The 65,424-nt window shown below is 33.1% G+C and overlaps 12 protein-coding genes and 1 long non-coding RNA gene across 20 annotated transcripts in view; 7 read left to right on the top strand and 6 right to left on the bottom strand.

Moving 5' to 3' along the window:
* The first annotated feature begins 4,680 nt into the window (after nucleotides 1-4,680).
* On the top strand, nucleotides 4,681-6,996 carry LOC105771258 (cytochrome P450 714C2). The gene is made up of 5 exons (XM_012592676.2): nucleotides 4,681-5,136; nucleotides 5,271-5,497; nucleotides 5,584-5,831; nucleotides 5,923-6,274; nucleotides 6,348-6,996. The coding sequence occupies exons 1-5, from the start codon at nucleotides 4,851-4,853 to the stop codon at nucleotides 6,771-6,773; spliced, it is 1,539 nt and encodes a 512-aa protein (XP_012448130.1). The 5' UTR covers nucleotides 4,681-4,850; the 3' UTR covers nucleotides 6,774-6,996.
* Nucleotides 6,997-9,890: 2,894 nt separating this feature from the next.
* On the top strand, nucleotides 9,891-11,169 carry LOC105769310 (ATP synthase small subunit 6, mitochondrial). 2 transcript variants are annotated; one of them, XR_001125995.2, is made up of 3 exons: nucleotides 10,035-10,141; nucleotides 10,254-10,296; nucleotides 10,899-11,169. XR_001125995.2 is itself a non-coding variant. In XM_012589849.2 (2 exons), exons 1-2 carry the CDS (start codon nucleotides 10,018-10,020, stop codon nucleotides 10,298-10,300), a joined length of 171 nt encoding a protein of 56 aa, XP_012445303.1. In that variant the 5' UTR covers nucleotides 9,891-10,017. The 2 variants fall into 2 exon arrangements, 1 of the variants encoding a protein (XP_012445303.1); XM_012589849.2 differs by lacking the exon at nucleotides 10,899-11,169 and having other exon boundaries at nucleotides 9,891-10,141; nucleotides 10,254-10,300.
* A 2,006-nt stretch (nucleotides 11,170-13,175) lies between these two features.
* LOC105769309 (ATP synthase small subunit 6, mitochondrial) lies at nucleotides 13,176-14,479 on the top strand. 3 transcript variants are annotated; one of them, XM_012589846.2, is made up of 3 exons: nucleotides 13,176-13,428; nucleotides 13,545-13,587; nucleotides 13,716-14,157. In XM_012589846.2, the coding sequence occupies exons 1-3, from the start codon at nucleotides 13,305-13,307 to the stop codon at nucleotides 13,816-13,818; spliced, it is 270 nt and encodes an 89-aa protein (XP_012445300.1). In that variant the 5' UTR covers nucleotides 13,176-13,304; the 3' UTR covers nucleotides 13,819-14,157. The 3 variants fall into 3 exon arrangements, 2 of the variants coding, with proteins under 2 accessions (XP_012445300.1, XP_012445301.1); XR_001125994.2 differs by lacking the exon at nucleotides 13,716-14,157 and adding an exon at nucleotides 14,281-14,479 and having other exon boundaries at nucleotides 13,322-13,428; XM_012589847.2 differs by lacking the exon at nucleotides 13,716-14,157 and having other exon boundaries at nucleotides 13,184-13,428; nucleotides 13,545-13,709.
* A 635-nt stretch (nucleotides 14,480-15,114) lies between these two features.
* LOC105769308 (UDP-glucuronic acid decarboxylase 6) lies at nucleotides 15,115-19,157 on the bottom strand. 2 transcript variants are annotated; one of them, XM_012589845.2, is made up of 12 exons: nucleotides 18,999-19,157; nucleotides 18,451-18,570; nucleotides 17,454-17,540; nucleotides 17,271-17,358; nucleotides 16,937-17,028; nucleotides 16,794-16,858; nucleotides 16,626-16,714; nucleotides 16,287-16,364; nucleotides 16,111-16,204; nucleotides 15,969-16,035; nucleotides 15,760-15,864; nucleotides 15,115-15,565 (listed from the first exon to the last, which is right to left on the bottom strand). In XM_012589845.2, exons 2-12 carry the CDS (start codon nucleotides 18,538-18,540, stop codon nucleotides 15,383-15,385), a joined length of 1,038 nt encoding a protein of 345 aa, XP_012445299.1. In that variant the 5' UTR covers nucleotides 18,541-18,570; nucleotides 18,999-19,157; the 3' UTR covers nucleotides 15,115-15,382. The 2 variants fall into 2 exon arrangements, with proteins under 2 accessions (XP_012445299.1, XP_012445298.1); XM_012589844.2 differs by lacking the exon at nucleotides 18,999-19,157 and adding an exon at nucleotides 18,687-18,916.
* A 2,331-nt stretch (nucleotides 19,158-21,488) lies between these two features.
* On the top strand, nucleotides 21,489-22,659 carry LOC105770714 (uncharacterized). The gene is made up of 3 exons (XM_012592034.2): nucleotides 21,489-21,683; nucleotides 21,768-21,930; nucleotides 22,388-22,659. Exons 1-3 carry the CDS (start codon nucleotides 21,559-21,561, stop codon nucleotides 22,526-22,528), a joined length of 429 nt encoding a protein of 142 aa, XP_012447488.1. The 5' UTR covers nucleotides 21,489-21,558; the 3' UTR covers nucleotides 22,529-22,659.
* Nucleotides 22,660-22,836: 177 nt separating this feature from the next.
* LOC105770712 (ubiquitin-conjugating enzyme E2 7) lies at nucleotides 22,837-24,960 on the bottom strand. 2 transcript variants are annotated; one of them, XM_012592032.2, is made up of 6 exons: nucleotides 24,777-24,960; nucleotides 24,553-24,655; nucleotides 24,025-24,122; nucleotides 23,846-23,946; nucleotides 23,525-23,602; nucleotides 22,837-23,106 (listed from the first exon to the last, which is right to left on the bottom strand). In XM_012592032.2, exons 1-6 carry the CDS (start codon nucleotides 24,817-24,819, stop codon nucleotides 23,029-23,031), a joined length of 501 nt encoding a protein of 166 aa, XP_012447486.1. In that variant the 5' UTR covers nucleotides 24,820-24,960; the 3' UTR covers nucleotides 22,837-23,028. The 2 variants fall into 2 exon arrangements, with proteins under 2 accessions (XP_012447486.1, XP_012447487.1); XM_012592033.2 differs by lacking the exon at nucleotides 23,525-23,602.
* Nucleotides 24,961-29,420: 4,460 nt separating this feature from the next.
* LOC105770005 (osmotin-like protein) lies at nucleotides 29,421-30,364 on the bottom strand. Its single transcript, XM_012591030.2, has one exon. It carries the CDS (start codon nucleotides 30,331-30,333, stop codon nucleotides 29,587-29,589), a length of 747 nt encoding a protein of 248 aa, XP_012446484.1. The 5' UTR covers nucleotides 30,334-30,364; the 3' UTR covers nucleotides 29,421-29,586.
* A 5,665-nt stretch (nucleotides 30,365-36,029) lies between these two features.
* LOC105766773 (uncharacterized) lies at nucleotides 36,030-39,911 on the bottom strand. Its single transcript, XR_008196323.1, has 6 exons — nucleotides 39,595-39,911; nucleotides 39,061-39,497; nucleotides 38,674-38,747; nucleotides 38,463-38,581; nucleotides 37,990-38,092; nucleotides 36,030-36,754 (listed from the first exon to the last, which is right to left on the bottom strand). It is a non-coding gene; the product is annotated as an uncharacterized LOC105766773 (long non-coding RNA).
* A 1,768-nt stretch (nucleotides 39,912-41,679) lies between these two features.
* LOC105768645 (heat shock cognate 70 kDa protein 2) lies at nucleotides 41,680-44,670 on the top strand. Its single transcript, XM_012588698.2, has 2 exons — nucleotides 41,680-42,120; nucleotides 42,777-44,670. Exons 1-2 carry the CDS (start codon nucleotides 41,907-41,909, stop codon nucleotides 44,513-44,515), a joined length of 1,953 nt encoding a protein of 650 aa, XP_012444152.1. The 5' UTR covers nucleotides 41,680-41,906; the 3' UTR covers nucleotides 44,516-44,670.
* Nucleotides 44,671-44,795: 125 nt separating this feature from the next.
* On the bottom strand, nucleotides 44,796-47,058 carry LOC105768646 (uncharacterized). Its single transcript, XM_012588699.2, has 3 exons — nucleotides 46,985-47,058; nucleotides 46,849-46,906; nucleotides 44,796-46,752 (listed from the first exon to the last, which is right to left on the bottom strand). The coding sequence occupies exon 3, from the start codon at nucleotides 46,399-46,401 to the stop codon at nucleotides 44,893-44,895; it is 1,509 nt and encodes a 502-aa protein (XP_012444153.1). The 5' UTR covers nucleotides 46,402-46,752; nucleotides 46,849-46,906; nucleotides 46,985-47,058; the 3' UTR covers nucleotides 44,796-44,892.
* Nucleotides 47,059-47,671: 613 nt separating this feature from the next.
* LOC105770134 (uncharacterized) lies at nucleotides 47,672-49,429 on the top strand. Its single transcript, XM_012591198.2, has 2 exons — nucleotides 47,672-47,967; nucleotides 48,177-49,429. Exon 2 carries the CDS (start codon nucleotides 48,255-48,257, stop codon nucleotides 49,137-49,139), a length of 885 nt encoding a protein of 294 aa, XP_012446652.1. The 5' UTR covers nucleotides 47,672-47,967; nucleotides 48,177-48,254; the 3' UTR covers nucleotides 49,140-49,429.
* Nucleotides 49,430-57,460: 8,031 nt separating this feature from the next.
* LOC105770986 (dof zinc finger protein DOF2.2) lies at nucleotides 57,461-59,140 on the top strand. 2 transcript variants are annotated; one of them, XM_012592372.2, is made up of 2 exons: nucleotides 57,461-57,671; nucleotides 57,827-59,140. In XM_012592372.2, exons 1-2 carry the CDS (start codon nucleotides 57,621-57,623, stop codon nucleotides 58,706-58,708), a joined length of 933 nt encoding a protein of 310 aa, XP_012447826.1. In that variant the 5' UTR covers nucleotides 57,461-57,620; the 3' UTR covers nucleotides 58,709-59,140. The 2 variants fall into 2 exon arrangements, with proteins under 2 accessions (XP_012447826.1, XP_012447825.1); XM_012592371.2 differs by having other exon boundaries at nucleotides 57,824-59,140.
* A 5,032-nt stretch (nucleotides 59,141-64,172) lies between these two features.
* Nucleotides 64,173-65,424, bottom strand: part of LOC105769549 (U-box domain-containing protein 13) — a 4,778-nt gene continuing 3,526 nt past the window's right edge. For both annotated transcript variants that reach the window (XM_012590250.2, XM_012590252.2), the window contains one exon: nucleotides 64,173-65,424. This exon is cut by the window's right edge and continues 222 nt beyond it. In XM_012590250.2, coding sequence (XP_012445704.1) covers nucleotides 64,471-65,424 — 954 coding nt within the window. In that variant the 3' untranslated portion in view covers nucleotides 64,173-64,470.

The following is a 65,424-nucleotide window of genomic DNA, read 5'->3' as shown; positions in this document are numbered from 1 at the left end:
GCTCCGGATAAAAATAATTTAGTGATTCTGACTCGGATAAACGGTTTTGAATATACATGTGAGTGAATTGTGAAATTATAGCTAATGTTGTTTAAGTGTGTTATACATATTAAGGATGTGAAATGGAGAGGAGGAGGAGGAGAATTGGGAAATATATGAATGATTTGTGTATAATTGGTCATATGCTTGATTTTAATTGATAAACGATGAAATAGAAATTATGTTTATATTTGTGCATTATTGGTCATGGTTTAAGCTCATGTGTGAAATAAAAGTTTCATAGTATGTGTGTATGGTATATTCGGTATATGATTTGGCATGAAATAATGTCATGAATGGTTTATGAATTAACACATGTTGGTAAGCCTGATACATGAATAAATGTTGTGCTCATCCATGCTTATAATGCTTATGCTATACGTGTATTTGGCTAACATATTTGGTGTATATGCTTAGACTTTGGCCAAGTAGTGGCTAGATTATGCCACGTTAAATTTATAAGTTATGCATTGAAATGGTTTATCGTGTGGTTAGTTCCAAAAAGAGTTATGTTTAAATACACTAGCTTGCAACTATGGTTGAATGATATGCTTATATCTTGTGTGATGTGCATAGAAACAAGTGTGGAAAGATAATGAAATGATAAGTTCATATGGCTGAAATTTAATGATTAAATGTTAATTTCATGAATTATACAATGTATGATGAAATGTATTCATTTTTGAAATGAGAATAAAATAATAATGTGAAAAATCGAATAAATGATCAAATTAAGCGGAATGCCAGATTTGAGTACTTCTAATCAAGAGATAAAGTGATAAGTGGTAGCTTTAGCTACACTTATCTGATCAAGTGAAAAAGTGATAAGTGCTACACTTATCTGATCAAGAGACAAAGTGATAAGTGGTAGCTTTAGCTACACTTATCTGATCAAGTGAAAAAGTGATAAGTGCTATACTTATCTGATCAAGTGACAAAGTGATAAGTGTTAGCCTTAGCTACACTTATCTGATCAAGTGAGAATGTGATAAGTGGTAGCCTTAGCTACACTTATCTGATCAAGTGACAAAGTGATAAGTGGTAGCCTAGCTACACTTATCTGATCAGGGACAAGTGATAAGTGATCATACGTAAGACCATAGTTATACTATGGCAAAGTGAAAGTGAAGCACTCAATTTTCCGTAATCGTTCCCTAATTTGATTAAGGATGGTAAGTGACAAATGGGCCCAAAAGAATTAAAGTAAATGGATAAGTGGTAGTGTATTTATATCAGGACGATGTTGTTATTCAAGCTAAAGTGATATTTTCATTGAAAAATTGAGAATTTCATAAATGTGTTATTGAATGGTATAATCAATAAACATTGAGTTAAATGGTAAATACGTATTAGTGTTGAACTTGATGTCATTGAATTGTACGTGAATTAAATGGAAATTGCTAGTGATATGATCTAAATCGTGAGCATGAGTGCGAATTGAAGGAAATGGAAATGAAGCATTGAATTGCATGAGTATGTATCGGATCTCGTAAGCCCTAATTATTATGATTATAACATTTTGAGGATATACTGTGAAAAGTTATAGGAGCATGTTAATTATTTTGAAAGTTTTAATTTAGATGAAATTTTATAACTCGGTTAAATACGTTTACAAGTGCATGTGTTTTGGTAATGCCTCGTACCCTATTCTGGTATTGAATACGGGTAAGGGGTGATACACTCGGTGTAATGCAATTCTATTAATAATTTATTGATTAAAATTGACTAGAAATATGTCAAAAATGAAAACACCAAACAAATCTAATATAATAATTTTTATATTTTCTCACTATTTTAAAATTAACCTTTGATGTCACAAATAAAATGTAAAATTGTAAATAAAAAAAACTAAATTACACAATGTGCAAATGTTGATGATTGTGTTTTTTTTTTTTTTTTGGAATCAATACTAAATTGAAATGATTATAAATATTGAAGGTTAAAGTTGTTATTATGTCAATTTTAAAAGTTTTCGAGTTATTTTTTCCATTAGTAATTTAACGGGTGGTGAGCAAAAAGGAAAACTTCGAATAGTTGAGTGACCAAAAAAGAAAAATCCGACTAGGTGAATAATTATTTTGTAACTTTTCATAGTTGAGTGACGAAAAATAAATACTAATAGTTTAGTTACTACCAATGTAGTTTACCCTTATTTTTTTTTTCTCCAAGGATGTTGAGTTGATGCAATGTCATCTTGGTTCGATGTAACCTAATTCTATGAAAAATAAATTTATATTATTTGAAATTCTTATTTTTTAAAACAATATTCAAGCTTTGTTTAATACATTCTTGGTGAGGTGAATGGAGTAGCAGATAAAATTGCTAAATTGACATATGGTGATTCCTTGAATTTGGTTATTATTGATGATATATGACGAGCCATTGACTGAGTTGATAGTGTTGAGGAGGTTAAAGAAAACACATATCGTGCATGGTTTTTCTTTATTTTGTTAAAATATGTATAGTATATTTCTGGTTAAAATATGTTATAGGTTTTAAACTTCTCATAAAATTTGGAATTTAATCTTTGTACTTTTATTTTTAGAAATTTAATTTCTCTACTTTTAAATTTTAAAATTTAAGTCAATTTATTAACATTGTTAATTTTTCCGTTAAATTTATTAGTGTGACATTTTGATGTATAAAAAAAACTCATTTACAATCAATGTAACTAGAAAAATAATGTTATAATGAACTTAAATTTAACAAAATAATTATAACAATGTTAGCAGTTGAACATATATTTTAAAATCTAAAAAGTAAATAGATTAAATTTATAAAAAAAAAACATAAGGACTAAATTTTAAACTTACAAAAAGTTCAAGACTTGTGGTAGATTTTAACCCTTGCGTGTAACTGTCGTGATGCAATTTGATCTAATCTACAAAAACTGAAAATCGAATATCTGATTTGATCTGATGTTAAAATCAATATACTCAGACCGGAAGGTGATTGATTTTTGCAATATTTGGTTGATGTTAAAATAGTGGAAAATCGGTTTCTATCTGCACGTTCCAGCTGATTTGATCCGATCCGGATAAAATGACCGACGTTAAAAAAGGAAAAATCGGTTTTTTATAAATCAAATTTTCTCTCCTCTCTCAAAATTTTAATATTATTTCAGTAAATAATTTAGAATTGATATTAGACACATATTTAATTTATTTTTTTATTATATTTATAGTATTATTTAAGTTTCTACTATGAATTAAATTGTGAAAATCTTCTTTTATAATTAAAATAAATTATATTATTTAAGGATTTTTTATTTTTTATTTTAAAAAAATAAAAATATATATGTGGTTGGATTTGAGTCCACTCTAATAAAATCATAAATTTACTATTAAACCAAAGCTTTATTTTGATTCTTTTTCATTTCAATATTGTACATATTTCATGTGTTATTATAATTAATTAGTTTCAAACCATACATCTCAATATTTATTATATGTTTTTTCATCTCAATATTGTACATATTTTATGTGTTATTTGCATGTATATAAGTGATAGAGTTTCTTTGATAGCCTTTTTTTTGTTACGTGCATGTGCTGGGATTTGAAACCGCACCATTTGGATTACTAAAACATTAAATTTATCACTCAACTAAAGTTTTATTATTGATATATTTTTGTTTTAATCCACTAGGGGAGAAATGGCTTACCTTAAAAACGAATTTGTTGGCGATTCGGGAATAAACAAACCCCTAAATGCTTGACTCTGGAATTGGGTGGAGGACCGGAGGTAGATCGGTGGAGGTCTTGACGGTGGAGGTCTTGACAGTGGAGGTGGATCGGTGATTCGGTGGAGGACCAGCAAACTACTTGATTTTGGAAATGGGAAAAAAAAGGGAGGAAGGCACAGGTTAGGGATTTTCGAAGCCTTTGTCGGGGGAAGTGAAAGTAAAGGAAACAGAAGTTAAACTTAAAACTTAATATAAAACTATAACTATTATATTTTAAAAATAAAAAATATATATTTAATATATTTTCGGGCCGGGCCAGGCCCGGGCTAAAAAATTTTGCCCGAGGCCCAGCCCGTTTTCTAAACGGGCCTCGTTTTTTTTCCAAGCCCATATTTCGGGCCTATATTTTTACCCGAACCCTCTCATATTTTGGACGGGCTGTCGGGCCGGGCCGGGCGGCCCATAGACAGGTCTAGATAGTATCCATGGTTTTATGATGGTTAGTTTTTTTTTTCTTTTCTTCATTATCTAGGAAGATTGTTTTCCCTCTTTTCAATAAAAGTTGCTCACTTTTAATTCAAAAGAAAAAAAACATTTATGTTTTAAACTTTGTTTTAAAGATGTGGTTTCTACACATACATATATAATAGAATTTTTAATATTAATATTAGAAAAAGAGTAAGTAATGAGCGTCTCAACCCATGACCAATATGAATTCAAAGTTTCATTCGTAACCCTCAAAACTTCTTCATAATAGCTTTGTTTCATGCCTTATTTCATATGGAACCTCAAAGTAGTTTTATTTCATTATATTCCATTTATATCTCAATTTTAATGTTATATTATCATTGACATGACATTAGAGATGTCAATTCTAATTTATCTTTTTTTATTTCTATATATGTATATGAAAAGTTTAAAAATCATCATATAATTACACTTTACGTACTATAATCCTATTAAAATGCAGATGATAGCCACAAATTTTAAAATTGAGTAAACCTTCGACCGGTTAAGCTAGGCCAAATTATTACGATCAAGCGAACGAGTCTGGTCTGCTTGTAAACCTCGTAATGCGTATAAATAAGTTGCAAGCATTGGTACTTGGAAGGCCAATCAGCCAGCCCCGATGGATATCTACATTTCTATAATTGCCACTATGTTTTCCGTCTTTGCTTTATGGAGCTTCACTGTCTCTCTCTTTGATGTTCTGTGGCTCAATGGAGAGAATCGTCGACTGAATCTCCGAAGGCAAGGGATCGAAGGTCCCTTACCCGTCTTCCTTTTGGGCAACGTTCCTGAAATGAAGCGGATGCTTTCCTCTGCGGAAAAACTGCAGGCGGAGGACCCCTTGTCCTCACATCATCGTTTGATGCTTCTGTTCCCTTATTTTATGCAGTGGACTAAACAATTCGGTACTAGACAACCTCAAACCTTCTTCATATTTTTCACAATGAATAAGAGGCAGGGGTTATTTGAACCCTATTTCTTCTACTATGCAATGAATTATCCGCTTAGTAAACAAGATTCTGGCATTTGAATCACACAGGTCAGTCGTTCTTGTTTGCACTTGGGAGGTCGCAGTTCATGTATGTAGCTGACACTTATCTCGTCAGAGAAATCAACTGTTTCACGTCGTTGGATACGGGGAAACCTGATTACCTACAAAAAGATCGAGGAGCTTTGCTGGGGAAGGGCCTTATCACCACAAATGGCTCAGTTTGGTACCATCAGAGAAAAACTATTGCCCCCTATCTTTTTATGGACAAGGTCAAGGTACATGTTAATTAAAGTTCAACGGTTTCGTTTCTTTTATTTTATTTTTTGTTTATACAAAGATATTATCCACTCATTGTATGTAGGATAGGGTAGAGCTAATCGTGGAGTCCGTTGGGGAATTGGTGAAATCATGGGGGAATCTAATTGAAGCTAATGGTGGAACTGCAGACATCAGAGTCGATGACTATGTAAGAAGATTCACTTCTTATGTCATTTCGAATGTGGTGTTCGGAGATGAGTGGCAAATGGGCATGGAAATATTTCCAAAATCTCTAGATCTCATCAATGCCATGAGCACACCCACAACACTTAGCGGCATCCCTTTCTACAGGTTTTTTTTTTTTTCCTGTATCAATTGGAATTTGAGTAATAAAATATCATTTCTAATGGGCAATCCGATTCATTATCCCCCAACATATTAGATATCTTCCCACTAAAAAGAATAGAGAGATTTGGAGGCTTCAGAAGGAGATTCATTCGAAGATTATGGAGATAGTAAAGAAGCACAATGAGACCGCTTCTAAAGACTTGTTGCAAGTGATGATTGAAGGTTCAAAAGGTGATATTGGGCCATCTATAACAGCTGATCAGTTCATAGTCGACAACTGCAAGGATGTCTGCATCCCTGCCTCCGAGATTACTGCAGTTTCCGCATTATGGGGTCTAATGTTATTGGCTTCACATCCCGAATGGCAAACCCGTATTCGTGGTGAGGTTTCAGAACTATGTAAGGGTGGGGTGCTGAGTTTCGATGTGCTTCACAAGATGAAAGCGGTACGTAATCATGCCTGTCAATTCCCATGAGAAATTCTGAATTCAAACCCAAAATTTCTCTCTTTTATTGCAGTTAAAAATGGTGGTTCTTGAGGTGCTACGGCTTTATCCAGCAACAGCATTTGTTTCGAGGCAAGCCTTGACAAATCTGAAATTGGGTGACGTTGAAATCCCAAAAGGGGTTAATATTTGGTTAGGGATGCTAGAACTGCACACCAACCCTAACTTCTGGGGAGCTGATTCAGAAAAGTTCAATCCCGAGAGGTTTGCTGATGGTATTTCAAAAGCATGCAAAAGTAATCAAGCTTACATTCCTTTCGGTTTAGGGGCTCGAGTGTGTCCTGGACAGAGTCTTGCTATGACTCAACTTCAGGTGTTGTTTGCAGTCATACTGTCCAACTTCAACCTCACCATGTCTCCAACCTATCGCCACTCCCCTCAATACGCTTTGCTGATTAAGCCTGAATTTGGTGTAAATCTCCTTATCCGAAAGATATGAGCACGCTCCTTGTTCCTATCAATGATGTTGACAATAAACTACACTGCCACAATTAGGAAAATAAAAAGAGGATTTTACTTCCTTTTTAAGAGATTCCATACTGTCATGAAACAATTTGCTTTCTTGAGCAAGACAGCAAATTTTAGGATTTTAACTCAAAAATTTTAATTAATTATAAAAATAATTCACTACTTTTTTTAGTATGTATTGAAATCACCTAAGAAGAATAGTAAAATCTAGTAGAGCAAAAAATATTGGCACTACCAACTGCTATGTCAACTAATCATTGGTTGTTAGAATAAAAAAATCAATCTTTTAGGTGGAATCAACTTATTTGGCGCTAACTGTATAAATACTAAAAAAATATCAATATTTTTAAATATTTCAAGGGCCTAAAAATAAATAATAGTGGTGGAGCCATAGAGAATGGGCGCCACCCATTTAATGTGTCAAAGTTTTTTTTTAAAGTGATTATTTTTTTAATTTAAAACTAAAATTAATATTTCATTTGGTGAAGTCATAAAGAATGGCGTCACCGTTATTAGAATTTTTTAATACAAAACAATGAGCTCATTGGTCCAACCTACCGCTCTCGGTACTCTCATCCCAAAAAGTGATAAAATATAAAACTAAATCATTTCTTTAAAAGAAGCACAAAAAATGAAGTAGCAACTAAAAGAATGAGAGAAACAAGTTATCTAAAGACTGTAACTAATTAAAGAAATTAAAAGAGATCTTAAAATTCGCTAATTCCAAATACATTAAAATTTGTGCAATGGCGTATCTAGAGGGGATGGTAGGGGCCCCGACCCCCTAAATTTGAAAAGTGATTATTTAGACCCTTTTAAAATTTTAAATTAGTAAAGATAAAATTACATTTTATTCCCTAAAAAAGATAAAAATTTGATTTAATCTTTTAAAAATTATAAAGATATAGGTTATTAAAATTTTAAATTTAATTTCGACCCTTTTATAAAAAAGGGTTTTTTTTTTTTTTGTTTTTGTTTTTGTTTCTTTAGAGGATTTGATTTTGTACTTGGGTCGAGGCTGTTTATTTGATTTTGTACTATCCATTTTATTTTTTACTTTTTACTTTTTGAGTTTTGTAGTATAGTTTGTGAGAATAGAGGAAGAAAAGGGTCAAAGAAGAAGAAGAAGCTTCCAAAGATTAAATCATTGCCAACTTAGGGCTCCTTTGGATCACCAGTTAAAGAGTAAAAAAAATTTGAACTGAAACGCAGCTCTATTTGGGGTGTTTGGGAAGCACACCAGTAAGCATTTTTCACCTCACTGTAACCCAAAATATTGGCTGGAGTTAAAAGCTTCAGTGGACTGATTTGGAAGTCCAAAAATAAGAGTAATTATTATTTTACCCCTCCAATTCTTCCTTTATTATTTATTTTATTTAAAACAGATAACATAAGTTTAAAATGTCATTATTTAATATGATTTAATTTACAATAAAATTATAATTTTTATTTATAAATTTAGTATAAATACAATTTAATTTATATTTTATTATTTGATTCAAATATAATCTGTAAAATATTTTGATATTTTATTATGAATATAATTTAAAATATTTTATTGTATATTTAAAATATTTTGATATTTTATTATGAATATAATCTGTAAAATATTTTGATATTTTTGAATTTTCTCTAGTTTTAATTTATTTTAATTATTTATTATTAAAATAAATATAATTGTAATTATTTGTAATTATTTATTAATTTTGTAATTGTTAAATAATTTTAAAACTTCTATTATATATCATTTTTAATCTAATGTCCTTAAAAGTCATTTTCTATTTTCACCTCACCGCTACAGCTGCGTTTGAATCGAAACACACACTCCACCGCTGTTTCTAATCTCACCGCTACAGTATCCAATCTCACCGCTACAGTACCTAATCTCACCGCCACCGCTGTTTTTAACCTCACCGGAACTAAACACACCGCCCATCCAAACCCACCCTTAGCCAACATAATTTTACTTTTAAATTTAAAAATTTTTTGATAGTGGTGGCGCCATTTACTATAGTTTCACCAAATAAAATATTAACTTTAATTTTAAATTATAAAAAAAAAACAATCACTTTAAAAAAAAAATTCTGACATATTAAAGTGGTGGTGCCATTTTCTATGGCTCCACCACTATTATTTATTTTTAGGCCTTTGAAATATTTAGAAATACTGATATTTATTCTAAGAGCTAATGATTGGTTGACATAACAAGTTGGTGGTGCCAATTTTTCTTTGGCTCCACCAGCTTTTGATATTTATTTCAGGTCATTTACATACATAATAAAAAAGGTGAATCATTTTTTGTAATTAATTAAAATTTTCGAGTTATTGTTGTAAGAAACCGAAAATTTCTAAATTTAAGTACTTTATCTTATCGATCTTATAATCATATCATTGAGTAACTTTCGAGCGAATAAAATATTATTATTATTATTATTATTATTATTATTATTATTATTATTATTAGGTATTACTTTGTTAATTTAAATAAGAATTTGAATTTTGTATATAAAAGATGTTAGTTAAAATGGTTTATTTGTTATTTAATAATGAATAAGAAGAGTTAAATTTATTTAAATAATTATCAAAGTTAAAAATTTCATTATTAATCTTTCAAAGTTATATTAGTATAATTTTAAATGTTAATGCAAATCTGTCATTTATATAAGCAACTTAATTGAAGCTCAATTACACATTTTAATTTTTAGTTGCTATTTACTATTATAATTTATCATCGAAAATTTTCATGATAATTAAATATTCTCACATTTATTATGTAAGTGAAAGAAAATATTTTATAATGAAATAGGTGGAGTGATACCAAATATATATTTTAATATTATTAAACATGTGTTTAATTTTTAAATTTTATTTATTTTATTTAAATATGATAAATAGATAGATATTTTTTTAAAAATGTATAAAATATTTAGACGATGATTTAGAAATTAAATTATTACGTCAAAAAAGGACATTAAATTATACGTAGAAAATTTTGGAGAGCATTGAGGAACTCAACTCAGTGTGACCAAGCCCATAAAATATCCACTACCAACCCATCCCATCTCTAGGCCTGACCGATCATCCAACGGCCACGGTAAAACCTACAAATCATGGTCTAAGAAATCCGATCTCCTCATTTACACTTTTAGAGACCACTAAAGCAAAGAGAGTAGGAGGGATAGTTGGAATTAGAAGAAGAGAACAGGAAAAGGACGATGAAGAGGTGGTTCGATCCATGGCCGGTTTTCTTCAAGAGAGAGTTCAACCGGACCTGGCCCTTCCTTGTTGGTTTCGCTGTAACTGGAACCATCATCACCAAGTTCTCACTCGGTCTCACTGGTAACTTCCCTTCCTTTCCTTTCCATCTCTACCATACGTTATTTTATACGCCCTTATATTCCTATAATCATACTGGTCGTCTTTTTTAATAAACGCTTCCCTTTGGTTGCAGAGGAAGATGCCAAGAACTCGCCTTTCGCTCAGAAGCACAAGAGGTAAAGAAACCCTAGATCGCGATTTCCTACTTTTCAGTTTTATTTTCTTTAAATTTGATTAAACGAAGGGTTAAATTATTCTTTGCTTCCTTGAAAGAGAACAGAGAGTCATGTTTAAACTGACATAATTTTGTTAACTACAATTTTTTTCATATTTGCCGTCATTTCTCTAAGAGAGTAATGTTTCAAGAAAGATTATCTTGTTTGCTGTTTGAGAATGCTCTATTGGTCAAATATATAAAAAAAATTTGGCTCTGAACTTCAATCAATCGAATGGGCAATGAGGTATCTGCACTAAATATAATGTGTAACTCTGTAATTGTAGCCGTTCTATTTTACCGTGATACATTCGACCCCAAAGGTCTAACACTGTGCACAACGTGTTAGCCTGTTAGGTTGAAGTTACATACTACACATTCACACATTTTTTTGGTATAAATACCAAATTGCATATTAGGTTATAGTTTAAGGGCCAAACATGAAATTAACTCGTTTCAGCATGATATATGTTTGTAAATATTGTCTCAGCAGGTGATAAGCTCTTATAATTTGAATAGTACTGCTGATGGATGACATTTCTATTTGTTTCGCTTGGCATGCAGGTGATCCCAATTGAATTCAAATGCTCATCTGGTTTGAGACTTTTAGTTGTTTCCATTCTTTTCGTTTTTCAATTAACTGCAAAAATAACATGGTACATCATCAGTTGTGAGTATTCTACTCTAGTTATGAATTGCTATTCTTGTATCGCCATTAAGGTTTTTTTGCCTTTGAATAATGTTAAAACACCTTTACGGTTAGTCTTCAGGCCTGGTATCCTTTGATATTGGATGATCATTTTGAGAATAATAATAAACATGAAAATTTATGCCACTGTTTGCCAATTTATTAGTCATGAACTTGTGATGGATGAGGATGCAGAGCTTGCGTATCTTTGTTCCTAGTTTTATGAGGCCGTCGACCTATACATTTTTTCAAGTTTTATACTTTTAATTTATTCCAACAGAGACATCCTATGGACTCATAGATGCTAGAGTTTTACATTTGGAACATACCATGTCCGAGACATAACAGCAACTGCGAGTTTGTGCCCCAAACCCCCAACTGTCAGTGGTTCACCGCTAAACAAAATGCAATGGTGGATAAGTGAACGGTTGTCTTGTTGGCAACAAAATGCAAGAACAATAACAAAGAGCAGATAATATGCTATCAATACCACAGCACATTAAGGCATGTTTGATAAGGTAGAAAGAAATTTGGAAATATAAAAAATTAGAGGAGAAATGTAGACCAATAAAAAGTAATTTTTATCCATGTGCTTGATAGAAAGATAGGACAATGGCAATTATTTATGTATTACAAGTAAAACCGAATTAAAATAAAGTCTTGCCCAGTCTTGTTATACTCTTAAGAAACTATAATAAAAACGTGAATATGATATTTGTATTAACGAAGTATATAGAGTAAAAAATAATAATATTAAAATATACTCTAAGCAAAATTTTTATAACCGGATCACTTGTCAAATCGATCAGATTATTGGTTTGATTAAAAAATCATTAACAAATTACAAAAAAAAAGTAAAAAATCGGTTTAATTGTTTTTTAATCTGGTTCGTATCGAGTTGCGAGTCAATTGTTTTGATGCATATCTCTGAATTAATACTTGGTCAATACGACCCTATTTAAACAATCATGACTCTTAAGTGTTTATACATTTTGTCCATTTGGGATTTAGTCTTACTTTTATTTTTAAAAATTTAATCTCTCTACTTTTTGGATTTAATCCCTTCATGCATAATATTTAAGTGAAAAATTAACGATGTTAACTATTTGATCTAATTAATAACATTATAACAGTATAGAGAACAAATTATGTTAGAAATTAAAGTATAAGGATTAAATTTTTAATTTAAGCAAATTAGAGGGACTAAAATAAAAATTAACCATTATTATAAAAAAAAAAAGGGACGGTGAGTGTGTGCCATGTTTCAGCGGTAGGCATGATATGTGGGGTTTTTTTTTAATAAAAAAATATTTAATATTATAAATTTTATTTAATTTTATAAAATTAGTCTAAATAATTAATATTGTTGGTGCAGTTGAAACAACTACATTCCTTTCAGTGTAGGGTATCGGACACAGAGAGAAGTTCAATCTCGAAAGATTTGCCAATAGTATTTCAAAAGCATGCAAAAATAATTAAACCTACATTCCTTTCAATTTAGGGGTTCGAGTGTGCCCTAAGCAGAAGCTTGCTATGACTGAACTTTTGGTGTTGTTTGCAATCATACCATCCAACTTCAGCCCTGCCATCGCTCCAAGCTACCGTCACTCGCCGCAATACGCATTGTTGATCCAGCTTGAATTTGGTGTAAATCTCCTACTACATCAATGGAATAAGTAAATTAATGGTACCTTAAAAATTTCCCCCGTCACTTATAATTTCATCGTTACTTTTCTTAATTCTTAAAAGAAATTGTAAAGTCAGTTTGGGCTGCGGAAACTTTTAATTTTCAATCATATAATTTATATAAAAGAGAATTAGTGTATAACTAAATAGCTTTACTCATTTGCATAAAATTTTATATAATTTATATTAATTAAAAGGAACACGTGTCAAAGTTCTAATCTTTATTGTAAAGTTGAAAAAGGAATCAACAGTAACATCTATCCTCGTATCAAGTTAATTTTACATAAAAAATTTGTGATATCTTGCCATGAGGCAAAAAATATTATAAATTCAAATCCAAATAATAAAATGTGTAAGTATTAATGTAACGTTATAATATATAAAAAATTGTAGTTGGGCTTACAAACAGTATCCAGTGTGATCAAGCCCATAAGATACTCACTCCTAAAGCCGACCGCATCTCGGATCTTCCAACGGCCACGATGAAACCATAAAGCCATTGATAGGAAATCCGATCTCCTCATTTGCAGCCACCACCAAAGCAAAGAGAAAATAGGGGTACAGTAAGAATCAGAAGAAGAGAAAGGGAAAGGAAGATGAAGAGGTGGTTTGATCCATGGCCGGTTTTCTTCAAGAGAGAGTTCAACCGGACCTGGCCCTTCCTTGTTGGTTTCGCTGTAACTGGAACCATCATCACCAAGTTCTCCCTGGGTCTCACTGGTAACTTCCTTTCCTTTCCATCTCTACTATACGTTATTTTATACGTTCTTGCAAACCTGTAAGGATACTGGTACTCTCTTTTTTCTTTTTTAATAAACGCTTCCCTTTGGTTGCAGAGGAAGATGGCAAGAACTCGCCTTTCGCTCAGAAGCACAAGAGGTAAAGAAACCCTAGATTGCGAGTTCTTATTTTTGTTTTGGTTTGCGACTGAGATCTGAGTGTCGTGTTCAAATTGACATAATTTTGCTAATTGCACTATTCTTCATATTTCCTGCCGTCTCTCCAAGAGAATATAGCTTCAACACCGAAGAAGCAAGGAGTTCATGTTCGACTTTTAATCATCTTAGTAAATTACATTCGACATCTATGTTATTGACGTCAGGACTATAGTAGCCTTTCAACTATTCATATGAAAAAGGGTCTTTTAAGAAACCCATCTTTGAATAGAATGGTGTTTCTCAAGGATTATAGTAGCATTGACGCCAGGGGCAAATATACATAATCTGTTTTACGTATATTCCTTGGAATGATAGATGTTTGCAAATAATGTCTTAGCAGGTCATGAGTGTTTTTATGCTCCGTAGGGGTATTATTTTTTCAACACAGTTAACTTTTAGCCACTCACATGATTTATTTTGAGTGAAGGGGAGGGAAATTATTTTTAAAGAGTTTTACTCTTCCTTCTAATTTCATGTTCAAATTTATAAGTAATCCTTATGTTATGACAAACTATTGTAATACTTATGTAACTAAGCTTATCCTTGTATCAGTACACTAGATAACCAAAAGAGTCATTAACATCAAAAGTTCTGCTGATGGATGACAGTTCTATTTGTGTCCTCTGGCATGCAGGTGATCAACTGATTTCAAATGCTCATCTGGTTTGAGGCTTTTGTTTGTTTTCATTCTTTTCTTTTTAATTTCAATGAACTATACAAATAACAATAAGAAATCATCAGTTCTGAGTTCTCGAGTTGTGAATTATGATTCTTGTGGTCTAGTTGTCTTCTCATGAATTTGCCCTTGAACAATTTAAAGCGCCTTTACAGTTTCCTTGTTCTTTTTTTCTTATCTTACCCCTTCGATGAAAACTGGAGAATTTCATTAAAGTCATTTGAGGTATTTAGGCCTTCGGTAATGCGCCTTCACAGTTGGTATTCAGGTCTGGTATAATTTGATATTGGGTTGTCATTTTTAGACTAATAAACATGACAATTCTAGCCGGTATTCACCAGTTATTAGTTATGAACTTGTGATGGTTTAGGATGCAGAGCTTGTCTATCAAGTTGTTAAAGTGCATCATTTCGCCCTATTTCCTATTTTATAAATTATTTTTATGATATTAAAACTTCCTTTGGATTGCACCTGGAATCGGTTTTACTTAGGCTCCCATTTTCAGCTTGAGGGGTAGAGGTCCAGGTAGCAACTGGATCTCCGGTGGCTTTTCAAAATTATCTTTTTCCCACAGTCCGTTCAAGAGAGAGGGTCGGTGTGGACTCAAGCTCACCCAAAACCTTCACCCCATAACAGCCAAACGAACAAGAAAAGAGAAGAATCCCAACTATGATCTGAAAGTATTAGTTTACCTCTAAAATGTAGAATTGAAATGAAATGGTTCTCAACTAAATACAAATATGAGCTTATTGTTGAAAAGGACTTGCCAGTACACAAATAAGTCGAAGAAAGTTTAATAGATAATCACCATTTTTTTTTATTGATAGCAGTAGCAAACAAAATTCATGGCATCAAGACCATCATCAATGTCCACTTTAAGGACCGAAAATTAAAATAGTTGCACAAAATTCCTACTCTCAATGGCTATGGTTTTTTTTTTTCCTTTGATATAGTAAAGACCAATAGGAGGCATTGGAGAACAAAGACCGAAGGCTGGATGTATTGTTCCCCGCAAGAAGTGAATCTCATCTCTATTAGTATAATCCACTAATAGGTTTGATCACTCTTTAGAGATTCCAAGCCTCAATCGGAAATCTTCCTCCATGAGCGGAAGACCATCCCGCAACTTGACTTTCGGCTCCCAACCTAGCAATTCTTTGGCCTTTGTGATGTCGGGTTTTCTCTGCCGTGGATCATCCGGAGTGTTCTCCACCATGTTTATCTCCACATCGGGTTTAATAAGCTGCAACGTACGTACAACATGAATCAGGAGACAAAAAAATTAGCGATTTTATGATGATCAAGAACATCATCTGGAAGAGGCTGATATGTCCAACTTAAAGATGGTCGCATCAACATTAAATTGAGCTTTCTTCGTCCATCTAAAGTGGTTTATATGGGATAAGAAAACAAGAGGAGAAGAAATATTGAACTCACCTCCTTAACAGTCTCAGCAAGCTCGACCATGGTAAATTCACCTGGGTTTCCAATATTGATTGGACCAGTGTGCTCCCCCTCCATGAGACGAATAAGACCATCAACCTATAAGTTTTTAACAAACTTTATACTTTATACTTTTATCTATTTTAATAGAGGCATATCCGACGGAATAAAGGATAGTAAAGAGTTTAACATCTGTAGCATACCATGTCGGAGACATAACAGAAACTGCGAGTTTGTGTTCCAGGTTTTTGAACCGTCAGTGGTTCACCGCTACAAAAGGCAAAAGAGATGTCAAATAAAAGAAAATACTAGTTCGATGAAAAAATAAGAAACAATTTTTTTTACCGAAGTGCTTGAGCTATGAAATTGCTGACAACACGTCCATCATCGATGTTCATGCGTGGGCCATACGTATTGAAGATTCTAGCAATCCGTATCTCTATGGCAAACAACAAAAGGACAATATCATGAATAAATGATTATAGGATAACATCGTACAAGCAAACCGAGAAAATTTTTACCTATTCCATGCTGTCTGTGATAATCAAACATTAGTGTCTCAGCCACACGCTTTCCTTCATCATAGCAGCTCCGAACCCCTACAACGCAAACGAAGCATTTAGTGCCAAAGTAATGTTGTCATAGAATTAAACATTCTGCCAAGCTTACTTTTCTGAGCACTGCATCTCCCAAGTCCAATTCAACATAACAGCAAATTCATTTTTAACGGTAAACAGGTTTGAAAATAAATTAAATATATTAATGGCAAGAATGTATCTTCAAGTGAAAATATTCTTTCATAATTACAAATGTTTCAATCAAAAGGGTTCTGATAAGATCAGTCAATTGAGGAAACTTACCGATTGGATTAACATTACCCCAGTATGTCTCGGGTTGTGGATGGATAAGGGGATCTCCGTATACTTCAGAAGTTGACGTGAGCAAGATCCTGTTCCACAAAATCCCAGTTGAGAAGAGTCAGTGTATAAAGGCACTAAATAAATTGATAAAGAACCACATTCCCTAACCTTGCTCCGACTCGCTTGGCAAGTCCCAGCATGTTTAGTGTGCCAATGACATTCGTCTTTATTGTCTGCGGAAATATATGGTAAAATTAAAGACACATTCACAAATATTTCAAAAAAACCGATGCAAAAACCCCAACACCGACCTTCACAGGATTGTATTTGTAGAAAATTGGAGAAGCAGGACAGGCAAGGTGGTAAATCTGATCAACCTCAACCAACAACGGCTGAGTAACATCTGCAAAGTAGAAAAGTCAGATTAAATAACCAGAATATATTTTATATCTGCCAATGGACAATCTCGTGTTGTCATTCATTGCATTAGATTAGAAGTGAAATCATGATTTGAAAAAGTTCATATTAGTGACATTCTCAAAATTTCTTTTCCAAGTATAGTCAGTCATGATCGCAAAAATCATCAGTTAAACCCATTCAGTTCAGTCCAATTCTAAGAGCAAGTGGTTAGAAACCATAAGTTACCGTGACGAATAAGCTCAAATCTAGGATGGCCAATCCACTTTCTAAGATTGTCCTTGGATCCGGTGAAGTAGTTATCAGCAACAATCACCTGAATACAGAACATACAAATCTTAGTACATGGGTTAAATATTCATATCAACTAACAGGGAAAATGAGCTTGATGTGAGTACAAAATCTACCAACCTCATTTTTCTCATTTTCCATCAATTTGTCAACTAAGTGAGAACCAATAAAACCAGCTCCTCCAGTAACCAGGATCCTCATGTTGGACTGTCATAAGCAGTGAAAAATAAACTGAATGTAAAAGAAGAAAAAAGCAAACTCTAACCAAACCGAACACCAAAATCTTTTATGTAATAAGTAGGGTAGCTTTTTTAGATCGAACAATCAGCGGTAAACTGGCAAATTGAACGAAATAAAGATTGTGAACGCAATTAAATAAACAAGATATTGCACGTTATTCACAAATCTAAGCTGAAAATTTAACAATAATAAAGGATCTAGAATCCTGGAGCTACCTGCTCAGGAGGGACAATATCAATATTGTGGAATTCATCTAGAAACTATTTTAAGATTGATTTCGAAAGATTGCATTGGTTTCAAAGAATAATTATTCTTATATTTATCTCAATTATGGCTTTTATTAGGAAAAGACAGAAAATTACACATCTAGCAATCAAGGAGCAAGAGAGATCATTCATCAGACATGGCTGGCAAGCATGTTTCTCTAACATTTTACTTTGAACCTTTACAAGATTAACCAATCACTGAACAGATTCACTACTAAATAAGAATGTTAACACACAATTAAACAGATTAGTGAGTCCAAATACAGAATTATCCATGACCAAAGAGTAATGTCACCGGGTATTCACATCCGTATTTGATCGCTGTATCAGCGGGACCATACATTGTTTGCCATACTTCACATTACTCTAAACAAACCATCTTCCTAAGCCATAAGCCAATAACCAATAACCAAAGGCCAAGTTCAAATCTAATGGTTTTTTTTTCACAGGTTATATAATTCACAATGAAAGAAACTACCCAGATGCGGAAAACATCACAATCACTCGCTATCAATTAGCAAAAAGAAAGAGAAAGATGCATAACATGTCAATGAATGCCGACATTTTAGTATTAAATAAAACGACAACAACAACAACAAAAAAAAAACCACCTGATAAAACTTAGAAAAGCGCAATGGAGATGGCAAAGGTGGTGGCTTTGAGGTTGTCTTTTGTTCCCCATTTGATGAATCTGTCGCCATTGCTCAGATCTCGCGTTTTAATTCAATAACCTACCAAACAAGAGCATCTAATTAAGGAAAAAAGAGACAAAAAGCAATTGGAAGATATAATTTTTTTTTCATGGATTTGAAGGGGAAAAAACGATAAGAGATTTGAAATAGAAGACCTGATTAAGAATTCGAGGCAATAATCAAACAGAGCTACTGAAGTGAGATTGATCTCTTACATACACAAAAACAGCCTTATTTATAGCCTAAAGAATGGTTCTATGATTCGAAACTTCATCCACCAAATAAATTTTCAAAAAAAGAAGAACTAAACAAATAAATTGTGCGATTGGAAAGCCTTCAAGATTACGAAAAGCGAAAGGTTTTAATGATAGATACTCGAAAACAATCATAAAAACACATATCACAGTCGCACACCAAACAGAACTAAACTCCCAGATTTTAATCATTTAATTTTCGATCTTAATTACCTTAAAGAAACTCGAATTAAGGGCAGGGGCTTCTTGATTTTTTGAGATTAGAGATTTCAGTGGTTAGGAAAAGGTTAATCAATAATTACTCTGCTTAGGTAAGTAAACTTAAGTGTGTTTAAGGGGCGTAATTAAGGGAGATTACTATAATTATAATTCTTTGTATAATTAATGGCGGATTCTTTGCGTTTGCGTTTTCAAGACAGAAATATGTTTTGTCTTTTTTCTTTTTTACGTGAGTTGTCTCTTGGAGGTTGTATATGCTTAGGTACGTCTCTGGTTGCTGCCACGTGTATGAAGTTAACGTGGAAACATCTAATTGGTTGATATTTACATCTTCTTTTTTGGGTCTTTTTCTTGATTCGAAGATTTGGCTCTCTAACTTTTTTTATTTACTCAAAAATCTTTGTTTACCTTACTTACATCTTGGATATTTCCCTTTCACCTCAATTTTTTGTTTTGTAGGAAACAAACAGAAACTACAATTAACACAGTCTTGCTACTCTTACATAACTCATATCATCAACAATGGTTGTATTTTTATTCCTTTATTATTTATGAAGTTAAATAAATTAACATAAAAGACTCGTTTAATAAATAAATAAAAATAAAATTTGTTCAATTCATTTAAATTTTGTTTAATAAATACTTTAAAATTAGTTTATTATTTTATTAATATATATTAATAAAATTATTTTGATTTATATGTTTTTATTTATAATATAATTATTAATATTTATATTTGACTACTTTATATCTAAGAAATAATATATATTTATTGTTTATTTTGTTATTTATTATTTATGAACGTATTTAAATAAAAATATGATCTAAAATCCGTTTGTTTAAGCTCAGTTTATTTACAATCTTAGTAATAGCTTAAGAATTTCATTGGAGGACTTGAATGCAATTGGGTACCTAAAAGGGGCCTTGTAGTCAATTTAGCCAGCACATCAGCAACAATATTACCCTCCCTATACACATAACAGATCTTTTACATTCCAATCCCTTTTAATCGGCAGCTGAATTTTGCGTTATCTTGTTGAACGAGTTCATCACCTCTTTACTCACCAATATCCCAAACTTGTTTAAGTCCTTCAAAAGCCCCCCACAACTCCGCCTCAAGGACCAATCACTTCCCCAAATTATAGCAGAAACCTAGTAACTAGTAACCTTGATCATCTCGTATTACCCCCCAGCAGCAGCTAATCAGCTATACCATCAAGACCTCGCACCGTGCCATCTGTATTTTATCTTGCACCAACCTTCAGGTGGAAATTGCCAACAAATGTCAACCTTGCTTAAGATCTTCTTGGATTCAACAACTGTTTCCTTACCATTACAACTTTGAATTCAGAACACAACCTTATACACCACTGTAGTACACCTCCTTTTTCCATAAAACTATGGTCAAAGAATTTCAGGAACCTACTTTTCCACAAACTCCAGCTTCAGAATCCAAAAGCAAACCCCAATCAGATTTAGCTGAGAAATAGTCAGGTGATTTAACGTTCCAGACGACCCAGTACCTCATAATGTCCTTGCTAAAAAATTCACTTAACTTATCCGGTTTAACTAAATTAACCCAGAGGCCTAATGCATAAGGGACATTTCCGCATGACATGATCTACATCCTCAGTACAACACAACAAAAGGGGGAATTAGAATTGTCAGTGAGCTTACGGCTATACCTTTCAAAATTGGTAAGGATTTTGCCCTTACATAAGATCCATAAGAAAGTCTTCACACGCTGTGGGCCTTGATACTTCCATATTGCACTCTACTCATCAGTATTCCTAACTCCAGTTTCGCTTTATAAGCAGATTTTGCCGTGGAACAGCGCTTCTCTTCCCACAGCCATCCTGGCCTGCCATCAATCTCTGCTTCAACTGGAGGTAGGGTGGCGGCAATTCACAAAATAAACATCCCTTGGCAGGAACTTTTCAAATTGACTCCAATCCCACGTGCCATCGTTTTTAACCATTCATGAGACAGGAACAAATTCATTCGGAATACCCACAGGATTTGGAACATAGCAAAGAAGGGGAAACTTAGCTTCAATCCATCTCAAAAATAGATTACAAATTGTTTCTTATGAAAAATAGTACAAGCAGTTTTTTTCTATTTTCATATATATATATATATATATATCATAATATCTAAAATTACCTATAATCCCTTACTGACCTATAAATACCCAACCAATAAATAAGAGAATAATATACTTCAAGATACTCGAACTTGCATTTTACTACATAGACAACAATACTCATAAAAAATAATTAACTAAATGTAAATAAAAACCAGGAAATTAGAGTTAGACTTGGATGACTGCCATTTGCCAGGTGAGAGTTGTTGAATCAGCTAAACTTGCATGCAGGCCACGTGTAACCAAATTGCTGCCCACGTGTGAAAACCTCGTATCAACTCAAAAAAGAAAGACACTAAATGAAAGCCAAAAAAAGAAAGTGAGTTTGACTATATATTTTCTAACATCTGGTAGAGAAATCAGCTGGAAAATAAATAGTGTTGTTTAGATCAAAAGAAGAGATTTTAAACAATGGCGTCTAATGTTAAGCCAGTGTTGGGTTACGCCATATTTTACGTTAAGGACGTAGCGAAATCCGTTGACTTCTACGCAAAAGCCTTTGGTTATAATGTTCGTCGCTTGGACGAGTCTCACAGGTGATTTTGGATATGCTCTCAAATGCATGTTAAATTTGGTTGTTTTATGAATGAAGTTTGTAATTGTGGGGGTTAAATTTACAGATGGGGAGAGCTGGAGAGTGGGCAGACCACCATTGCCTTTACCCCAAAGCACCAACACGAGACCGATGAACTAACCGGTGAAGTCCAGGTTCCAAAATCTGATGTCCACCGACCCCCAATGGAACTCTGCTTTATTTACTCCGACGTTGACGCTGCATTCAAGGTTGGTTTCCTCTTACTATAATTGAATTAATTCCATGTTAATCCCAAATAAAAGGATTACAATAGATGAGATTGTGAGTGTATATAAGCATTCATTACGTAGGAGTGGTTTAAAATTTTAAGTTTTGCTGTAAAAAATAAGTGAAAAGATTAAAATTTGAAGGTTCGTTTTAGACATCATATTCTAAACTAAAAAAATAAATTAATTTAAACAATATTCATTTTTACTGGGAAATAATATTTAAATTAGTTAGCATTATGATACATGATTTTTTTTAAACAGTTAATATAAATTATTTCAGAGTTTTAATTTGAAAATATAATCAATATTGTAGGTGTTAAAATTACATATAAGCATAACTTTTATAAATTCTTTTATTTGGTTTGTAGTTAAAATGCAATCTTTAAGAAGGTTAAAATCTTATCATTAAGATTTAACGGTGGTTGTGGTTGAACAGCGGGCAGTGGAGAACGGGGCGGTGGCGGTGAGGGAGCCAGAGGACAAGAAGGATTGGGGACAGAGGGTAGGATATGTGCGCGACATCGATGGCATGCTTGTCAGGATGGGAAGCTATGTTAAGTCACCAAAGGAAGATTGATTTCAACTCTTTTACATTAAAATAAAATAAACTTACTTTAGCATTCCCCAGCTTTATCCATGAATAAAGCCTAAAAAGTTAAAGAATAAATAATAATAATCAACTTCGATTTAGCATTGAATTATACAAAACCATTTCGTGGTTTTCTAGAAATAGGGGATTAGATATATTTTCCAGAAAAATCAAACTGCAAAAGACAGATTTGAGAGAGAAACAAGCATTATGTTGGTTCTTTAACAGCGAAAATAAGGGGGGCGGTATTGAGCTGAATGGCTAAAAGAAATTGCCACATTTCCATTGCTCAGAACTGAATATCCAATCAATCTTCTTTCTTAAGTATTAATGTTCGACAAGTAACAATATTATCTTTCAGGATACGAAAAAATGAACATATTTCATTATAATCTTATATTCATCCAAATCCGATCAAAATTATATAGTATAGAAGCTGGCATTCAACAAGTCTTGGATCCCTGGGATACACATTGTAGACCAACAGATCATAACATTTCCTGTGACCGTCTCACGCAGCGGCTCACCTTCTTCCTGAATTCATCTCTGCTCTCTCTCCATTCCTTCTGCATGTGCATATTGTGTATAAAACAATATTCTTTTTCCTAACGAACACCATTATATAAACATGCTTTTGATTCTTTCGGTCTATCTATGATGATAGTAAGATTATATAAACATATGCTTTTTATCCCAACAAATACCATTATACAAATTCGAACATAAATGTAGGGTATAGACATGCTTCTAATATGGTTATACTCATCTTTTTTCCGTACATTTGGAATATCGTGTGTTTAGCAAAAGGATATCTCAGGTGCCGTTTATAGAGAGTTTTAGTAAACTAGAGCAGTTGATAGAAAGCTAAACACCATGTTAGTACAAACATGGAAAAGGAACATTACATGCAACTGCAGAAATCAATAGCCCAAAGTGCACCAAGAAAGGAATATATATGAATCAAGACGATCAATGACTACTTACAGCAGCTTCAACATTCGCGGGAGATTCGTCGTTAGGGCTGGAAAGCATTGATATGATACTCAAAACAATACTTTCAACCTGCCATATGTATACAGTAAGAGTTTACGTTCGGTAATGCAATCTGCATGCATCTTATGATTTCCAGGGAATATTTTTATAGTTTTCTCTTGATTCCTTTTTCGTCTAATAAAACAAAATTACTTGCTTGCAATCAAGTAGTTAAATTTGACTGAAACCTACGGCACCATGAATTTTAAGCACTTGTACAGGCACCCAAAAAAAAAAAGGCAATTAAAAAAAATTGACAATTTATAAACATACAGTATGGATTGGCATCCAGCGCTCACTTGCAAGCTCGTAGCCGTTTGGATCATCACCCGGAGGATGAAGAATTGATATGCAAACAGTACCATCAGTATAAACTGCAATACCCAGAGACTAAATTAAACCATGCATCACATAAAGGCCTGCAAGAATCTGAAAAGGACGCAAAGGTGTACCATTAGGATGCCAAACGTCTGTTGTAAATTTCATTGTTGGAGGGCTGTTTGGGTAATCAGGTGGAAAGCTCATGATGGCATTGAAAAATCCCCCTTCACTGAAATTTGGAGTATTTGTGTTAAAAATAAACGAGTTATATTTCCCAGATGATAGAATAATTATTCTCTTAATCATAACAGCTCATAAGACTGCTGCGAGATAAATTCGATAAAGCTAAATTGAATGGCAACTGGCAACACCATTACGAGGTAAAACTCAAAATCAAATATTTGAAACCTTCTAATCACCTACAGTCAACCAAGCTACTCGAGTTTATGAACCAATATTTGATTTGACTTCAAAATAGGCCCTTAAAAAATCAACCCTGGCATGAATCATAACTCAGCTAAATTAATCCCGTTTCAAAACCCAAAGTTGTATTGAGCATGCATTATAGCCTCAGTTCCTGATCCAACGCCATCAAACAAATCCGACATCAACAATTCCTTTAAAAAAAAACAGAGAATTTCAATTTTTAAAAAAATTACTAAAAAGTATCAGGTGGTCCGACGATTGTAACACTCCATTCGAAAACATTGCTGTCATCAACCAATCCGGCTGAGAACCCATCAACCGGATTCTTACAAAGATCTGCAAAGCAATCAATCAAAAAAACCCAATTCAAAATCCAACCAAAACACCGCTCTTCATAAAAAGAATCATAATTGAAATCATTAAAATCGATATCGATCGTATTAAAAGAAAAAAGTACCTTTGAGCTGCTTTTGAAGGAGGAGGCTGGCTTGAGATGCCATATAAACAAACAAAAAAAAAATGGAAAATATAGAGAGAAAGCAGAGAAAAGTGTCTGGGAAATGAAGAGACGGAAAATAAGAGAAAACTTGAAGCCGACAACACTGAGTTCCAATTTATGGGTAAAGAAATTCGCGGATTGTGGACTCAGCGTTACGCACGGAAGAGCTTGGATTATGTAGGGTCATGTTTGTTTTAACTAGAGTTTTTTGAGCGAATTAAGAGTTGCCACGTGAGATTCGGTCGGGATCGGCGTGTGAGATGTGTTTCTGCTGTGTTCTGTGGGTGATGTTGTTTATACGTCATACTTTTTTCTTTTTAGTTATTATATTTATAAAAATGCTGTTATCTGATATTCATATTATTTTGTATATGAATTTATATTATTTTTATGTTGTAGTATGATTATCCTTTACATTTTCTTTCCATCGTAAAAGATTATCACTCCATAAAATCTTGATCTTAAATTTGGATAGTTAGCTTTATGGTATACAAAGTTACAAACTCGTTTCGCTTTTTTTTTCCCTTTCTTTATTGATTTAAAAGTTAAATCTAAAACTATGTTATAGAATGTATAAAAAATATGCATGTTATAGATAAAAATTATATATATTCTTCCATATTTACATTTGATTTTGAATAAACAATTTAAATTTATATCAACAATTTTATCCCATATTTATACGTAATTTTCACACTCATTCATCATGTGAAGAATAAAGGGCATAGTTTGACGAGGAACGTTGCTTTGAAAGTTGATATTAGTAAAGCATATAACAGAGTCCTTCGCTTTATTATTGAGAGTATGGGCTTTCATCACAAATGGATGTCATGGATATGATGCTCTGTGTTTCCTCAATCAACTATTTTATCTTGTTCAATGGCAACGAGATAGGCTTTATTTCTCCTAAACGGGGTCTCCGGCAGGGGGACCTGCTGTCACCATATCTCTTTATTTTATGCACAGAGGGACTTAGCTACCTTTCAAAGAACGCAAACAGTAAAGGGGTTCTTCAACTCATGATAGGTTGGATATGTCAAATCTAGGATCGTTGATTAATGATTGCTCTCAAATTAGTTCTAGTTTTTAGTCATTTTCTATCCATTGGATTTGTGGGAGCGCTAATAAAACCGCTCACAATCTAGTGCGAGTTACTTTGCGTTATGCGAACTACTCTAAGTTTGTTAGTTGCCCATTTTCTATCCAATGATATTTTAGTTGCCGATTGTTCTAATGTTCTATGTGAGAACGAGAGGAGCTAGGTTGGTTGTATTGTGTAAGCCTGACGGCTAGGTTTAGTTTCTCTCCGATTTTCTCCTCTTATTTATGGTGTTTTGGCTAATGAAATTCGTGTAAAAAAAAGGGTTGAAACTAATAATAACACATATGCAATATGTATGAAATTGAAATGAAAAAATTAGTTTAAATTGGGAGTAGATGGAAATTTAAATAGGTAAGCACATATCATATTAAAAATATTAAATGATTCAAATTGTTTACTATGACACTACCATTTTTCTTGAGTTAGTATAGAAATGACTTGTGAGACTAACTCGGTACAACATTATCAATATATACATGCAATGTGGGTGAAATAAAATTTGTTTAATAACATTGGAATATATAAAATAGTAAAATAAAATTTTATTTGAAATGGTAAATAAAATATTGGTAGAATGGATTTAAATCTCACCGTTTACAATTTTTTTATTAGATTTTTTTTTGTGTGTGTGAATAATAAGAGGAGGACAAAACCCTAATAACAACGCTAGTAACATGACTCAAACTTAGGTTATATCTGAGCCGGTGAACACCCTGACCGTCAGACCAACTATTGAAATAATATAATTTATTTAAAATATATAAAATTATTTTAGTAGTTTCCTTTAATGATTTAGTGTTGACTTAACTTTTGATACTAATTCAATCACACACTTAAATAATAATATAGAGATATATAATGAGAAATATTTTTATTTTCTTTTGGTGCCACCTCTTGTAAATAATTTTTATTTTAAATTTAGGGTATATTGAAGAAATCTAAGTTATTGCTAAAAACAGTTTAAATAAAAATAAATAAATAAATAAATACTAAAATCACAACCTTAAATTTATTAAAGATAAGATTGATGACATATTAAATATCTCTTAATAGAAATCTTTTACGTACATTGAGTTGAAGAAACAAGGACTCCTCGACGGTAAGTGGGTAGTGATATAGCATTTGCAGATGTAAGAATGTTACGTGAAATAAGATAACGATAAGGCTAAGTCTTCATCTGATCTTACCAATTAAACGATAAGTATGTTTCACCTTTTTATGTTTTACCAAAAATCTGATTAAAACAATCTCCAACAATACAGGTGGAGAAATTACTTCACTTAAGAGTTAAGCCTAATTTCCCATTGTTTATGAAAAGTAATTTTAAAATCTTCTATTTACGATTTAAATATTTAGTAAGAGTATAAATTTAATTTATTGCAATTAATTATTTATATTTTGATATATAAAATATAACTTTTAAATATTTTAAGTAATTGATATTAATTATTTGTAAAATATTATATCTTAAATATTAAATATTAAAATATAAGCTTTACAAATTTAAATATATGATTTTATATATTTGAAATAAATTTCAATTGAGAAATAATTATATATCTAATATAAATATTTTATAAAATACATTAGGTTATAAAAATTGTTAAAATCCTTCAACTCTTAATGTGCTTTCCTCAAACACAAAAGCTAGAAAAAAAAACTGTTTCCAAAAACACTTTTCAATACCATTACTGATATCAAAAGCTAGTTGTTTAATATTGTTTATGGTTGTAAGACATTTTAATCTTAAAAATATTTTGGGAAAACAATGAGAATCAAAGGCTTAGTCAATTTTAGTTTGAGTTGCTCTTGTGTGTTTTTAAGTTCAGTTAATTAGTTATTGTTATACCCCACTAACATTTAGGCACGTGTTAGCAAAGTAAGCTATTAGAACCAACCTTTTTACCTCTTATCATTAAGCTCCCTTAATCACCCGCTCCTGTGAGAAGGCCACCCGCTCTACAAATTATATCATTACACACCCACTTTCTTAGTTTAAACACTTCCCCAAGTGTAAACATGCTTATAACAACGAGTGGGTCCCATGAGAGAATAGCAACAATCTCGTACTATCTAGGAACACTACATCCGCACTTCACGTACACTATGCTAGTACGATTGTTGTCCATTGTAACGGTCTACCATGTCACACTATATAATAAGAGGACATCTCTTATCCGTACCCTCCCGACGATGAAGAAATGATTGAGCCTTTTAAGCCTCAAACTTGCTTCGAGCAATCTCCTCCTATTCCTATAAATACATTCTCATTTGTTGTGCATTGTATCAACAAATCTAATTAAGGTTGTTCTAGTTCACAGTCTATTCCTACATATATATATATATATTAAAAGTTTTATGATTCATATTTAAAGTTTGTGATTATATGTTCAAACAATATTATTTCTAAAGATGTTTTCTTATTGTGCTTAACCATAACAAATTAAATTACTCTCAACGTTTCGGGGGGGGGGGTTCACATTAGCCTTTAACATTTTTTTTTCTTTTTGCAATGTCACTCATAATATTGAAAAAAAATTCAAATAAAACCAAATTTGATGAAAATAATTAGTCAAGTAATAGTAAACATTTTTCCAACGTGGCATGACATACCAACCAAACCCATGGTTGAATTCAAATTCAAGCCTAATGGCATACAGGATGATAAGAGTGAAGTGACAATTCACAGGATGATAAAAGGCTGTGCTGAGAGTGAAGCAGCTATGAAAGATTGGGCAAAATTTGGGCTTAATATGTAAGGAGGAAGAGGGTATTTATAGTGAAGGTTTAACAATTAATCATTTATAACCCTTTACATGTGTCCAAAGGAGGCCTTGTCAAGGTAAGGTAGACCAAGTAAGGAGCATGTTAGTGTTTTTACAAGGGGACAAATGGATTTGATAACTACAAAATAATTGAACTTGATGAAGTTTGTGTTGTTAATGTAAAAAAAGCTTTACCACGCAAAGTAGGAATATAAAGCATGCTAATTCCAGGCTGAGAACTATATACATATAACAGGACCATATTGCAAAAGGACTGATAAAAACAAAAACAAAAAAGGGAAGCAAACATTTCACGTGTAAGTACTGTAGAAGAGATAATTTCTGAATATAGAGCCAAAAACTGGAAACTAGTATGAAAAAGAACCGTTGTTTTGAAATTGAAATGCACGGTAATGAGTGCTCCACTATACTTTACCAGCTACTTCCTGTTTCCAATTTCATTGTCTCTTTCTCAGAGATTCGCGTCGCGTCGCGTCCCAACGTAATAGTAAACACAATGTCAATATATCTACATGATTACATGGCACATTTCACATGGGAACACTGATATTTTACTTTTTATAAAAGCTTATCTTATAGTAACGTTAAAGCTGTGCTTTTATGTTACTCGTAAATGCCTTAAGCATCTTCACTACTTTTGTGAATAAAAACACTTTTCTCTTCTTTTTATAATATAAAATGACGAAAAAGCCCCACAAGAAAAGGAAACAGATGGAAGATGAAAAACAACCTTCATTAATTTTGTCTAAACATAAACAATTACACACTTCAACTTCTTCAAACACCATTAATGCTTCAATCCCAACAATCAAACATTCACCATATCTCTAGCATAGCACTACAGATTATTCAACAAACTCAAACCCATTATCGTCTTCCTCTAGTGACAGAAGATAACTTTTAGCTCACGTGGGGAAGAACAGTCGTGCATGAGCGAAGGGCTATCATGGGCGTAAGTAAATGTGGCCGGACAAGCATGTTTGAAAAACTCTGAATAGCTCGAAGCCCTACAGGTTTGAGGGCTATTGTAATGGTTCCTGCAGCAAAGCTCGTCGGTTCCGAAGGCAGCACAACCACTCTTACAACCCACAACTGGACCATGAGGAGGTGACCTATACTGTAACTTGCCGGGACACGTGGCCAGAATATTAGCCCTGCACCCAACGACGGGGCAAAGGCCTTTGCCTTCGTGCGGGGTCACAGTCATGGGGATGTTAAAACCGTCCACAAGGCTGACTTCGTAGGAAGACAGATCTTTGTGGCCACCGTGGTGGAGGCTGAACTGAGCAATTGTGACAGGAGTGGCTCCACCGAGACCGTTGCATTCAATGCGGTGGCCACAATCTCCCGTGGCACAGGAGAAATGCCCGTTGGAGTAGGTGCAGCCGGTTCGAGCCCAGATACGGCCAGACCAGTGGACGGTGGGGGCAGGGAAGGAACGGTGGGTGAGGGTATGAAGAGCGAAGCCGCCTCGTTCGAGGACAGGGTGGCCTGCGTTGGGTTGGATAGCAGGATAAATGGTGAAAGGGCAGTTGTTAACGACTGTTAAAATGAGACCAGGATGAGTAGCTTTACCAAAGCTGCATAACACAAAAATGGTAGCTAAAACTAACAAAGAAGAAGCCATTTTTGAAACGAATGTAGAGATGGATTTTTAGCCATTTCTTGTTCGGTTCTTATAGAAAGCGAAGAAGAACATTATAGTTTTATAGAAAGACTGAAATGCCCTTTCTCCAATTTGAATTTTTAATTTTGCTGAACAGGGACCTGCAAAAAAAATTATCAGAAACCAGAGGATGAAAATGACAGATTTAGACCAACTTTTTTTACGAGGCTGCCTAAAGCTCAACTTTTTCATTCGGCTACTTGTCCATCCAGTGCTTTTAAAAAACTGCATTTTTGAAAAATGTAATAAAGAAAAATTGTGAAAATTTATGTTGTTCATTTTTATAAAAAGTTGGTTAAAATATATATATTTTAATGATAATAGCGAAAATTAAAAAAATCAGTTAAATTATATGATATTTGAATGATTTAATATAATTATATATAAAATATAGATTTTAAATAATTTTAAATTGATAATATATAAAATATTTTTTAAAATAAACATAATAATAAATAAATTTTAATATAATGAGAAATGATATTTAAATAATTTAGCATAATGATAAATAAAATATGAATTAATCTAATTATTTATATTTCTTTTAAAATTAATATAAATAGAAATAATTTATATTAAGATGATTCTAAAATTTAATTTTAGGTATCAAAAAACAATGACACCTTGTTTATTTTAAAGACATAAAATTAGTATTATATACTAATTCATATTTAATATATTCAACTACACAACTAAATAAAGCATTTTTAAAAATTACGGAAATAAATCAAAATTTAAAAAATTACGGAAATGAACTGATTTTGATAATTTTAGAATTATTCTAATATAAATAATAAATGATATTTTGATAATTCTCATCTCATATGCAAAAGCTAAAAACCAGAAATACTTAAAAATGAGTTGATGAAAAAACACTTTTAATCTAAAAGAAAATATTTTTGATTGTAATAGAGAACCCAGCCTCGATGTTCCAATGATCATGATCAAACAAAACGATAACTATGGCTTGCATTTCCATGTAATAATACATTATGAAGCGTCGAGTTCGAGGTGGAACGGTCAAGTTAAGACAAAACACGTTGGAAGAAAAAAGAAGTGTAACCAAGATAAGCGTTGAAGCAATCAACATCGTGTACGAGATCCTTGTCGGTAGGGTTGCGTAAATGAAATTGCCATTTACTTTTTTATATCAACTTTTTTCATATTTGATCTCCAGAGCTCAATTCTAGCGAAGCTTTTCTTTTGGGATGGATGACGACAGAGAAAGGCAACTGCTAACTCCAAAACTATAGAGGCTGTATATAAACAATAGATAAAAGATGAGACTTTTATCTGTGATATATTATTATCATTTCAGGATAATATTTTATTTGACTAAAACAGAGGCTTTTTGTTTTCATATAAATGCCAACTACTAAATCTGATTGTTGTCAGTGGAAAATGCAGGCACGAAAGCAATTGAAGCCCCGGTGGTATTTCAAATATAAATACATTTTAGTTCATGAAATAGAGAAAATACTAAAATTATACTAAACTCAAAAACCTAAAATATCCCCCAAACTTCTTTATTTTGGTATATTTAAAATTTGGTCTTTTTATTTTTAAATTTTAATATTTAGACCCAAAATTAATATCATTCAAATTTTCCTTTTAAATTTGCTGGTTTAATATTTGAAATAAAAAACCCACTTAATAACCTTGTAAAAGAAAATTTACATTTTGCAATCAACCTTAATTTGAAAAAATAATAATGGTGTTGACAATAGAACATATTTTAAAATTTGAAAAAAATCTAAATTCTGTAGAGTTATAGTTACTAAAATTTTTGAAAAAGAAAATATCTATGAAAAGCCCATCAACTTCTTGTTCTAAACTTAAAACTTGAAAGTAGCTTTACTGATGGATCACATACTTGCCCACCCAAAAAAATGCTCAATTTACAGGTCTACTTTGGACCTTTAAATCCAGGGCTTCATATTAGGCTTGGGGAATAGGATTTGAAACGCCCATAAGGCTGAAATATATAATAAAGGTGGTAATTGGTAAGCGATTTTCAGGTGATTTGTATGGTTTATTACCAACATATCTTCATAAAAGTCAAGATTGCATATGATGGACACTTGATTTGGACGTATTAATTAGAAAATGATTAGACTAATCTGTAAACTAATTTCAATTACACAGGCTTTAGTCGTATATAGGCAATCTGCAAAATGATTACTTCTCTTTTAACTCATTTAATTCTTATATTCATCAATAAAAAGTTATATCATAAATCTAAAATTCGTAATTAAATTTGAGTATAATATTCTGTAATTACACAAAGGATGTATATTTAGGTAATTATTATAATTAGTGAGTCCACGAATTGGATTAATTACACTTTTCAATTCTTAAGAAGAGTGTGAGAATTGAAGTAATTAGGTTGATAATTACACTCAAATCTAATTTTAAAAAATTACTTTTATACAATTTATAAAAATTATATTATAAGCATAAATCTGTACCAATATTTGGGATGGTTATGACAAAATAAATTTATATTATAAATTCTAAAAAATCATTATAGAAACAATTTGTGTTTTATAAAGTTATAAAAAATATTTAAATACTAAAATTCTAAAGTTATGGCCAAATTTTTTTATAATATATTTATTTATAAAAGTTTAAAGCAAATAAGTATGAACATAATTTATTTACCTACCCATGCTATATACTATCAAAATAATACACTTAATCATAAAAAAATGTTATAATTTTTTATCAAAATTTAATTATAAAAATAGCTTTATAAAATTATAACAAAAATTATATTATTTATAAGTGTTATGAAAATTTTGGACAATTTGTAAATTTTTTTATAAATGTTATGTATCATAAATTTTATATTATATTTTACTTAATTTACATATTATAAAAATATATATAACCTACCATAAGTCTATCTTCAAATTAAGTTTATATAAATTTTTATAATTAAAGTCACAAATTATTTGGACTATAAACCAAAATATTATAAGGTCGCTGTTAATTACGCAAATAAAAAATATTTTCTTGCATCATATTATGGGGTATGATACCATTTGAAAGAATAGTGTTCGATACAAACACCATAGAAAACTTGCAAACTCTTTAATATGAGATATTTAAGGCTTTGGAATATGGTTGTGAAGACATTTGTTATTCTAAAAAAATCTTTATCATATTAACATCACTTTAGTATAACATAAAAAAAGCAAGGTTGGGTCGTACTAGCATATTGCATATTTCATACCTTCAATCATATGTGGATTTGAGATGATCCATACTTTGAAGAGTACATGAAAGAAGGATATTTTGATAATCTTAATGATGTAGATTCAGGTTCAGATAATTATTCATTCTATCAAGGATCAATAAATAATGATAAGGAGCATGTGTTAAATATTAAATAGGAGATAACCCAACAAACATGCAGTATAACAATTAGATAAAATTGCATATGATCATTATGTTTTTCTTGTTATTTTATTAGTAATCATATTATTAATTAATTTTTTATATTATCATAATGCATATGATGATTTAATTTTAGTTTTATTGTTTAGAAATTATTTTATCATATTAATAATTTTTATAATATTTAATATTTTTAAAATATAAATTATGTAACTATATAATTACAATTTGTACTACTAAACATGACATATGTAACTACGATGTAAGTACATTAATACACTATATTAGTTAAACAAATTTAAAAATTATAATTATTTATAATTACAAAAGAATCTAGTTACTACTTTAATAATTAAACTTTCATTTAATTATTTTACTATATCAAAATAGACCCTACCAAGCTATATTTAAAAAACAAGTGTAGGGTTAAAACGATAGCTTTCGCCAATAAATGCTCTAAGGACAGTTAATTTAATTTATTAAATAAATTATTATTTTCGGTGTGAATTTAACAAATTAACTACAAAGTATTTTAATTAATAAAAGGTATTTATTTGATACGTATGTATTTTTTTAAATATTTAGTTTTTAAATATTTTATTATACTCATTTACTATGTTTTTTAATCTTTTATATCTATTTGTTAATGATAATGTACCAAATAATCTCCATAATATAAAATGTTACTTAGCAAAATCCTAAAATATTTTACCTCTCAGCATAAGAGTTTGAAAGAAAGTAATTTGCCTAGAGGAAAAAAATGGAAAGGCAGAGCGAACAGCTGGACATCCGAAAACCACTTTTTTCTCAAAAAAACTACCCCCCCTTCCCCCCCACCTAGCAGTTTCCATGATAATCTTAAGGAAGTTTTTAACATGAAAACATCATGACAGAATGCACGCGTCAGTAAATGCATGAAAACACACCTGCCTGAAAGCAAACTACCAACCATAAGCACCTGATCGAAGGCATATAAAAACTTCCAGCAACTCAATCCATAAGCATTCTCGGTCATCGTGCATCTGAAAAATTATGCAGCCTTTGATATATTTATATATATAATACAGATATTGGCTTTCTTTTTTCCGCCAGGGACTCATCATTTTCTAAACTAGTGACATGAATCAATGATAAAGGCTGCTAAACGAGCTTACCTGGTAAGTCTTCAAAAGTTTTCAGTGCACAATGGGGGGTGTAAATTTGCACAAATAGCGGCATACAGCAACTCAGGAGCTGCATTTGCATTGGTGGGTCCCGACACCCATGCCGACAGCAATGCCCAAAGCACTCAACAAAAAATTAATACTAGCATAGCACAGCATGTAGTTATAAATATATATATCATGGAAGCAATGATCACCGAGGAATGATAACATATAAGTCAATTCATAATAACTAGAAACAGAGATTTCTCAATCCAGTATATAATGGCATAGGATTCCCCAGCACCTTTAACAAAACATTCCTACATCTATTTTCAAGTTTAGCTATGATTACAGTAAATGTATCAGATAAATTGCTCCTTCATAGTTGTAAGAGCCCCCCACAACACACCAGAGAATGCAGCACATGTCACCACCTTCATAAGACGAGAGAGCAACTTCTAATCTGTCTTCTACTAGCATGGCTCCTGCTTGCTGTTTCTCAGCTCCAGGGCTCCCAAATTAATGTTCAAGCTACTGAATCAGGCAAAGCTCTCTCTCTCTCTCTCTCTCTCTCTCTCTCTCTCTCTATTTTTTGTTTACAGCAAAATGCATTGCATGCGACTATATGAAGCAGGCTTCACATATTGTTTTAGGTTCTAATGTATTTACCTTTTTCTATCAGTGCCAACAGTTCAAGTTCAGATCTAGAAGCCCCATGCCGAGGTCACGTTTACCTAACTGGGTAAGCACTGATTACTCTCTTCAGTTTGAACTATTGTATTTATCTTAGCTAGTATAAGAAAATCCATTAACTAAATACTTCTTGCTACTAAATGATTAAAAAAAACACAGGTTGAAATGAAAAAGATTCATAAATCCCCACGTGGTCCCAACCCAGTAGGCAATCACCACCCACCATCTAGGCACTGAGACAGTGGAAGCAATGGCCAGCATAAATAGAATGAGGTAAACATGATTTGGGTTGGAGGTCAGATGTCATCATGTAGACTTCTTTTTTATGCTTGAAACAAAAATGAATTTTACTTTTATGATTCATGTCAGAAAACATGTATTGCTGTAATATTGTGTGCTCCTATTCTCCATTAAAATGAGCTAGCTCTGGCTTACACGACTAATAAAGATTAGTTTGCAATGAGAAGGAATGTTTGGTTTTCTTCAGTCAGAAGGTATCTTATCTCTTAGTTATGATACTCTGCATAACAATGCTTCTAGTACTTGCAGGTAAGATATGCCTGAAATGATACGTTATACTATGTATGCAGAAAGAACAATTGATCCTTTAGCGACTGAAACTATATAAACGAAAAATTGACAAATATTCATGTGATAGGAAATAAATTCTAAACTAAACATAGACCCCAGTTCAGTGGTTCAAATCATATCAGAGGAAGCAATGAATGCACAACTATCTACCACTCCAAGATTCCTGTTAACAAATAGCTTAACAAACCACAGAATAAAAGTGTTATTTTAGTGTTTACACAGATGAACAAAATATTCCTAATTAGAGAAATGCTGAAATATGAAAAGATATGGGCCTTTTGGAGCATGGACGTGGAGTTTTTTAGTCGAACAATTTTCTTTTTCATGATTTTGCAATAAATCTCAAAATGAATGTGCCACCATAAAAACAGTCAATATACTAAAAATAATATAATTCCTATATATTCAGGACTCACCATAAACTACAACAATTCAGTATATAATCCTCCTATACAGCATGCTTCTGCTTAGATCTCTTGTTTCATCTTGGTTAAGAATATTAGGAACCTGTTGCTTGCACTGGAAGCATATGCTTCATCAAGAGCCTCATCAACCTGATGGAAACTTCAAATTAGATATTTTGTGGATAAGGTTCAGATTTGCACAATCTAAAATGGTGAAATATTAGAAAACAACATTACAGCTGCACATCAATATACCAAGCTTCTTCCTAAAAGCCTAAAGTTGAATGTTTCCAGATAAAGAAAAGCAAAACCTCCCAATACCTGTAGAGAGTACTACATTTTAAATACGTAATTCAAATTTAGATTAATTCTTCAAGTTTAGAACAAGAGACTGAACAATGCTATTTTAAAACCAACCACCGTCATCTGCTGAAAATTAATTTTTGCATATAAGACAAATAATTTGTGATTGCAGTCCAATGTCCCATCCTCTTGTTGCCAATTAATTCTCCTAGCATGCTCATGCTTGCACACACATGCTCACAAAAGAAACTATTTGATTTTACTACATAGTTCAATCAGTGTTGGATGTACAGCAGTGGAACCCACCTACTAACACCACAAATTCAAAATTTTGAGATCATGATCATGCCGCCATAAACATGCAATGCAGACAAACATCAGCTCTGTCTAACGATGACTAGCTTTCAATGTCATTATTTGTTTCTTTATTGCTGTCCTAAGTGACAAGTTTCGAAAGTGCACACATGACAGCAAAAAAGTAGTACTGTGCCCGCAAATGAAGCCGTACAATTCAACTTGCAAACAATATTAACACCTTACACCTACGGTCCCACTTTGAAAACTCTGTTAAACATGCAATTTGTATCTTCTTGAAAGTGATAAAAAAATATGGCAAGTTCAAGAAGGTTGTAATACTAGTCCACTATCTACTCTACGTTGCATTGGGATCAATACACATCACAATCATGTACTCTTTTTCAATAGAAAAAGTGATCATATTTTTTCTCCTTTCATTTATGGTGTAAACTGTACGAGAAATTCCAAAAACACGTTTGGAGGCTCAACCTTCTACAAGCTACAGCCTCTAGTCACTAAAACTATAAATTTACGTTGCCCTTTGGACATACAGTTTGTCTGTATGTAGCTTAATATTAAGGCGTACCTTGTAACAGCAAGTTTGGGTGTTCCAACTCTTAAAAGCAATGATGTTCTCGTAAACAAGTAATCAAGAAGACTAGAACAAGCCACATGCCTACACTACATTTAATAGGAAAACATGCAGATGTGGAAATCTAGGGGATGGCTGATCAAATTCAAATCCACAGGGAATCAGATGCAATGAAATGGAAGTAATAAGGTACCTGGGAGGCTTCGTGAGCTCCATTGAAACAAATCGAAAGACAACAGGAAGCACAGGTAAAACAAGGTATGCAACAGTATGCCAACCAATAGTGGATGACCATTCTGCATGACACCTCATATGTTAGATAACCTTATCAAAGATTCAAACCTAAAACCAGAACAACATCTCAGTGCATGGTCAACAGAAGCTATATCTGAAATCTCTACTTTGCTATTCTACGTTTGATCTCACCTATGCCCAATGCAGTTAAATTATATCTTTACAAATTAGTAACTATTCCAATTATTGTTTTTCATCCATTGCAATCAAAGGTGAAACAGAATCAGTGGCTTTGAATCTTTGATATATCAATAGATTTTCAGAACAACAAGAGGATTGTCTCGAATAAGAAAAGTAACCTAAGATATTGTGATCTACAAAAACAAAAAAGAGAACTGTTAAACTTATAAGTTTGGAAAGTAAGCTTATTACCACAAATGGAATAAGCCAAGAAATCACAGACCCACATTGCCGAGCAGCAACTGTAGTTGGGCCACCCAAAGAAGGGATCCAAAAGGAACCTTCGGTACACTGACCCTTTGAGTTAGAAGCTTGCATCCATCAGCAATGAAAGTTATTTAACATGCAAAAGATTTTTCCTACATCAAACACAATGCCCATGCTACATCCACCACTATAATACCTCATTTGCCACGTTTGAAAGAGCTTGAAACAGGCATATCCGGACTGGAATACTGGCTAAAGGTGGGAAACAACCTGCAGATATGAACAAATAAGATAATACTGAGCACCACCTTGTGAAACTAAATGCTATATGACCTCCAAAAATAAACAGTGACAAGTCCCAAAGAGAAAGAATGGCACAAGAAACCTTTGCATTATCAATTCATAATTCTTTTTTTTATATGATAATACAAACGCCTACTTTCAAGTTAATTGCTACACCACCATCATAAATTTCACTAAAAAGCTAAGACATCAAAGAAGCAAAGAATCATCTTTCGAAAGAAACTAAATTTGATGGAATATGAAAAATAAACAGAATCCAAATGATTAATCAAAAGGATACCTGCCTGAGAATTAATCCTAGCCTGCTTACACCGCTACACGAGCAGGATGTTTCAATTGGTATTCCTCCTAACTAACACAAAAGATAACAGTTAAACTAAAAAGTAAATACTCAAATTCAAACCCCATCATTACATGATTGCCTGCATATCTTTTTTTGATAGCATCTATTTTTGGTTGAAGATTTTGCATAGCTAGTAATGATTCCACGCCTAAACATGTAAAAACCATCGTCAAGTAATAGTTAACTACCGAATAAAAAAAGTCAAGACCAAAGTTAAATTCTAAACGCTTCCTTTTTCTAATAAAATGAGACCAAATTCAAACCTACGGCTTTGTCAAAGAAAATATAGCTATCTTGACAATAACCGTAAGCAATTTGACCGGGAATACATTTGCGTAGGACACGTCTAATGCCGATAATCCATCTTTCAACACCTACATAATATAAATCAAGAAATAGTTGGTTAGCCAATTAATTAATTACTTGATTGATTCCTCGATTATGTGTTTATACGTAGGAGAGAAGCTTTACCTTAAGAACAAACTCTATCAAAGGGAAGATGAAGCCGAAGCAGACGCCATTTGTTTTTAGCGCGGCAGAGTCAGTGGACCAACTGCAACAGCGGCACCGGCGACAGTGTATAGGAGGCTCTCTGCTTTGGTAAAAAGTTTTTGCAAATCGGCGGATGAGTCGAATGACGGGGAACCGGAGGGATGTCGTTGAAGATTTTCCTTTCCCTTTTTTTTTTTTTTAAGCTATCCTTATTTTGATGGTTCCTTGAAATGAAATTTACCACCAAAAGTTCCTGAGCGGGCATGTTTTCAGCCAGGCAGTCCTTCCTTACTCGAATGATAAAAGGAAAGGGAAGGGAGAAAAAATTGTTCGTGCAGGTTGATTCGAGCCCATTTATTCAAAATCGAAAATTTATTTTATTATTTAAATTATATTAGATTAATTGGTAAACTACACTCAAGGTCACTAAACTATTATTATATAACACTCAACTTTAAAAAATTGTAAAATGGTCTTTAAACTACTATTCAAAAGTTTTCATTTAAGTCACTGAACAATTCAAAAAATTTATTTAAGTCACTAGGCTAAGAAGTTTTATTTTAGAAAAAAAATCTGATTAGCTAGCTCCAAACTACGATTCGAAGATCGGTACGATGGATCGGTACCTAACAACGAGTAGAAGAACATACCTTAGATCTTGATTGATTTGACGGTCAATGTCGAAAATCAGAGAAGAAAGCTGTTTGAACTTTGATTCGTAAATTCGTGACACATAAAATTATTTCATAAAAAATTTGAATTGTAGAAAAAGAGGTGAACGAGAGCTTTTGATTAGTACAAACAGTGCGAACAAAGAATGTCATGCAGTAGCGATTTTATTAGCCTAGTGACTTAAATGAAAATTTTTAAATAGTTTAGTAACCATTTTATAACTTTTTTTAAAAAATTGAGTGGTCAAAATATAAACTTATTAATAGTTTAGTAATATGATGTATAGTTTACTCTAAATTAATTAAAATATTATGAAATACATTTAATAAAAAATTAGTTATTAAATAATAATTCTCTAGTAAAAAAAATAATATTATTAAAAATAATATTGGTCTCCGACAATGTCTCTGTGTTAATCAACAACCTCCCATACTATTTGAAGTCCCATAGTAGGTATTACTGGGGCTATTACAGCTTTCATCGTAACATTATAGGAATGAACCATTGCAAGGAATAAGCATTCAATCCCATAATTTTTTGCTCACAGTCAAATCTCTCGCTCGAAATAACAATACTTTTTCTATTTATATATTTCAAATAAAGTTTAAATTTTTTATAAAATTTTATCATTTTAATAATTTATATATATATATTATTTTTGTAACTTTTTAATAAAACTTTAGTAATTTCTAAAAGTTTTATAACATTTTAATATTCTTTCCATAGTATTTTACCATTTTAAATTTTAATAATCTAACATAAGTTTTAATAATTAATTTAAAATTTTAAAGCTTAAATGCTAATTAAAAAGTTAATTAAACTATGGCTTTTTGCATGTTACATTTTACTACGGGTGAGTTTAGATAGTCGATGTGTTTATTTATGGTTAGTATAAAAATAGCATTGGTGGTAAGATTAAATACTATAACATAAGATCAAAAGTATGTTAAACATATTACACGCACTCATCATTCATCCAAACTCACTCAACATCAATTATAATTTATTACTTAATAGCTGGTTAAAAGTTTTAATAGAGAAAAATTCAATACATTCAAATTAGGTGATTAATCAAATGTTGTCTTATAAAGGGTTTAATTCTTTTTAATTATTTTAGGAGTACTGGACGAATAAGTTATGTAAATCAAGGAAACAAAATAAAATAATTAATTCCACCACTCAGATTAATCCGTCCCTATAGGATTAGGAAATGCCAGTAACCAATCAGAAGAATCCTACCCGCCAAAAGAAAAAGGTAGTTTACCGTTTCTTTTCAAACGGGTAAAAGATCTCAGGCGCGTGTGGTCCACACTGTTACACTAGATTTCGAAATCGAAACCTCTGGAACTCCCTAGACAAACTTACTGGTTGACACCCTAAGAAAAGGAGCGGGAGAAAGGAAAATGAATAATCTTTACCCGTCTCGAATTCTTGATCTAACGGTTGCTATCACACGATCAGAACTTTCCAGAAACCGAACTTCCTTTATAAACAACCAATTTCTCTTCTTGCGTTTCATCGAAAATCGAATCAGTTGTGCTCTGTAAAGTTCTCTCTCAAATTCTTCAACATTTATTGTTTTCTTTCTATACTTGTTTTGTATTTTGTTTTGAGTTGATATGGCTGGCAAAGGCGAAGGTCCGGCGATTGGTATTGATCTCGGCACCACGTACTCGTGCGTTGGTGTTTGGCAACATGATCGTGTGGAGATCATAGCTAACGATCAGGGAAACAGAACGACGCCGTCTTACGTGGGTTTTACAGACACTGAGCGTTTGATCGGCGACGCTGCTAAGAATCAGGTCGCTATGAACCCTACCAATACTGTTTTCGGTAAGTTCTCAGCTCTTTTTAGACATTAGATTGGTTCTTTCGATGCCGTTTAATATTACTTATTTACTGCATTCTTAGTCGTATAATGCCTTTTTTTTGGTAATCAGTATAGATTTTGAAGTTTTATTTACACCTTTTTGTTAAGAGTTGGAATATAAGGATGACTGTTAATCAGTTAGATGAATTGGTTGTGTTAGTCTGTTACAAATAAGCTGTTCCTAGTAGTTAGAGGGCTCTATATACATTAAAAGAAGTGTTTTGACGCTTCTTGAAATTGAAAGAAAAATCAGATATTGCGTTTCCACTCGTTTCTCTTTTTCTCATTTACTCTGTTCGTTTCTCACAGTTCCATGTTATTTTCTTCTTGATTTCTCGTTGCTTCTTCTTTGTTCTTGCTGGTTCATTGATTGTTTTGCCCGTATAAAGCTTAATACGACAGGGAAATCTAAATTTCGGAAGTTCTATTATCTATTGACATTCAATGGCGTTAATGTTTCTGAATTTTCTGCCGAAGGTTTAACAGATTAATGATTATGTTCTTTAGAATGAAATTTAGATTGAGCTTGGTGAACTTTAAGCTTTAAAATTTACTACTAGGTTATTTTGGAGTGAATTTTTGCTTATTAATTGATTGGTGGTGTTGTATTATTTTCTAGATGCTAAGCGTTTGATCGGTAGAAGATTCAGCGACTCTTCTGTCCAAAGCGACATGAAATTGTGGCCATTTAAGGTCATTCCTGGGCCTGGAGACAAGCCAATGATCGTCGTCACATATAAAGGAGAAGAGAAGCAATTCGCTGCTGAAGAAATATCCTCTATGGTCCTCATGAAGATGAAAGAGATCGCCGAGGCATATCTCGGGTCCACCATCAAAAACGCCGTCGTCACTGTACCAGCTTACTTCAATGATTCCCAGCGTCAAGCCACGAAAGACGCTGGTGTTATTGCTGGCCTCAATGTCATGCGTATAATCAACGAGCCAACTGCTGCTGCCATTGCCTACGGACTTGACAAAAAGGCAGGAAGTTCTGGAGAAAAGAATGTTCTTATTTTTGACCTTGGAGGTGGGACTTTCGATGTCTCATTGTTGACAATTGAAGAAGGAATCTTCGAAGTGAAAGCTACTGCTGGAGATACCCATTTGGGAGGTGAAGATTTTGATAATAGAATGGTGAATCATTTTGTGCAGGAGTTTAAGAGGAAGAACAAAAAGGATATTAGCGGGAACCCAAGAGCTTTGAGAAGGCTGAGAACAGCTTGTGAAAGAGCTAAGAGGACGTTATCTTCAACTGCCCAGACTACAATTGAGATTGATTCTCTGTACGAGGGGATTGATTTCTACACGACAATTACTCGAGCTCGATTTGAGGAGTTGAATATGGATCTGTTTAGGAAATGTATGGAGCCGGTAGAGAAATGCTTGAGAGATGCTAAGATGGACAAAAGCAATGTTCATGATGTGGTTCTTGTTGGTGGGTCTACTAGGATCCCAAAAGTTCAGCAATTGTTGCAAGACTTCTTCAACGGTAAAGAGCTCTGTAAGAGCATTAACCCCGATGAAGCTGTTGCATATGGAGCTGCTGTGCAAGCTGCAATTTTGAGCGGCGAGGGCAATGAGAAGGTTCAAGATTTGCTGCTTTTGGATGTCACCCCACTTTCCCTTGGTTTGGAAACTGCGGGTGGTGTCATGACTGTCTTGATTCCAAGAAATACCACAATCCCAACCAAAAAGGAACAAGTTTTCTCCACTTACTCTGATAACCAACCTGGAGTTTTGATTCAGGTTTATGAGGGTGAGAGAACAAGAACCAAGGACAACAATTTGCTTGGGAAGTTTGAGCTTTCTGGTATTCCTCCGGCTCCTCGTGGTGTTCCTCAAATCAATGTCTGCTTTGACATTGATGCCAATGGTATTTTGAATGTCTCTGCCGAGGATAAGACCACTGGACAGAAGAATAAGATCACCATTACTAATGATAAGGGTAGATTATCCAAGGAAGAGATTGAGAAGATGGTGCAAGAAGCGGAGAAATACAAGTCAGAGGATGAGGAACACAAGAAGAAAGTTGAGGCCAAGAATGCTCTTGAAAATTACGCTTATAACATGAGGAACACAATTAAGGATGAGAAGATCAATTCCAAGCTTCCAGCTGCTGATAAGAAGAAGATTGAGGATGCGATTGAGCAAGCAATTCAATGGCTCGATGGAAACCAGCTGGCTGAGGCGGATGAGTTTGAGGACAAGATGAAGGAGCTGGAAGGCATTTGCAACCCAATTATTGCCAAGATGTACCAGGGAGCTGGTGGTGATATGGGTGCTGGACCTATGGATGATGATGGTCCCTCTGTCGGCGGTGGAAGTGGTGCTGGGCCAAAGATTGAGGAAGTGGATTAAGCTGGAGATGGCTTTTAGAGGGCTCATGTTATAAGTGGTGGATTTTGTTATTTTGTAATCACCTCTTAAAAAAAACTGAGTAATACTCGCTGAAACTATATGTAAAAGCCACCTGTTTCCGCTTGAATCAACCATTTGCTTCTTTGCTTTAAAAACTTTAGATGCATAATTTGTGTTTTATAGTTGCTGCAATCATATTGATATGCTCCAAAGTAGTCCCAAATCCATACAAAACATTATAAGAATCAAATATGAGGCGAGATGGACAGCAAGAGATCAATGAGGAAAAATGTAGGTTTATTTTCATTAAAAATTTCCTTTTGGTACAAATAATAGAAAATTGACCACAACACCAACAAAAGTCTCAAGATCGAAAGTCATGACAGCAATAGCTCCTTTGAACCGAGGTGAGGACGAAGGCAGACGCGAACCTCGTGTTCTTCAGGACCTGTACGGTGCTTTGGCACTATAATTTCAAGACCTGTTCCGGTCTCATCACCATATGCCTCAAGCTTAGCATCGTCAGGAATCCTGGTTGGTAAAGGTATTTCCCTTATGAACTCTCCCGGAGGACAATGCTCAGGCGATGGATCTGTAAGCTTGAATGTTCTATCGTTTCTCTCTATAAAGGGCATGCAAGCTGTGCTCATAGACGATATCTTTACAACACCATGCGTTAGATTATTCCACCAACTAACTTTCACCCTTTTAAGGTCTGCAAAAGGCAAGCTGATGATAATTAGGTATCCTTCTTCATCCTCATAAATAGTCTTTGCAGCCGTAACCGGCCCATACACATTTCTCATTACTCCACTAAACTCATTTAACCAAGGTGGTTCGATTGGGTGCATCTCTGTGTCATTGACCCTATCATTATGCTGATTAATGAGCAAACAACAGTCTTCATCGTCTCCATTCAGAAACAAATCTTTCTTCCTCTTGTTGCTGACGGGAGAGAGATCCATGACACAACCGTTTGCATGGTTTGATGGCCGAGTTGACAAATTTAAACCAGATCCATTAAGCAACTTTTTTTGATGCGGCTGTGGGTGAGTTTTCAAAGGAGGAAGGGGTCTATCAAGCTCAAATTCCGTGCTAGTAAGGTTCCTCCAGGTACAAAATTCACTTGCTTCGGGTGGGATTGTGAAGTTCAGGTCCCTTCCGGTAAGTTCTATCCACCTCTTTTGATCTTCTTCATCAAGACCTTTGAGGTTGGGTGACGGAACAACCTCGATTCCATGTACACATTGCGGATTAGAGAGACCCCTATAATGCTTTCGCTGCATCCTATGTGATCGAATGAATCCCTTATTGGTACTAAACGGAAAAGGACGCTCCCCTTGACGCGAATGCCCATTCATGTAACTCCTCAACTGCATCTTACCCAAGGCATTCTCAGGCCTCTCCTTAAAAACCCACATATACATGTTCTCCATATCATGCTGTACCAAAAACACATCTAGCTCGAGATCTGACTTATCAAACCCTGAAACTCCACTTCCATCCCTAGTCACCTTAACTTTGGACTTCTCATTGAAGACAGGCTTAAAATAATAGGTAAAGAAAAACCAAGCACCCCAAACACTATCCAATCTCTTGGCACATTTACGCCCACTTTTGGAAACCGTGACCAAAGTATCAACCTCATTGACTTGAGTTCCAAGACCAACATCTAACATATCTAATGGATCAGAGTTCCAGGATTGTGGTGGACTAGGCTCAGCTGATAGAGGAATTAGATTAATATCAGGTGGTCTAGAAAGAGCAATCGGCCTGTTCATCTCTCTGTCTAGTTCCTCATGAGAGACTGAACTTGAATCCATAGATAAAACCGTTGATGGGTGGTGATTCTCAATAGACAAGCTTGTGAGTAAATCTTCTCCCATTATTTAAGACCTTATACACTATAAGAGTAAGCTGGGAGTATTCCCCTTTTAGTCTAAAGAACAAGTTTTAAACTCAAAAAACCCAACAACCTTTCAGTTCAACACATCCATAAATATCCTAGAAATTTTCACTGTTTTTCTTCCTTATCCACTAGAGAGTTTTCTTGTTTTATTCCCAAAAAACAGCTCCGAATCTCGTCAAATCAAACCCCAAGTTCAAGGAATTAACAAAATCAAAGAAACCCAACAATATTTGACTTATGAATTAGAAACTAATGAACTTTCATTGATGAATATCATCAAAAAAAACTTATATCACCCAGTTTTTCTTGCCTTATCTAGAGAAGAATCCTACGAAGGGTAACAAATAGAAGTATTAATCCAAAACAGAGAAACTGGAAGATATATATATTTTTAAATAAAATAGATATTACAAAAAAAGAATACCTTTCCAAGCGTTGGCCTAGAATCCCAGAAGAGAGATCTCCTTAGGCAATTATCATCTCTGACAAGCAAAAGAGTCTTAGGGCGAGAGAGAGGAATTGAAGAGGAAAGCAAAGACAACGTCTACCGTTAAAAATACCGTTTGAAAACGTCAGCCTGTTAGAGACAGACATATGAAGTGACGGTGACGACCTTTAATTTTGGTATTGGAAAAGGAAGCTAGAGATAAATGGAAATGAAAATAAAAATGAGAAGCTGATAAGTGAATGGAATGGTCAAAAAGATAGGTTTTAGCATAAAATTATATAATTTTTATTTATTTGGGTCATTGGCCATTGATGTCCCTTTGTTCAAGGGAAGCGCCACAGATTTTGGGTTATGTGGGTCTTTACATAGGGATTGCTCAATGAGGTTAAGGGCCCAAACCAAAATCTTGGGCGTGGAACATGAGTTTTTCATTCTTCTTTCTTACATTTCTTCAAACAAAAGTCAGACATGTTATATTTATCCAATTTCAGTGTTTCTTTTCACATTTTTTTAATTTAAATTTAACTATAAAAAAATTACCAATCATATTTGTGTAGAGTTAAGGAAAAAGACATGGAAAAAGGGTTGATCACACATAATCAGAATATGATTATTTTGTAATCACCTTTAGTTCATATTACATAAAATAGAACACAGCTAGATTTTCATGGATGACGGGTGTATTATTCTTTTTCCATTGTCTTGTAATTAAATCCAGTTAAGGTTTATGTGGAGGCTACCGCGTGGGCTGATGCGTTCACTACCCATTTTACGGGTTTTTTTTTTTTGTCCATCTTTTCGTTTTTCTATGATTTTCCTTTCAAAAACCTTTGTCTGTCCATGTGAGTTGCTTATTGCCATTTTCCACACACTTCAAAGTTAAATAAGCTATTGTACAAAGAAATTGCCCATACCCCGCCTCCCAATCATATATACCTTTTTTTGCTTTCTCTTTCTTTTTCAACACTTCTTCTTTGTTTTCAACTGTTCCAATCTGTATTTCAGCTTCCACAGAATAAAAAATTTCCCTTTCTGTTTCCACTGCCTATATCCACACTGTTTTCATGTTTGCTGAGAAAATTTGGAATGTATAAGGTAAATTTTCCCAGCTTGTGAACTGCAGTAAAAGTCAAAGCTCTCTGGGTCTTTTTGGTTCTTTTTTTTTCCTAGCTACTTCAATATTCCATTGTTGTTTCCTTTAGAATATGTTTGTGTAGCTCACATGGAAGTTGTAGCATGATGGGAAAGTAATTTTTTGCTTTCTTGTTCTTACATTTTTTTTTCTATATATACATTTGGTACAGAGCTGAGAGGGAGAAAAGCTAGTGGAGTTTACTAAACAAGTTTAGATAGAGAGATATGATGTGAATTAGGAAGCAAAGATGAAATCTTTCAGTGGATTAGGGATTGGTTTAAGTTTGGTATTTGGTTGTCTTGTATTGGCTCTTGTTGCTGAGCTTTACTATTTGCTTTGGTGGAAGAAGAGAATTGCTAACGCTGAAGTTGAATACGATTACACCAACTATGCAAAGGATCTTGTTCAACTCTTGTGCTGGAAGAAATCGGCTTCTTTACATGCAACCACAATCCCCAACAGCAGCCAAGGTAGCAATGGTGTGGAGCCAGACCTGGAACTAGGGTCAACCAAGGGTCTGATGCTAAAGGGTTTTGGAGAAGAGGGTGTTGAATCAGAGCTGATGAGGCTCCACAATCTGGCTGGTCCACCTAGATTCCTCTTCACAATCAAAGAGGAAACAAAGGAAGATTTAGAATCTGAAGACAAAGGGTCAAGAAGAAGGAACTTGAATGATGTTATGCTACCTACTGGTGGCACTCCTTTCCATAGTCCTTTGTCTTCTTCACCATTGAAGTCACCTTTGGGTTCATACCACCACCAAGGATTCAATCCTCTCTTTGAATCATCGACGGATGCAGAGTTGAATAAGCTGAGATCTTCACCTCCTCCAAAATTCAAGTTCTTAAGGGATGCAGAAGAGAAACTTTTGAGAAGATTGATGTTAGAAGCTGAGAAAAGGGTACAAGAAAATGGCAGTTCCCTTCAAGATTCTGGTGTTAAAGCTGTTAACACTACAACCATTTCAACGGATGGGATAATAGAAGGGTCTTTCCTTAAATTCATGGTCGGTAAGAACAGGGAACCTCTCCAATATTTACCACACTATCCTTCAAGTTCGTCTCAGGTACTGCCATTGTCTTCTTCTCCTACAACATTCAGACCACCAGACAAGAAAGACAGTATGTATTAGATTCCTGCTAGATGATAATTTATTCTTTTACTCTACCAATTAATTCCTCAAGATGGTTTACTTTACAATCTGCAACGTTTTGGTAGGCAGTTAATCTTGAATTAAGACAAATTGACAAATTCTAAGATTGATGTTTAGGATGTTGGTTTGGTTAGTTCAAAGTGGGAGCAATCTGGTTTTGCCCCATCTTCCATGTCCCCTCCTCCATTGTGCTGCTACCAGTTCTCATTTTCTTAAAAGTAAATTCCTATTAGAGATGAGCAATGATAGAAAATGAAGCTTTTAGACAATGTATTTGTACGAGCTAATGATATGTCGAAATGGTGTACAGCTAATCCTTTTGTTTTTCCCAATTAAAACAGTTGGAACCCTCCCTGATTACGGTTTGTCTTTTTGTTAATCAAAAGGCAGCGAAACACGCATGGTAAACTAAAGCTTTCCCACTATCATTATTGGTTAACACGATTTTTAATAATTGTATTAAATAAGATGCTCCATTATTGTGCAATTTTAAAAATCAAGGTGTCACATTTTTAACTAAGTTTACCCATAAAAATTAATATTTTGGCTGCAATATATCAGCAAAGTTGGCCAAAGTTGATAGGCTAAGGGAGTTGTGAGATTTTACCTAAACAACAAAAATCTTTCATTCTTTTTATCTCGCGATTTGGCCGAAAGCTTGCCCCCACCTTGACTCGACATCTTCATTTTTTTGTTACTTAATAAATTGCTAAAGAACAGTGGTTTTTAAATTTTGAAAGCTTAAATATGAATGCCAACAAATGCTGCAACGTACAGTATTTGAATTGGGTAAAGGAAAAAGATTGATGGAGTGAACAAAGCAGTGAAACCAGACACAGTTTCAATGTTTCATGTGAGCGAGAGAAGCGGACAATGCATGGAAAAGTGGACCAAGTGATTTCAGACCATTTTTGTTGGCTTTCGTTCCATCAAAACCTTGAATGACTTGTTTTCTTTTGTGGGTCTTCACTGCAATCTGATTTTAAAATAAAGTTAAATTACAACTAACTTCATTTTAAAATATGATTTATTTTATTTTGGTTATTTTTTTAATTTAATCACTCTAAATACGATAATTATGTGAGTTAGTCACTGCTATTAAAATTTTTGTTTTCTTTTAACAGGTTGCTGATGTGACAAATTAGCCCATTGAGTGATTGACATGTGGTATTTTTTATTGATTTTTAACTGAAATTTAGGGATCTCCCTATAAAGTTTAGTGGGAAAAGGATTTGGACTAATTATAAGGAGATCCCTAAACCTTAGTCAAAAGTTAATCAAGAAATGACATGTCAGTCACTCAATATGTCATGTCAGCAACCCTTTAAAAGAAAATAAAAATTTTAGCGATAGTAACTAATTCGCACAATTATCTTATTTAAAGTGATTAAGTTAAGAAAAAATTTAAAGTAACCAAAATAAAATAGACCTTATTTTAGAGTGACCATAAATATAGTTAGCATTTAAAAAAGGTAGGAACCAGCCCGGTTCATTCATTCAGGTTTCCATAATATCGTGAAAAGATTAAAATAAAATGTTATTCCCTTGTTGTTGTCTGGATCTAAACTGGAATAATTTATGTTTAAGATTACCTACCGCAACTGATAAGATTGGCTAAACCAAAGAAGAAGAAATAGATGAAAAAGGGGTATATTTGATATAAAATTGAGATTGAATAGCGGTGATCCCTGATTTCTCCGGACAACAAACTTTGCCTGATTCTCTTTCTTTTGAGCTTTAAACTTGAACTGTATAATCGAATCAATAAATTCGTAGTTTCTGAACTTGCTGGTTGGTTGATTCCAATTATCTCTCTCTAAATATAATTTTTTTAAAATTAAGAGTAAATTATAAAAATATTAATATGTTAACGTTATTAAAATTTAATATTTTAATCACTCTTCCTTTAAATTATTAATGATGATTTTGATATTTTTTATTAGCATAATAATAAATTTAATTTTCATTGTTTACATATTCTATCAATTTAGTCATAAATCTAAAAATATCAATAAATTTAATCCTCAACTTTATACATTCTATTAATTTAGTCTTAAATTCTTAAAAATTTAAAATTTAAAAACTTTAAAAATAAAAATCATTTAAATTTTATTAAATACATATAAAATTATAAAAATATTTATAAATAAATGAATATATATTTCTCATTTGTTAACAGAAATTTATTTTATTAAAATAATAGTTTTATAAATAAGAAAATAATCTTATAAATAAGCAATTTAGGAGGCCATGAAGAAAACTTACGTAAATTCAACTTTTTTTCATTTTTAATATTAACGATCATTGTGTTTAGGTTGAGTCAAAATTATAATCTAAAGTTAAAAAAATTATGAGAAGTCGATGTCTTTAGGTTTAAGTCGATGTGCTTGAAGGCAGGCATGATTGAGATACATAGATAGAGATAACGTTTGGGAGACCCAGCAGGTGGAAGACCATGCCGATAGTTCCACAACCAAATCCTACTTTAATGGTGCAATGATGAAAGATGTGGAAATTAAGGAATTTGGTGTAAGAGTTATTGGTGCTAGTGGTTGTAGGTGAACGTGGTGCTCAACGCTTGACAAACTTGACAAGGATTAAGTAGCAAAGCCAGACATATAATAAAGTTAATTATTTATAAAAATAAGTTTAAAAAAGAAGAAGAAGAAGAAAAGTTTGAATCGAGTTTTTAATATTTTATTTATAAAAAGTATTATTTTAATAAATAAATTCCATGTAAAAAGAAAAAAAATGGGTAATCATTTATTCATAATTTTGTATACATTTTGTAAAATATTATATATTTTATCGAAAAATAACTTTTAAATATTTTTTTATTTTGAATTGTTAAGAAGTTAAACTAAATTGCCAAATGTGTAAAGTTGATGGCTAAATTTGTAGAATTTTGTAGCATTAAAATTAAATTGATAGAATTTGTAAATATTGGAGGATTAAATTTATTATTATGTCAATAAAATAGGCTATTTTAGTGATTTAATGGAGGAGTGACCAAAATATTAAAGTTTGATAAAGTCATTGACTAAAATAAAAAAATTTAGACCTGGATAACCAAAATAGGAACACGTTAATAGTTGGATGACTATTTTATAATTTATCCAAAAATAATTGCAATTTTCTTAAAAGAAGAAAAGAAGATTGATGAATGGTTGATAATTGATATTATGGAAGTAATGGTCTGTAGTTGATATATCAATGTTTAGGAAAGAAAGAGCATAAAGATAGGCTAAATACAAAAGAAAACAAATCATTTTCATGAATGGGGACGTCTATTAATAAAACTAGTGTTGTAGGTTGATCGAAATTTAGAGACATACCCAAACGCAATGGCTACACTAATTATAATGCAAATAAATCGATGTTTCGTCTTTTTGAAACAGGGTGTTGTCGTTCACCTTTAAAAAACATATATAGATTGAAATTTTTAGTTATAATAAAGACTAAATTTGATGTATTCACCAATATATAGGGAGAACACACTATTAAAATGGCGAGGAAAAACATCTCAAAGAAACATAAATGGAATTTCCTATATTTTTTATTTTTAAATATCATTAAAAAACTAAAATGTTTAGATTTTTATTAATTTTCTTGAACTAAACTCATTAAAAAAAATGCATACAAGCCCATAAAGATTATTGTTTCGGCCTGTTCAAACTGAAACAACTGACCCAACTACTTTATCTTCGATTAGGATCCGACCCACCACATTGTTCCATATATATATAAGGCCCTACAGGCCGAGGCCGATTAATCCGTTCCTCTGTTTGTTTGCCTTTGAAGGTTGCCTATTCCCTTGTTTATTCCCCTTGTTATGTATGCATTAAGCTTGTATCTATTTCCAAATTGTTTGAGAATTATTTCTATGCAGTGTTCAAAGTACATTTTTATGGTGATTGTCTGTTTGATTTAGTGGTAGTTTTAGCTGAAAACTTGGTTTTTATACCCGAATAATTTGGAAATTTTGATGGTAGATGGATAGTTTTTGTTATACTATCGTTCATGCCAAGACACGTGGCAAGTCAGAAAGGCACCCAAATAGTAAGCCTACCACCGGTGAACTGAGAGGTCACCTGCGAGTTTTCTCTTCCGGGATGACCATTTGAACAAGTGCAGGCTATGTGGGTCCTTGAGCTTCATTAGGAACATAAAATTGTTGGTCACCAAACACTACGTGTATTCAATTGCTCCATATCATCAAGTCAGAATAAATTATAGGATTTGTCCCATCACATACATCCTCATCCCTTTGAAAACATTCACTTGAAGCGTCCCGTAATGATGGCTTAATAGCAAGTCTAACACATTAACGTGACCTTACATGAAACTCTCGCCTATAAATACCTCCAGGAATAAGGAAGAAATTATCGACTCCCTAATATACTAAGCCTATACTATGTTAATTCACCTTTAGCCCTCAGCCTTCATACTCTCCTTATCTCCACTCTTTACAACTTCTGACTATTCTCCCTGGCCGAATGAATCGGCCTCCACAATAGCCACCATTTTCTCCTACATATTATCTCCTTGTTGTATTATTGTATCAACAATTCTTTGATTTATGCAATATTAATGCATTTTCCTTGATTGTTTTAGAGTTTTCCTTGCAGACATTTAGTTTTGTGAATAGGAAAATTAATGATGTTGAGAAGCACAAATAAAAGAGAATTCCATGTAAAAGGTACGGACTTGGGCTCATATATGATTGTTACTTTTGTCAAGGTTGTGCTTAAATTTTACTAAGTTTGTGCCCCTTGTTATAGATATGAATTCCCTTTGCTTCGGTCTTAATAATAGTTTGAGAATTAGCTGTGATTGTGTCAAAGGATAGGAAAATGGACAATTTTGATATATCAGTATACAAGATTGCAAATAGCTTAAAATTCGTTATAAGAGAGTGCATTGTGCAAGTAATGTCTACCTAGTAATCACCATTTTCAGCTTAACCCACCAACTATGAAACTGGCTGTCCTTTGGGGTTCATGTTCTTTTCCTCCTTGCACATGTGTTTAAGAACAAGGAGGAAACATGCCCTTTTTGGTGTTATCAAACATGTTATGCTGAGGTCAGTATTTAATTTAGGTTATCATGACTGAAACCAAACATTGTGGTTTATTATCTTGTGGTCTGCCAAGAATAGGTAAACCTGGGGCAGCATTAATGATAACCTACAGAGGCTTAACCGGGAAACGAAGTAGCTTAGGTTTCTTTTTTTGTCGTAGAGAAAAATGATAAATTTACGCATCATTCTTCAAGTTAGTAGAGCAAACAAGTCTATTGGGTTGTTGGCTACAGAACATTAATGTATCAATGTCTAATAGTTTCTTTTTTGCTGGTGGTAAAAGAAAGATTGTGGATAAAATTTTATGTATTTATCAAATAAACATTCTACCGGCTAAATAATTTTTGGGATTTTTCACCTAAATATTATAAAAAAATAAGTTATTTACTTATATAATGTGTTTAAAACTATTTATTAAAACCATACAAAATGAACAATATTTTCATAAAAATTAACAATAAATTGTCATTATTCATGGAGATTTGAGATCCTAAGGTGGTATGTCATATATCGGTCTAACAAGACAGTCATTTCGAAATCTTAAAAATAATATTTTGATAAATAATTTAGACCATAAAAAATATACATATTTTTATATTACTTTTTCATATATTTGACACGTGTCAAGATTGAGTGTATAGTGGTTATGCGGCATTATGTCTTTACTTCAGAATTGAGTGGTTTAAAATTTGGCATTTTAATTTCCACACCCAAAAGAAAATATTGTTAGCATTTATTTAATTGAAAGAAGGAAAAGAAGAAAAGGAGAAAAGTTGCGGCCAATTAATGTTAAAAGCAGAAAGCGAAAAGCTGAAACTGAATTTTCTTTTGGTGTAGGATGTGGGGAAAAGCAAACATACCCCGTCCCTTATCCCTTTTGCTTTTCAGAGGAGATTGATATTTGAAATGCATACTTAATTCCAGCCGAACTTTGGGCCAAATGACTACTGCTTGAATTTGATTGGCAATCTATCACATAAAATTATAGCTGATATGACAGGCCACTACACCAGAAGCTCAATATTACGGAGATCATTGTGAATTTGGACTCAAATTCAAACACAAAGTTGAGCCAAATTGCTTTGAAATCCAATGAAAGAATACAAAAGAAAAAAAAGGAAGACCATGTTTTTGGCTGACGTTAGCTATGAATTATTAAAGTAATGGAAGTGTCTTTTTCTGCATGCATCCCCAGCTCTTTTAACCTTAAGAACTGAGTCTATGGTAAAAGCCACGGCCTAACCTGATCAATTACTGATCTTCTTATTAGTGCATGTTGAATACCCTACAAATCTCTCTCTCAAAGGACGCTGATGAACGATGTGGTGAGGTACAGAAACAACGTTGAAAACTGTAGTATGGCATAGCTTTTGTTTGGGACTTAAAAGTGACAGTGTATCATATTGTTGTTGTCAGATTTTCATGTGCAATTATTACGAGGTAAAGTTTCGGTCAATCAAATGGAAGGTATCCAATCCAACATCAATATCTACATTTCTCTTTTATTTTCTCCATTACGATTTACTTTGTGTCCAAAAAACACAAACAAGATTCGGGTTGGCGAGAGCTTGAATTTTTGTGAAGGGTCCAAATCCAAAAATTAACGCGCTGCCACATGTATTTCAGTGTTTTGACAGCAGATAAGGAACTGTATCTTTCTTTTTTGCAGAGTGGGAAACCATGTCTGCGGGCCATATCTAGTTGCCCCCCTCCCCCTCTCCTCCTATCCCTCCATTTTCTACCAAATAAGTACATAATATTCTAATATATATACAAGCTATATATGTGTAAAAGAAATAGAGTTCATTTGCAGCAGCATCTAGGTACAGACCATCCTTGGCCCGCGGGTTAGCTATACATTCAAAATTATAACAAATAATAATGTTGAAACCGTGGTTGGTGCATGAGTTTTAAATATGGAAAAGGCCTTTGGAGCGATGCTGTAGTTCATAGGGACAGAGAGAGGAGAGTGGAGACGCGTCTCATTGTCTCAGCTAAAACCCTAGTTAATTAGATTGCAGGTGAGTGGTGGTGACATCCATATGTGTGTATATATGTATGTATATAAATAGTCTAAAGTATACGCGGATTTGCACTTTTCCTTTGAAGTAAATGCTGGCGGAGGGAGGGGACAGACGAATGTGTTAAAGCTGCAAATTTACTTCCTTTCCAACTATTATTAAATCTGTACGCGACAGCTTTTGAGTATGAAATTCAGCCTAAGGTCGTACTCTGTCCATAAATTGATAGGGAATTAGATTCCAGGGCCATCTCCATTTTTTGTAAGCTTTAGTTAATATATTCAATGTGTGTATATATATGTGCATCATCATGCATGCAAAGCAAAGCAAAACAAAACAAAGAAAAAAAAAAGGAAAAAGAAAAGTTAAAGAGATTGAATAATTAATGGCAATAAAACAAAACTACATGCACGTGGAAGATAAACTGTATAACCCCCACTCGAGAACTATAGCTATATAGCAATGATAATATTAGATGTTTGCTTCTTTTTTTCATATTGAAGAATATATAGGTTATATATATATATATATATATATATATGCATGGCTAATGAGCTTCAAATATTTAAGAAAAACATGCATTAACTTTAAGAAGAACAAAGAAAATTATTCAAACATCTAGAGTTTAGCCAGCCTAGAGCTTAAAGAACAAGGGTGAGGAAAACTAGGCTAAATGTCGGTGCTTAATTATGAATGATTATATGTTATGCTTTATAAACATTTATACATAAGCTGCCCTAAAGTACTAATAGATAAAGAACAAATATATATATATATTTAATTAAGGCTTTTATTGAAAAGTTGATCATGTTTTCAAGGAAAAGGAGACGTTAATGGGGAACTCGAGAATGAACAACTGTAATAAAAGAATATATACATACAAAATCAAGTGCAAAATTTCTTTTACAGAAACATTAATTTTTACATTCACGAGTGTAATTCTATCGTTAAATTCAATGATTTAGTTGATGAACACGTATCGTGGGTCACTTTGATTGATTCCGAGAAAATAATGGTGAAATGAAAAGGTGATAATTTGTTGAGCACTAAAACTAATAGTAATGAACAGTGGACAAGATGAAAAAAGAAGGCTTATAGGTGAAGAAAAAACTTCACCCACTCAAAACCCTAATAATACAATAAAACAAAAAGGAGAGATGAGAGAATAATGAAAGAATAATAAGAACCGAAATAAATAAATAACTAAACAAAAGCCATCTCCTTCCCCCCACCTCCCCTTCTTTTTATTTCTCTTTTCTCTTTGCTTTCTTGGCTTCTGGTATTCCCTTAGTGTGATTCTCCGCCTTATTTTTCCTAAAGAACATATCAACCTTTATAAAAGAAAGCCAAAAATTAACCATGGTTTTCCCATCTGTTCCAGTTTATTTAGATCCTCCCAATTGGCAGCAGGCAAGGGTTTTTGTTCTCTTTTCTTTTTCTTCATCAATTTCTATCCACAGATAAAGCTAATTGAAAAGATAAATATTCGTATTCCTTTGTGATATTTTCCTGAATATACCAAATTTTAATTTTCGTTGTTGTATATTATCTATGTTTTTCAGCAGCTTAATCATCAACAAGGAGCTTGCAGTGAAAATCCTCAGCTCCCACCTCTTCCTACTGATCATCATGTTGGAGCTTCTGGTTCCATTAGGGCTGGTTCCATGGCTGATCGAGCCAGGCTAGCCAAGGTTCCACAACCAGAAGCAGCTCTGAAATGTCCACGCTGCGAGTCCACCAACACCAAATTTTGCTACTTCAATAACTATAGCCTGACACAGCCACGTCACTTTTGCAAGACTTGTCGGCGGTATTGGACTAGAGGAGGAGCTCTTAGGAATGTCCCAGTAGGCGGAGGATGCCGAAGAAACAAGAAGAAGAAAAGCAGTAGTAGCTCAAAACCCTCGGCTTCTGCTGAGAGGCAAAGTGGTTCAAATTCAATCAATACTGTTATTCCCTCTGAAATCACTGCTCACCTGCCACATCAAACATCTCATTTACCTTTTATGGCTTCTTTGCAAAATTTTTCTCAGTATGGTATAGGAAATATTGGCTTAAACTTTGGTGGAATTCATGGTCAGATAGGGGCAACAAGTGGCGGTAGTGAGCGATCTGATATGGGGTTTCAGATAGGAACAAACTCAGACATGAGCAATGCCATTTTATCAGTAAGGTCAGGCACTCATCAGCAGTTCCCATTCATTGAGCCAACTAATGGTTTATATCCATTACAAAGTGAGTATATAGGAGCATCACCTTCAATGGTGGAAGAAAGCCAGCTTCTTCGTTGCACAAGTTCAAGCTCTAGGGTTTCTCAGCGAGGTCCAGTGAAAATGGAAAACAACAACCAAGGGCTAAATCTATCAAGACCATTGCTGGGTGTTTCGGATCAGAATAATCAGTATTGGGGAGGAAACAGCTGGACAGATTTATCAGGTCTCAAGTAGTCATCTCGTACTGATCATCTCTTATAGCTAGTTTCAATCTTTCTTGATTGACAGCAGCTTAAAGCTGACCTTGAAGCTTCGGCTGCTTCATTCAAGCTTTAATGGCAAATTATAGTTGACATAAAGTAGCAATGTTCCTTTATCAGTCTTTCGCAAACTCCAAGTCTGCGGTAAATTTGCAAGGTGCAATGTGGAACTTATCTCTTATCATCATCATCATCTTTCTGTCGAAGGAAAAACAAAGATCGGTAAAATTAATGTTTGTTTCATACTCTATGCTTTTAATTTTGGGTTTTCTTAAAATATGTGTTTGGGTTTTCTTTTCTTTTCTTTTTTGTTTGCATGGGCTTGTTTGCAGATTTTTCCTATATTTGTGTTTGAAGTATGGGATCTCTTATCTGACATGAATGGTATAAGCTAATTACTCTGAAATATCCTTTATGGTAACTTCTTTCTCTTGCTTGTTTTTCTTCTTTCATTATTGTTTTTACGAAGGAAGCAACACCATGAAGATTGAAGTAAGAAAGTAGTCCTTTCTGCATTTATCACCCACATTTTGAAAATTAAAAGAATAAGCAAGAAAATAATCTAACACTACTGTATGTTGCATAAAATCATAGTACTAAAATTTGCTTCCCATATATTTTTCCTGTTTTTTTAAAGAATATTGTTGGAATTGTAGCTGAACATGAAAGTTGATGAAGCCGTCTGCAAATTGGTTTCTCATCAACCAAATGCAACTAGAGGGTGAAATTTATGATCATGACACGATATATATATTAACATATATATACATATATATATATACATGCACTTGGAAAGCGTTTGGTTTCATTCATGATTCATGAATTCCCAATCCCCCATTTGAGGTTAAGAATCTCTCTTAGCATGTTTATTGGCTTAGAATCGATATTTCATGTTGCAACTGGCACTTGTTGGTTGTCAAATATTGATTCCTTCTCCCATGGCTTTTCCATTTCCTTTCTTTTATATAAGTACGTGCTTGGATAGAGGTTGAAGTAAAACCACTAGTTCCGCAATTTTAACTAAGTTTTTATCGATCAAACCAAAGTTTGAATAACTTTATATCATCCCCAGGGGAATCTGTTCATCTGCATGGATCTGATCCTTACCTTTTATTATAAGCATCATTAAATTGAGTGTATATGTATATATAATAGGGACTTAAAATTTTTAAGTTAAATCAAGACAAAGAATCCAAGGAAACGCCAACAATCCCACCAAAAACCGAAGTTGATTGAAGTATTCTAGCTGTCTAGAAGCTTTATAGAAAGAATAATAGCTAGTAATGTTTTTTTTTTTCAAGTATATAGGAATGGGGCGGTCAAAAGAAGTGAACATATCTGTTTTGTTTCTCTTTTCTTTTCTTTACTTTACTTTTCTTTTGAATACGGGTAAGCTTTCAAATAAGATCCCAGAAAACTAAAGATCAGATTTGATAAAAGAAATTAAAGGTGCAAGATCTTTCATTAATAATAATTACAGAGTAAAAGATGAAATAGTGTAATATTATAAGATTTAGAACTCAAAAACTAGGGTTGGTTTTGTCTTTAAAGGAAAAAGAGGGGGGGAGGGGGGAATCAAAGATTCAAGGGAGGGGGAATTTGCTTTTTGCAAGAACCAAGACACTGCCTGTAAGAACGAATTAAGCAAATCCAAACCCCCAAAAAAAGACCAAACCAGTCTCTGTCTTTCTGATAGTCAGTTGGACATAGAACCTAGAAAGTAACAATAAAAACAAGAAAAAAAAAAGCAAGTACAACCACTTTGGCGACGATTTGTGAGGAAGAAAGCCACAATGTTAATTTGATCATATTTGGGTGGGAAATGGTGAGGATTTGTGGTAATAAAGAGCAAATGAAACTATGAAACGAAGCTGGCAGGCCCAAAGTTTCAAGGTTAAATGTAGTTTAGGACTGTCTATGTTCTTTGTTTCTTTTTATGCCTTTTTTTCCTTCTTTATCTCGCCGCTGTACTTGTTAACTCTATCACACTCATATTTTTAAAAAAATTAATATTTTGTATTTTATTTTAACTCTTTATAATTATTTTTTATTTATAATTGTAAAGTACAATCTTTATTAAATTAATTATCTGATCTAAATTTTTAAGTGAAGTTATAACTGGTTCATATAAGTAAGCTTAACAATTACCATTTATTAAATGAAAACGATATTAATTAAAATATTATTTAAATAAAATGATTAAATTCCACGTGAAGAAATCTAATAATTATATTGAAAATAATCTTTAATTAGTGAAATTAAATATATCAATTCAATAAACTATTAAGTTTCCTAATTAAATATTCTACTATGAACTTGGAACATCATAAACTTATAAATTGATTACTCGAATCTAGTAACTCATGATAAATTAATTTAATTTGATAACTCATTGATTAATTGAACTTGTTAGATTTATGAATTTTATAATTAATCATGTGAAAGAATGTAAAATAAAATATGCATAAAAGTAATAATACTTACACTGTTTTATGTTTTTTAATTTTGTTGATTTGATTTCCTTTTCTTGCTTTGTTTGATGAAAATTCACAATGATTATTTCTCTATAACATGTTGTTATAGGTGTATAACACCCTCCTCTGGCCAAAATCTAGATAGACAAATGAGACTATTTAAAAAAAAAGCTAATTTATTTTTAGAAATAATAGCATTACACGATTGCAATATTAAAGCATAGACTAAAATATTGATGAATTATTTCTATCCCTCAACAATAAATCATGCATCGAACTTGGAGGCTCTTCAAAGTAGAATAATCCTATGACACCATTAGGAGCATATTTTGTCATTTGGTTTGCAACTTCGTTCAGAGTTGTCAGAATATGGCAAAATTAGACTTTCCAGTTCCGGGTTAACAATTGATCTAAGTTTAATTCATGTACTTTTTGTACATGTAAAATCTAGTCATTTTACTTTTATTTGAAGGACTTTAGTCTTTGATCTACTTTTTGGATTTAAAATGCAAGTCAATTGTCAATGCTATTGAAATTCTTTTGTTAAATTTGAGTTCATTACAACACCATTTTTTTTTTGTTACATGGCTATCAAGTGAGTATATTTTTATTTCAAAATGTCACACCAATGAATCTAACAAAATATTTTAACGGTGTTAAGAATTGGACCTAAATTTTAAAATATGAAAATATAGTGATTAAATTCCTAAAAGTAGAAGTAGAGGTGTTGAATTCCAAATGTATGAAGAATACAAGGATTAGGACCATATTTCATCCACAAATAAAATTAGTATTATTTAAAATTAACAACTTGTTAATAATAAATTAACTTTTTAATAAAAATATCAATAAATATGTTAAATTTAGAAATTTACATCACATTCTAGTGAAGAATTTGTTGAAATATTAATATGAGAAAGTACCAAATGCCACCTAATTGGATAAAAGACCTTCGGTTGCTCTCAATTTCAATATTGAGTAATTTAGCCTCTCTTAAAAATGAAACAATTTTGAAAAAGCAACAAAAGACAATTAATCGTGATGTTAATTTCTTTGGCCAATTTATCCTAATTTTATTGATATAATAGCCCTAAATGTTTACACATTTCGTCAATTTTGTCTTAATTCTAAAAATTAATAATTTTAACCCTAAGCATTTACACGTCTATCAATTTGATCCTGATTCTAATTTTTTTGATATCCAATGAGGGTTAAGTTTGTTGATTTTTTTAGAATCGGGACTAAAATGATAAGATTTGCAAGCATTGAAGGTTAAATTTGTTATTATACCAATCAAAAACAAGGTAAGTTGACAGAAAAAAATGACATCATTAATTGTCTTTAATCGCTCATTTTCGAAATTTAAAATCTAATATTCTGATTTCTGTAAAATAGAGTAATCTGCTTTATATCAAAATTAAAAGGGATGGAATAGTTTAGTATCTACATGATACACTCAAGGAGTAAAACAAACCGTTAGATCGAACATTCCTGTTTTTGAAAACATAGCTGAATCCCTATCTCTAATTGTTCACAGTCTTGGGTTAATGGAATCTGGTATGAAATTAACCGTAGCTTTACAAAAGAAAATAAATCTAAGGCGCTCCATTACTTACTCTAATGTAGACTGAGTTTGTGTTAAGCATTAGTCATTTCTTTCCATACTAGATACGTACTTGCTAACAATCCAACCAAGGGGTAGTTGAAGCCACTCAAGTTCATTTTTCTAGCTAGCTAGTAGAATTTTTTAAGCTACTATATCGATGTATATATAGTTGGGTTGACAAATATTAAATTAATTTTATTAAAGAAAGATTGGTCAATTTATTATATTTAAATGGGATTTAGATATTTTTGAGTTGAGATGCTTTTTAACTAATAAATGAATTGTTTCTTAGTTTCAAAGTGCACTTTGAGCTACCTTATTTCGACTCCAAGAGCTTAATATATGATTGTTTTAATGAAGATTGTGCGAACACAATTATCTAAACTTGATTAAAGTGGGAATAACAAAGTTTTAAATTTTATTTAGCTCTTAAATTTTGATTATATCTAAGGTCGCTATTGTATTTATGAACTTTTATATTTTAAAGTTTTATTTATTATGAATTTTAAGTATTTTAGATATGACTGGCTCAATTGCTTGAAGACATAAGAAGGGCTGTGCATGTATGTGATATTATATTTTTATAGCCACCATATACATTGTATCTTAATTATTTTTATTAATAAAAGTTTGATTAATACAATTATTTCAAGAGTTCTTTGTTGGTACAAGTTCACTAAAGTTAGCTAAATTATCGATTCAACTATTTGCTATCCATTCATTTTATTTCTTCTTTTCGTTAATCCATTTATCACCTTTTATTTCTTTTCTTTAGTTATTTAATTATTTCTTTCTATTGATTTATTATCCAATTTTTATTAGAAATTTTTAAATTTGAATCCAAAAACTTTAATCTAAAAATCACTCTTAAAATCTAATCCGACTTGCACATTCCATATGTTTTTTAAGAAACTACGTTATTTCAATTTCAGCTTGATGGACAGCACAACTACTACCCATCCTCTAATCCCCCATGCAGTAAGTTTGTGTTTGGTAGGTAGCTTAATCCGAATAGCCCTTTCATCAATCTTTCGAAATTTAGAGAGGAAATCATTTTCCTGCATTTAATATTCTCAAATATATTCCGAAACTTCCGCCTTGAGTATCTGTTGCCTATGGATTTCCTTACACTTCTTCCATCCAAGATTGCTGTGAATTGTGCTGCCACTTCTCTTAACACCACAATCCCTTTCGCTAAGGGTTCTAGATATTATAGGAAAATATATGAATATATATATATATATAACTGCTTGGAAGTTCAAGGTTGACAAGTTTGCGCTTGAGCAACCACATCCCCTATTTTGGTTACATATATATATATAACACTAATGACTTTGGAAAACAAAGTACGATCTGAATTTGGAAAACATCTCTCGTATAAAAACTGAGGATGATTACCGTCGTAACACATGCTATAATGGTACAAATTCAAGTTCATGTCAAGTACAAATCAGCCCTTTTCTTTTCTTTCCTTTCACTTCCCTTTATCTTTTGGGAACTTTGAAGGTTCTATGAATAATGTATTCTTCCACACAAACAAATGAATAACTTACAGGTTTGATAGGTGATCATTCATCTCTGAAGCAAAGCCGCCTCCTTCAATACTGAAAAACAAACAAGGTGATAAAAGGAACAAAAATTAAGGCAATTTGAACCTCATCTATCAACAGTGTATGCCACAGAGGGTGGGTGTGGTTGTTGAATCTCAGATTGAGACTGAGACTGGGACTGTTGAGCTTGGGCCCCAGCTTGCGCCTGTGCAAGCTTTTGCTGCTCAACAAACCTGCTCATGCGCTCAAGCAATTGAGCAGCCTTCCGCTTCCCCCTATCTGTACCATTTTGAGCCAAGTCCATCAAAGGACCCATCACTCCTAGTTCCTGGGCCTCTGCTAAATGCTGTTGGTCTCCGGCACAGAGGTGCACCAAAACCGCAGCTGCATTCTCCCTATTCCTAGGAGATCCATTACCAATAACATCTACCAAAACTGGCACTGCCTCTGCTGCTCCTATGGCAGACTTACCTTCCGGGTGGCTTGAGAGTATTGCAAGTATGGCTAAAGCCTCATCCACCATTCCTCCTCCAGGTTCTGTCAACAAACGCATTAATGTTGGGACAACTCCGGCTCTCACTGCTTTTCCCTTGTTCCCTTGGTAAATGCACAAATTAAAGAGTGCTGTTGCTGCATCTTTTTTCCCCCTTTGTGTGCCTTCACTTAGCAATGTCACTAGGGGAGGAATTGCTCCTGAGGCACCAATTGTCACCTTATTTTCATCCACTACTGAGAGGCTGAAGAGGGCAGCTGCTGCATTCTCTCTAGCTTCCATGCTTCCCTTCTTAAGCACCTGGACTATACCGGGAACTGCTCCAAAAGATATGATACTTCCTTTGTTCTCTTCACAAATGGAAAGGTTAAGAAGTGCTGTTACAGCATGTTCTTGGGTCCGTGAATCAGGTGTCGAAAGGAGGGTCACAAGGAGAGGTATGGCCCCAGCTTCAGCAATGGCCACACGATTATCTGCATTTCGTTTGGCAAGAAGACGGATTTCACCTGCAGCCATTCTTTGATCTTCAGGACTGCTGGATGCAAGCTTACGGAGGAGAATTTCAAT

This window comes from Gossypium raimondii, chromosome 5, assembly GCF_025698545.1.
Source record: "Gossypium raimondii isolate GPD5lz chromosome 5, ASM2569854v1, whole genome shotgun sequence".
NCBI lineage: Eukaryota > Viridiplantae > Streptophyta > Magnoliopsida > Malvales > Malvaceae > Gossypium > Gossypium raimondii.
The sequence above is the reverse complement of the archived record's forward strand: the minus strand, read 5'-3'. Positions and strand labels throughout refer to the sequence as shown.

Excerpts from the sequence above, each read along its gene's own strand:
- LOC105771258 (XM_012592676.2), top strand. The coding sequence starts at position 4,851 with ATGGATATCTACATTTCTATAATTGCCACTATGTTTTCCGTCTTTGCT. Across the intron at positions 5,498-5,583 it reads TTTTTATGGACAAGGTCAAG|GATAGGGTAGAGCTAATCGT; the intron begins GTACATGTTAAT and ends CATTGTATGTAG. Across the intron at positions 5,832-5,922 it reads AGCGGCATCCCTTTCTACAG|ATATCTTCCCACTAAAAAGA; the intron begins GTTTTTTTTTTT and ends CCAACATATTAG.
- LOC105769310 (XM_012589849.2), top strand. The coding sequence starts at position 10,018 with ATGAAGAGGTGGTTCGATCCATGGCCGGTTTTCTTCAAGAGAGAGTTC. Across the intron at positions 10,142-10,253 it reads GTTCTCACTCGGTCTCACTG|AGGAAGATGCCAAGAACTCG; the intron begins GTAACTTCCCTT and ends CTTTGGTTGCAG.
- LOC105769309 (XM_012589846.2), top strand. The coding sequence starts at position 13,305 with ATGAAGAGGTGGTTTGATCCATGGCCGGTTTTCTTCAAGAGAGAGTTC. Across the intron at positions 13,429-13,544 it reads GTTCTCCCTGGGTCTCACTG|AGGAAGATGGCAAGAACTCG; the intron begins GTAACTTCCTTT and ends CTTTGGTTGCAG. Across the intron at positions 13,588-13,715 it reads TTCGCTCAGAAGCACAAGAG|AGAATATAGCTTCAACACCG; the intron begins GTAAAGAAACCC and ends CGTCTCTCCAAG.
- LOC105769308 (XM_012589845.2), bottom strand. The coding sequence starts at position 18,540 with ATGGCGACAGATTCATCAAATGGGGAACAAAAGACAACCTCAAAGCCA. Across the intron at positions 17,029-17,270 it reads ATTTGAGCTTATTCGTCACG|ATGTTACTCAGCCGTTGTTG; the intron begins GTAACTTATGGT and ends TCTACTTTGCAG. Across the intron at positions 15,865-15,968 it reads TCTGTTATGTCTCCGACATG|GTTGATGGTCTTATTCGTCT; the intron begins GTATGCTACAGA and ends AAAAACTTATAG.
- LOC105770714 (XM_012592034.2), top strand. The coding sequence starts at position 21,559 with ATGGCGTCTAATGTTAAGCCAGTGTTGGGTTACGCCATATTTTACGTT. Across the intron at positions 21,684-21,767 it reads CGCTTGGACGAGTCTCACAG|ATGGGGAGAGCTGGAGAGTG; the intron begins GTGATTTTGGAT and ends TTAAATTTACAG. Across the intron at positions 21,931-22,387 it reads ACGTTGACGCTGCATTCAAG|CGGGCAGTGGAGAACGGGGC; the intron begins GTTGGTTTCCTC and ends GTGGTTGAACAG.
- LOC105770712 (XM_012592032.2), bottom strand. The coding sequence starts at position 24,819 with ATGGCATCTCAAGCCAGCCTCCTCCTTCAAAAGCAGCTCAAAG. Across the intron at positions 24,656-24,776 it reads CCTTCAAAAGCAGCTCAAAG|ATCTTTGTAAGAATCCGGTT; the intron begins GTACTTTTTTCT and ends ATTGCTTTGCAG. Across the intron at positions 23,603-23,845 it reads GCTGGATGCCAATCCATACT|GTTGAAAGTATTGTTTTGAG; the intron begins GTATGTTTATAA and ends TACATATGGCAG.
- LOC105770005 (XM_012591030.2), bottom strand. The coding sequence starts at position 30,333 with ATGGCTTCTTCTTTGTTAGTTTTAGCTACCATTTTTGTGTTATGCAGC.
- LOC105768645 (XM_012588698.2), top strand. The coding sequence starts at position 41,907 with ATGGCTGGCAAAGGCGAAGGTCCGGCGATTGGTATTGATCTCGGCACC. Across the intron at positions 42,121-42,776 it reads CCCTACCAATACTGTTTTCG|ATGCTAAGCGTTTGATCGGT; the intron begins GTAAGTTCTCAG and ends ATTATTTTCTAG.
- LOC105768646 (XM_012588699.2), bottom strand. The coding sequence starts at position 46,401 with ATGGGAGAAGATTTACTCACAAGCTTGTCTATTGAGAATCACCACCCA.
- LOC105770134 (XM_012591198.2), top strand. The coding sequence starts at position 48,255 with ATGAAATCTTTCAGTGGATTAGGGATTGGTTTAAGTTTGGTATTTGGT.
- LOC105770986 (XM_012592371.2), top strand. The coding sequence starts at position 57,621 with ATGGTTTTCCCATCTGTTCCAGTTTATTTAGATCCTCCCAATTGGCAG. Across the intron at positions 57,672-57,823 it reads ATCCTCCCAATTGGCAGCAG|CAGCTTAATCATCAACAAGG; the intron begins GCAAGGGTTTTT and ends TATGTTTTTCAG.